The 72,089-nt window shown below is 39.0% G+C and overlaps 1 protein-coding gene across 1 annotated transcript; it reads left to right on the top strand.

Moving 5' to 3' along the window:
- Positions 1-34,115: 34,115 nt before the first annotated feature.
- Positions 34,116-35,331, top strand: LOC110882237 (caldesmon-like). Its single transcript, XM_022130313.1, has 2 exons — positions 34,116-34,365; positions 34,619-35,331. Exons 1-2 carry the CDS (start codon positions 34,116-34,118, stop codon positions 35,329-35,331), a joined length of 963 nt encoding a protein of 320 aa, XP_021986005.1.
- Positions 35,332-72,089: the final 36,758 nt, after the last annotated feature.

Here is a 72,089-nt window from a genome sequence, read left to right as displayed (position 1 = left end):
AAGTTGATTACTTGTGCATCTGCCGCAGGAGTTGGAGCTTTCTCAGGGATCCTTTCAGGATCCTGAGTCCTTTGCTTTTTTCTTCCCAACAACTCTTTTAGATGCCCCTTGCTTAGCAGATATCCAATTTCCTTTCAGGATCCTGATAAGCTACTGGTCCTATTCTTCTAATAATCTTAAAGGGTCTAACGTACCTGGGGCTTAGCTTTCCCCTCTTGATGAATCTGACTATCCCTTTCTATGGAGAAACTTTTAATAATACCTTATCTCCTACCTAAAATTCCAATGGTTTTTGCCTGTTATCAGCATAACTCTTTTGTCGATCGCGTGCTGCTTTTAGCCTTTCCTTGACTTGAATAATCTTGTCCGTTGTTTCTTGTACGATCTCGAGTCTAGACAATTGCTTTTCTCCAATTTCTGCCCAACAGACTGGAGTTCGTCACTTTCATCCGTAAAGTGCTTCGAATGGTGCAGCACTGATACTGGTATGATAGCTGTTATTGTAGGAAAATTCTATTAATGGTAAATGATCATCCCAATTTCCTCCGAAATCAATTACACAAGCTCTAAGCATATGTTCCATTGTCTGAATTGTCCTTTCGCTTTGTCCATCCGTTTGAGGATGATAAGCGGTGCTTAGATTTAACTTGGTTCCCATTTCTTTTTCGAAACTTGTCCAAAAATGAGAAGTAAAACGGCTATCTCTATCAGACACAATAGATAAAGGAATTCCATGCAATGAAACTGTTTTGGTCAAAAATCACACAAGGATAATGCAACCAAACTTTATGTAAACGGGGAATGATGCTTGGTATGATGAACAAAGTGAAGGATCACTTAAATGTAAAATACGCAAGTGACACAAGGATTTATACCAGGAAAAAGCCCTTGATCAATGAATGATCTCCGGCATAAAAAACCTCGGGTGATGGAAACTACCGATCACCAAACTTCAATATATCAAATAATGGTTACAACTTCGGATGGTAACGAGCTAAGTACAAGGATCACTATAGTATCGTGTGTCAAAGCGTGTGAGAAGTGTGTTGTGTCTTCCGAATGTGGAAGAGTGCTATTTATACAAGTGTGAGTGGTCGTATTTTAGGTAAATAACCTAACTATTAGCTCGTTACCCCTTTAGGAATAGAAGTAAATCTAGCCTAAATTATCGCCCTTAAATTATGCTGACTTTCCATATCGTCCACAACGTCCATCTTTGATTATGCATATGCCAAAGTTGTCGTGACGAGTTCCTTGTTTATGTTGCTAAGAGCGGATCCTACTCGAAATTCCTGCAAGATAACATTAAATCCAAGGAGAACAACTGTTAATATGAGGATCCCTAGGACGGTCCGTGATCCTGATCCTGGAACTCTTCTGAGGATCACTATCTGCCAAAGAATCAAGGATCACTGGTTAGGATCACATGTAAGGATCATAAGTCATAAAAATCCAGCCCTAACAGAAACTATTTCATTTACATATAACTTGGCTAATTGTTCCATACTGAAAGTTTCCTTCATTGGTAAGAAATGAGCAGACTTGGTTAATCTGTCTACAATCATCCAGATTGTATCATTACCTTTTCGTGTCTTGGGTAATTTGGTAACAAAATCCATTGTTATCAATTCCCATTTCCATATTGGCATTTCAAGTTGCTGCAATAAACCTAAGGGTTTCTGATGTTTAGCTTTAACCTGTGAACAGGTTAGACACTTGGCAACATAAGCTACTATATCCTTTTTCATTCCTATCCACTCGAAATTCCTTCTTAAGTCTTGATACATTTTATCACTTCCAGGATGTATCGTATACTTAGACTTATGGGCTTCTTCTAATATTCGGTGGCGTAGGTTTCCTTGTTTGGGTATCCAAATTCTTTTCTGATGAAATCTCCAAATTCCATCTGTTCCTTGTTCTAATTCTTTAATCATTCCTTTTAATTTTTCAGTATCGCCCTTGATTACTGATTCTTTTACGGCTCTAATTTGTTCATTTAAATCTATCTGTAGATTTAATTTTAGAGAACGTACCTTTCTGGGCTTTTCATGATACTTTTGACTTAAAGCATTGGCTACTATGTTAGCCCTTCCTGCATGGTACTGGATACTACAATCATAATCGCTAAGAATTTCCATCCAACGTCTCTGTCTCATATTTAACTCCTTTTGCCCGATAACATATCTTAAACTCTTATGATTGGTGAAAACGGTAAACTTACTACCGTAAAGGTAATGTCTCCAAATTTTAAGGGCAAAAATTATGGCTCCTAATTCTAAATCATGGGTTGTATAGTTCTCTTCATGATTCTGAAGTTGTTTAGAGGCATAGGCTATAACCTTTTACGTTGCATTAACACACATCCATAACCTAACTTAGAAGCGTCACAATAGACTACATAATCTTCAGTTCCTTCTAGTAACGCTAGTATGCGTGCGTTGGTTAACTTTGCTTAAGAATTCTAAAGGCTTCCTCCTATTTTGGTCCCCATTCAAACTTAACTGATTTACAGGTCAGTTTTGCTAAAGGAATGGCTATCCTAGAGAAATCTTAGATAAACCGTCTATAATAACCTGCCAGTCCGAGAAAACTTCTCACCTCCCTTGGTGATTCAGGGACTTTCCATTTAGTAATTTCCTCGATCTTTGTGGGATCCACATGAATTCCTTCATGATTAACTAGATGTCCAAGGAATTGTACTTCTTCTAACCAAAATTCGCATTTCGAAAATTTAGCATAAAGCTTTTCTTCTCTCAGCAAATTTAGGGTGCATGCAGATGCGTTGCATGTTCCTCTTTACTCTTAGAGTAAATGAGAATATCATCTACAAAGACAATTATGAATTTATCTAGATATGGTTTACATATTTTGTTCATCATGTCCATAAATGCGGCTGGGGCATTGGTTAAACCAAATGGCATGACGGTAAATTCATAATGGACATACCTTGTCCAAAAAGCAGTTTTTGGAATGTCCTCTTCCTGTACCTTCAGTTGATGATATCCTGAGCTGTGACAACTCAAATTTCCAAGATTTCTATTTCGTATTTATTGCACGATCATGTATTAATTGCCATGAAATTATATATGTTTTGATTGTTTGATTGTGTATAGTTGTTGATTATTTGTGAAACTTGTAAATGTGTAAACTTGGTGGTGGAATTATGAAATAGTTGTGAGATGGTGTACTACTGTAAATTATATTAGTTAGGGGTGTAGAGAGCCATTAGTGAACTTGATTATACTTAACCCTAACCCCTAAATTCACTAATCACTTTTCACCAAAACCAAAGCACGTATTCTCGTTTCTTTGGCTCTAGCAATCATCACCAAGATAATCATCACAAGTTTGATCACTCTACTTCTCTAGAATCATTCAAGGTAATTGTTTAATCATTGTTAATGATTTGTGCTTGATTGTTTATCGATTTCTTGATTCTTATGTTCTTTGAAAACCCTAGTTCTTCATGTGATAGGTTGTGATTTGGTTTGATTCTGAACTATTGATGATAATGATTAGTCGTATGATTGCTAGATGGTTCCTATAATGATATAGTTCGATTGTTGTTGAGCATGAATGGATTGATCATGATTCTGCCGTCATATGTTTTGATTTAGGGTTTGTTGAATGAAGAACGTAACTGATTTGATCGTTCCCTGTATTGGAATTCATGATTTGATATTGTCTGAGTATAATTGAGTTGTAAAGGTCCGAACATAATAAACATAGATTGGTCCGAACTTAATGTGACTTCATATGGCCCGAACTTATTTGATTGAATATGGTCCGAATATAAATCACAAATGGTCCGAATATAATTGAATTAATGAGGTCCGAGTTTAATTGGACCACTTGGTCCGAATATAATGAATTTCAGTGGACTGAGTTTATTTAAATCAACAATGGTCCGAGTTTAATCAAAATGACTTTGTCCGAGTTTAATCTTCAATATTGGTCCGAGTTTGTTTATTGGGCCGAGTTTAAATATTGGTCCGACTTTAATTACTTAATTGGTCCGAGAATATTGATCCTTAGTGGTCCGAGTTTAATTGTTCGTCCATTTGGTCCGATCTTAAAAGATTTCAAGTGGGCCGAGTTTAATTCTTTGATTCTTGTCCGAGTTTAACAGGGGCAGCCCCCCCCCCCACTCTCTTGTCCGACCTTTAATGGTCCGAACTTCATGCTCACCTTATCTAGACCGAGTTTACTTGTAATGTCTTGCCTGAGTTTGATTGTGATATGTTGAATGCTTACATACAATCACGAGTTTACTTGTTACTTGGTTTTACATGCTAAGATACTGCTTGTACGGTGTGATACAATAACAGCATGTTCTGTTCTACGTGATGTGATATCTATGTTGATGTAATGGTGGTATATTACTGTGTTGATGTGCAAACCATGTTAGTTGAGTGTGTAAGCGATTATCAAACTCAGTTGATTGAACGCCAAGACTTGCAAACCCTAATTGATAACGGATTTCAAACACTTACATTATATCCTGTGCAATATATCCTAGGTCGTGTATAACGGACTTAGGCCATTGTTAAACCCTAGAGCATAGCATACCGAGCAAACCAAGGTGAGTTCACACTCCTACTAAGGCATGGGATTCCCGGGTTGTGGGAATGGGTTAAAGGTTTCAATTGACTTAGAACGTACAAATGCTTTCCTAGACTATCACCTACCATGATCCTCGGATGTCAGGATGGTTCCGTAGGTTAGGATAACACCTACGTGGTCATATGCCAAACACTGCCTCGGATGTCAGGCACGCACGTAAAACCTACGTGTACGCATTACTTCTATCCTCGGTACAAAGGATACGTACGTGAAACCCACGTACACCCCCGCGTCTCCTATCCTCGGTTATGAAGGATACGTACGTAAAACCTACGTACACCCCATACGCGCTACTGTTCTCGGATGAAGAACAGGGATGATACGAGTAGTTGATACGAATAGTCTAGTGGTCACATAACATGGGAAGCCCCCACTTGTATAACTTACTATTGGCCCAGTAGAGCCACCCGTTACTTACTGTTACGCACTTACTTACTGTGAACTCGCTCAACTAGTTTGTTGATCATTCTGTTACATGCCTTGCAGATCGTTAGGTACTTGGAGCTTGCACTGGAGAAGCGGGTCGTTGTGGACAAGGATCGTGGTTTCTACATTGAACTATTTGACATTTAAAACTATTAACTTTTGTTGGATTATTTACTATGCTTCCGCAACTTAAATTACGTTTTGATTGAAACATCAATCGTATTGAATGGTTTGTTTACATTTACTATACTTGACATTAATTACATGTTCAATATGATTGGTGGCTTGATCCTGGTCAGTCACGCTCCCAAGCGGTGATACTCCGCAGGTGGATTTTGGGGGTGTGACAGATTGGTATCAGAGCCATTGGTTATAGAGAACTTGGTTTTAATATGGGAAAAACGTTTTTATTAAAACCAGACTATAACCAGAACAGTGCTCTCAACGATCCACAACGACGCTTCGCTCCACGTGCGAGACTCAACATCCTAAGTAATAAGGTTTATGTTTATTGCCTACATGCTAGAATTGCATAGAACTTTGCTCGTAGTATGCTTACATTACTTTGCTCACTACTTGTTACTGCTTAAGAACACCTATGTGCTTACAATTTTCTGTCATCGCACTACTCGCGAACCATTCTTACTTATGCTACCTTTACTACTCGATCATGTCTGGACGTGTTGACATGACTCAAGCCCAGTTGACGGCTCTTATTAACGAACAAGTTGCTGCGGTGCTTGCAGCCGCACAAGCAGGAGGTATAACCTGCTATTCCAGACCTATCCTAGGATGTTAGATCCTACTCTCGTGACCCAACTCCCGCGCTTAACCTTGACCTATCTTTCTCGCGCAACGGGTCGGAACGCACAGCAACCTGTCTGCACATTCAAGAACTTCATGGACTGTCGTCCAAGCACATTCAGTGGCACAGAAGGAGCAGTGGGACTACTCCATTGATTTGGGAAGCTCGAGTCAGTATTCGAGATGTGTGAATGCCCTGAGGCTCGCAGGGTCAAGTATGCCACTGGTACTTTGGAAGGAATCGCGCTAACCTGGTGGAACGCGCAGGTACAGATGTTAGGGTTGGCAGCTGCTAACGCCACTCCCTGGAATGAATTCAAAGAACGCATTAAAAGGGAATACTGCACGCGTGATGACATCCACAAGTTGGGAGTGGAGCTCTACCATTGGAAAATGACAGGGTCAGAAATCGAAGCTTATACGAAACGGTCGAACGAATTGCCCATCTTGTGTCCAACCATGGTGGACCCTCCAAGCAAGCGTATCGAATTGTACCTCAAGGGTCTAGCCTCAGAAATTCAGAGCCATGCTACATCGGCTAACCTCGACAATATCCAAGACATTCAGCGTCTTGCTCAGCGCCTCACGGATCAGGCAGTGGAACAGAACAGGCTGCCTAGTTGTATCAGCGCTATTACTACCGCTACCACTTCTGCTACTCCCGCTACTCCTAGTGAAAACAAGAGAAAATGGGATGGGGATTCTAGCAAGGGATCAGCTTCAGTACAGTCGCAAGTTCAGCAACGAAAGACAGACAGTTACCAGAGTCCCAGCCAGCACTCCTCAGGCAGCCACAGACAGGGAGGATATCGAGGAAACCTCCCGAAGTGTAACACCTGCAACAGGCACCACAGTGGTCAGTGTAATAAGGGTCGCTGTCAAAGATGCCTCAAGATGGGTCATGAGGCCAAAGATTGTAGAAGCCCTCGACCTGCGAACCAGAATCAGCAGCAGCCTCAGACACAGCAGAATCAGCAGCAGGGCAACAAAGGGTGTTTTCATTGCGGTGCAGAGGGTCACTTCAAAAGGCACTGCCCTCAGCTGAACAGGAACCAGAACAACAACAACAACAACAATCATAACAACAATCAGGGTAACGGCAACAATAACAACAACGGAGGGAACAACAATGGCAATGAAGCAAGGGGCCGTGTGTTTGTGTTGGGGCAGGGTGATGCCAGAAATGATCCCAACGTCGTTATGGGTAAGTTTCTTCTCGATGATATTTATGTTACTGTTTTGTTTGATTCGGGGGCGGACACGAGTTATATGTCTTTGAAAATGAGCAAATTGTTAAAACGTGCACCAACACCCCTAAGCACCAAACATGTCGTTGAACTAGCAAATGGTAAAAGTGTAGAGGCCACACAGATAGTTAAGGGTTGTAGCATTGTCTTAGCTGGTCAGACCTTCTCCATCGATCTTATTCCTATTGTTCTGGGTAGTTTCGACATCGTCATCGGCATGGATTGGTTATCTAAGCAGCAGGCAGAGATTCTATGTAAGGAGAAGATCATTCGTATTCCTCGTGCGGGAAAGGAACCTCTCGAAGTTCAAGGCGACAAGAGTGGTGCTGTGGTTGGCATCATTTCTTTCCTGAAGGCTCAGAAATGTTTACGTAAAGGGCACACAGCCATTTTGGCTCTTGTTTCGGATGCATCGACGAAAGAAAAGAGACTGGAGGATATACCGGTTGTACGTGACTATCCTCAAGTATTTCCTGAAGACTTACCTGGATTACCGCCTCATCGCCAGGTCGAATTCCAGATTGAGTTAGCTCCTGGAGCAGCCCCAATAGCCCGCGCACCGTATCGTCTAGCACCAACCGAACTGGAAGAACTGTCAAAGCAGTTGCAAGAACTCTTGGATACCAATTATCGGTGAAAAAGAAGGGTGGCACCTTCAGGATGTGAAATTGACTACCGTGAACTGAACAAGGTCACAGTGAAGAACCGTTATCCTCTTCCACGCATTGACGACTTATTCGACCAGTTGCAAAGGTCGAGTTACTACTCCAAGGTTGATCTAAGGTCTGGTTATCATCAGCTGAGAGTCCAGGATGAGGACGTCTCCAAGACAGTGTTCAGAACTCGCTGTGGCCATTACGAGTTCCTAGTCATGCCATTTGGGCTTACGAACGCGCCTGCAGTTTTCATGGATCTTATGAACAGGGTGTGCGCTTAAGATTCATGAACGGAACTACACGACGCACGATTTAGAGCTGGGAGCTGTTGTTTTCGCGCTTAAGATATGGCGACACTACCTGTACGGTACCAGGTGCACGATTTACACCGATCACAGGAGTCTCGAGCATATTCTTAAGCAAAAGGATTTGAACATGCGTCAACGGAGATGGGTTGAACTACTGAACGACTACGAATGCGCCATTAAGTAACATCCAGGCAAGGCCAATGTTGTGGCCGACGCCCTCAGTCGAAAGGACACCCTACCTAAGCGCGTGCGAGCGCTACAGCTCACTATTCAGTCTAGTCTTCCTGCACAAATACGAAATGCTCAGGTGGAAGCATTGAAACCAGAAAACGTCAGGGCTGAAGCCTTACGCGGATCGAGGCAACGAATGGAACAAAAGGAAGACGGTGCCTATTATGTAACGGGGCGTATTTGGGTCCCACTATACGGCGGTTTATGAGAACTTGTGATGGATGAAGCTCATAAGTCTCGCTACTCGGTACATCCAGGCACGGATAAAGTGTACCACGATCTTAGAACTACATACTGGTGGCCTAGCATGACAGCCCACATCGCAACGTACGTCGGCAAATGTTTGACTTGTGCGAGAGTCAAGACAGAGTACCAGAAACCCTCAGGCCTACTTCAACAACCAAGGATACCACAGTGGAAATGGGAAGAAACTTCCATGGATTTTGTTACTGGCCTGCCTAGATCCCAGCGTGGGAATGATACCATATGGGTGATCGTGGATCGACTCACCAAGTCTGCACACTTCCTGGCTATAAAGGAAACGGATAAGTTCTCCACTCTCGCAGACATCTATCTTAAAGAAGTTGTTTCGAGGCACGGAGTGCCAACATCTATCATTTCAGATCGCGATGCACGATTTACGTCAGAGCTATGGCAAGCGATGCACAAAGCGTTTGGCTCTCATTTAGACATGAGCACAGCATATCACCCTCAGACGGATGGGCAGTCTGAGCGCACGATTCAAACTCCAGAAGACATACTTCGAGCGTGTGTTATCGATTTCGGCAACGGCTGGGAAAAGCACCTCCCTTTAGTGGAGTTTTCATACAATAACAGTTACCACACCAGCATTCAAGCCGCTCCACTCGAGGCATTGTACGAACGTAAATGCCGGTCACCTCTCTGTTGGGCAGAGGTGGGGGATAGTCAGATTACAGGACCAGAAATGGTAGTTGACGCTACGGAAAAGATTGCACAGATACGACAACGCATGGCGGCGGCTCGTGACCGTCAGAAAGCTTACGCAAACAAACGCAGAAAACCGCTCGAATTCCAAGTTGGGGATCGAGTGCTACTCAAAGTCTCACCCTGGAAGGGTGTGGTTCGTTTTGGTAAACGAGGCAAACTCAATCCACGGTATGTTGGACCGTTCGAAATCACTGAAAGAATAGGCCCAGTATCCTACAGACTGAACTTACCAGCTGAACTCGGTGCAGTTCACAATGTATTTCACGTGTCGAATCTGAAGAAGTACCTGTCAGATGAGACCCTCACAGTTCCTTTTAAGGAACTCCCTATCGACGAGCGGTTGCAGTTCGTCGAGGAACCAGTTGAAATCACGGACCGGGATGTTAAGGTCCTCAAACACAAGAGAATCCCTCTTGTTCGAGTTCGTTGGAACTCCAAATGTGGCCCAGAGTACACCTGGGAACGCGAAGACCAGATGACAGAAAAGTACCCCCAATTATTCGAAACCAATGCAACCACTACTGAGGCTGAAGCTACTACTACTGAATTTCGGGACGAAATTCCAAACCAACGGGGGGATGATGTGACACCCCAGGAAAAACCAGTGAAGGATGTAACTTACCTAGCTTCCTCAGTGAGTGCGTACCAAATTTCGGGACGAAATTTCTTTTAAGTTGGGGATAATGTGACAACTCAAATTTCCAAGATTTCTATTTCGTATTTATTGCACGATCATGTATTAATTGCCATGAAATTATATATGTTTTGATTGTTTGATTGTGTATAGTTGTTGATTATTTGTGAAACTTGTAAATGTGTAAACTTGGTGGTGGAATTATGAAATAGTTGTGAGATGGTGTACTACTGTAAATTATATTAGTTAGGGGTGTAGAGAGCCATTAGTGAACTTGATTATACTTAACCCTAACCCCTAAATTCACTAATCACTTTTCACCAAAACCAAAGCACGTATTCTCGTTTCTTTGGCTCTAGCAATCATCACCAAGATAATCATCACAAGTTTGATCACTCTACTTCTCTAGAATCATTCAAGGTAATTGTTTAATCATTGTTAATGATTTGTGCTTGATTGTTTATCGATTTCTTGATTCTTATGTTCTTTGAAAACCCTAGTTCTTCATGTGATAGGTTGTGATTTGGTTTGATTCTGAACTATTGATGATAATGATTAGTCGTATGATTGCTAGATGGTTCCTATAATGATATAGTTCGATTGTTGTTGAGCATGAATGGATTGATCATGATTCTGCCGTCATATGTTTTGATTTAGGGTTTGTTGAATGAAGAACGTAACTGATTTGATCGTTCCCTGTATTGGAATTCATGATTTGATATTGTCTGAGTATAATTGAGTTGTAAAGGTCCGAACATAATAAACATAGATTGGTCCGAACTTAATGTGACTTCATATGGCCCGAACTTATTTGATTGAATATGGTCCGAATATAAATCACAAATGGTCCGAATATAATTGAATTAATGAGGTCCGAGTTTAATTGGACCACTTGGTCCGAATATAATGAATTTCAGTGGACCGAGTTTATTTAAATCAACAATGGTCCGAGTTTAATCAAAATGACTTTGTCCGAGTTTAATCTTCAATATTGGTCCGAGTTTGTTTATTGGGCCGAGTTTAAATATTGGTCCGACTTTAATTACTTAATTGGTCCGAGAATATTGATCCTTAGTGGTCCGAGTTTAATTGTTCGTCCATTTGGTCCGATCTTAAAAGATTTCAAGTGGGCCGAGTTTAATTCTTTGATTCTTGTCCGAGTTTAACAGGGGCAGCCCCCCCCCCCCCCACTCTCTTGTCCGACCTTTAATGGTCCGAACTTCATGCTCACCTTATCTAGACCGAGTTTACTTGTAATGTCTTGCCTGAGTTTGATTGTGATATGTTGAATGCTTACATACAATCACGAGTTTACTTGTTACTTGGTTTTACATGCTAAGATACTGCTTGTACGGTGTGATACAATAACAGCATGTTCTGTTCTACGTGATGTGATATCTATGTTGATGTAATGGTGGTATATTACTGTGTTGATGTGCAAACCATGTTAGTTGAGTGTGTAAGCGATTATCAAACTCAGTTGATTGAACGCCAAGACTTGCAAACCCTAATTGATAACGGATTTCAAACACTTACATTATATCCTGTGCAATATATCCTAGGTCGTGTATAACGGACTTAGGCCATTGTTAAACCCTAGAGCATAGCATACCGAGCAAACCAAGGTGAGTTCACACTCCTACTAAGGCATGGGATTCCCGGGTTGTGGGAATGGGTTAAAGGTTTCAATTGACTTAGAACGTACAAATGCTTTCCTAGACTATCACCTACCATGATCCTCGGATGTCAGGATGGTTCCGTAGGTTAGGATAACACCTACGTGGTCATATGCCAAACACTGCCTCGGATGTCAGGCACGCACGTAAAACCTACGTGTACGCATTACTTCTATCCTCGGTACAAAGGATACGTACGTGAAACCCACGTACACCCCCGCGTCTCCTATCCTCGGTTATGAAGGATACGTACGTAAAACCTACGTACACCCCATACGCGCTACTGTTCTCGGATGAAGAACAGGGATGATACGAGTAGTTGATACGAATAGTCTAGTGGTCACATAACATGGGAAGCCCCCACTTGTATAACTTACTATTGGCCCAGTAGAGCCACCCGTTACTTACTGTTACGCACTTACTTACTGTGAACTCGCTCAACTAGTTTGTTGATCATTCTGTTACATGCCTTGCAGATCGTTAGGTACTTGGAGCTTGCACTGGAGAAGCGGGTCGTTGTGGACAAGGATCGTGGTTTCTACATTGAACTATTTGACATTTAAAACTATTAACTTTTGTTGGATTATTTACTATGCTTCCGCAACTTAAATTACGTTTTGATTGAAACATCAATCGTATTGAATGGTTTGTTTACATTTACTATACTTGACATTAATTACATGTTCAATATGATTGGTGGCTTGATCCTGGTCAGTCACGCTCCCAAGCGGTGATACTCCGCAGGTGGATTTTGGGGGTGTGACATGAGCGTAAATCGATCTTTGAAAAGAATCGAGCTCCTTGCAGTTGATCAAACAGATCATCGATTCTCGGTAATGGGTACCGATTTTTAATCGTGACTTTGTTCAATTCTCAGTAATCAATGCAGATACGCATTAACCCGTCTTTCTTTTTAACGAATAAGATCGGTGCTCCACATGGCGATGAACTTGGCTGTATGAATCCTTTATCCAGAAGCCCGTCCAATTGTTTCTTCAGCTCTTGCATTTCTGCTGGTGCCAAACGGTAAGGTGTCTTGGCAATTGGTGTTGTCCCTGGTAGCAAATGAATTCTGAATTCGACTTCTCTATCCGGCGGTAGTCCTAGTAATTCTTCTAGGAAAACATCTGAGAATTGAGATACTACGAGAATATCTTTCAATTCCTTTCCTTTAGTGTCAATGAATATGGAAATCATATATACTAGTGACCCTTTTCTTGCATAACCTGTTGTTTTCATCACAGAGATGAATTTCGTGGATCTAGATGGCTTATTTCCTTTAATTGTGATCTTTTCACCCTTTGGTGAATTTACTTGGATTGACTTTTGATCACATAGAATACTGGCTTTATTGGCTACTAACCAATCCATTCCTAATACAATATCAAATCCAACCAGATTCATTGGGTAAAGGTTAGCAATAAAATTTTGGTTTGAAATTTCTATTCTTGCTCCCTGCAAGATTTTAGTGATCTTAATGGATTCTCCGTTTGCTGTCTCTACTAGACATTCTTGTTGGAGTTTAGTTAATGGTTGATTGAGAAGTTTGCAAAATGAAGTATTAATAAAACTTTGATTCGCACCAGAGTCAAATAATACTTTAGCAAAAACATCATTAACTAAAAACGTACCTGCAATCACATCTGGAATCATTTTGGCTTCTTCCGTAGTCAGAACAAATGCTCTAGCATTTTTAGTAGTCTTGTTGTTCATGGCTAGAGCTAGTTCCGGACAGTTCGGCTTAATATGCCCCTTTTCTCCACAATTGAAGCATACTCCATTACTAGGTTTCTTCCTATAGTCTTCTACCTTGTGTCCTGATATCTTGCAGAAGTTGCAGTATGTGGAGCATCTTCCTGAATGCTTCTTCTTGCAGGCCTTACAATAAGGTGCGGAGGTAGAACCTACGTTCTTCCCATGTTTGGAATTACCGTAGCGGAATTCTTGGGTAAGCTTTTGGACTAGGTTCTTCCTCTGGTTCTCTTCTTGTGTACGTACTAATTCATCAGTCAAGGTATTTGCTAGTTCTACAGCTTCTTCTATGGTTTGTGGTCTAGCTGCCTTGACTACGTGTCTAATCTCACTGATTAATCCCTAGATGTAACGGGAGATTAATACGGGTTCTGGTGAAGCTAGGGTTGGCACAATTCTAGCATATTCAAAGAATACGGTAGTGTAACACTTACAGTCAATTCCAATCATTCTAAGGTTTAGGAACTTATTAGCTATTTGTTCTTTTTCATTGGGAGGACAGAATTTCCTTTCAACCATATTCTTAAACTCAGTCCATTCCATATTATAGACTCTGTCACTCCCCCTAGACTGGAGAATAGTGTTCCACCATTCTAGAGCGGCATTCTTAAAAAGATTGGAAACAAACATGATTTTATCTTCCTCTGCACACTCGCTTATTTTTAAGACTGCCTCAATCTTTTCTATCCAACGTAGAGCTGCAATGGCTCCTTTTCTATCCAACGTAGAGCTGCAATGGCTCCTTCATTGCCCGAGAATTCTATAGGTTTACAAGACCAGAATTCTTTGTAAGAACAACCATAAGGCATGGTCCTTCTTCTTTTTGGAATAGGCAATTGAAGTATTGGTCCATTGTTTACGCTGTGACTGGGTTCAGTAGGTAGTCGTTTACTTCCACTATTACTTTTATTATTTTCCGCTTCCTTAACCGTTTTGATAATATATGGCATAGCGTCTATAATCCCTTGTGCCACTATGTGTTGGATGGCACTGTTATCTAATTGTTGCCGTTATTATCGTTATTCGGGTTTTATTGATTCACTTCGTTGTCCATCTGGATTATAAACATTTACCAAGTATTAATATCACAAAACAAGATTTAATGCGAACAATTACACAAACAACACATTGATCAAAACCATCGTGCATTGCGACATTTACTCTATTTTATAGATATCTATCTCTATTACAACTGCAATTGGAATTTAAAGCACAATACTAGTATGCATCAGTAGATATTGGATTATCTATTTTAGTTGATATATATATATATATATATATATATATATATATATATATATATATATATATATATATATATATATATATATATTTTCTACTACACACATATATATTATTATTATTATTATTATTATTATTATTATTATTATTATTATTATTATTGACAGGGGTTCATCCAGTCTTGCATGTTACGGTCGTCGTATTTCCAAACGAGCCTCTCCCCTATTTGTCTTATCCTTTCACCTTCATCTAATAATTCCTCACCAAAAGTGCGGAGTTCCTGAACATTTTCGGTACTCATGGGTGGTGGTGGTGGTGCTGGTATCGGGTCAGGATACCAGGGCATCGGTTCTTCATATGGGTATGGGTTTTCTAGGATTTCCCGAATATACTGGTCATCATCCCAATATGGATCTAAAGGGTCAAGGTTAGGGTAGGGTGCTACTGGGTTTTGTATGGGCTCCTCCTGTGGGTAGAGTTCTCGATAATCTCTATGGTCGTATTCCCATGGGTCATAATCTGGAGGATGGAGTGCGGGGACTCTAGGGATTTCGTTTGGGTCGAAGGCGTGTACGGGAACCTGGTCTCCTGGGTTAGGTTCTATTTCCATGGGTTGAGTTGGGAACAAGGGCAGTGGTTGTGGTGCAATGATTCGTTCTAAGTTTGGGTCTACGGCAGTGGTAGCTAGTATATGAAAAATTGGCCAATCGCCTATTGATTATGTCTTGGGTTTGGGCATTCATCTCCCTATTTGCAGCTGCTAAAGCCCTCTGTTGCTGTAACTTCCTCATTCTTTTCCTACGCTCGTGTGCTCCCCGATTGAACCATCCTCTCTTTTTAGTAGGGAATGGTTCTTCGGATTGCGCTTTGAATATGAAAATCCCCTCTTCTGTGTCAGCTGAATACCCCGAGGGGGTAGGCTGGGAAGAAGTTCCTTCATCTCTAGGAGAACTAGACAGTTGACGATAAGCGTCTGACGGACCTTGATCACTCATACTGTAAACTAACAAATTGTCAAAAAACACAAAACAATAATATACAGATATGCACGTAATCACGTAGATTATTTCCTAACATAATGGATAAAATTTTGGTGTCAGCAGAACACTTCTGTGGCTGAAGTCAGTGGCTGTAGCTCTGATACCACTCTCTGTCGCAACCCCCGGCCCCTAACTCTGGGAACGGGCGGCCGCGAACCAGTATCAGTGGTATCGGTGTTTATCAATTTGGCAGCGGAATTTACATCAGGACCATAGTTAGGAAATAGTTTATCACAGTAAAACACCACATTTTTATAATAATAAATACATTGGGATAAACCCAAGTTTCCATTACAAACATATTTACAGGGATAAACCCTAATTTATTGATATAAAACATCTTCTTTATTTAGGTAACTTTTATAACCACTTTTCCAAGCCTTCAGTGATGTCCAGCTGGCTTCTAATTGGCTTTCACATTTTGTTACCTGAAACGCGTTTGAAAACATTTTATCAGCATGAAATACTGGCGAGTGAATCCCAGTTTAATCAAAACAGGTTTTATCATTTTACAGTATTGAGGGCAATCCAGCAATTACATTTGTTTACATCTACTTTAATTACCACCCACGGTACTGTACTCCTGACTAGTGGTAATGTTACTACTCACAGTGTAGTAATAAATTTTGTATACAAAACCCCAACATACCGACGATAATTGTAGAATTACAAATACTCAATCACTGTAATTATAATGTAAAAACAATTGAGGTTTTGTAAAAATAGTTCACAAAAAGAAGGATTAACTCACATTGCTACTTTAGGTATTTCCTTATGACTTCCTGGTTATAATCTATTAATTAAAACAATGCACATGTGTTAGTATAATAATCCAATTTACATTAGTTATACCCTCCCCGAGACAGAACTCCAACGACTGAGTCAGACAAAGCCTTGACATGCGTTACGGAGCACTAGATCAATTAGGAATGTATCTAATACGTAACCGGGGTTATGATACTTACATCGAGGCATTGCTATTTTAGTGGGTATTATACCCGATAGTACTTCTAATATTCAGATTTTTAGAGAGAGAGATCGATTGTGAGCGAATTGAAACTAAATGCCGTGATCCCCTATTTATAGTGCCTGATCAGGAGTTTCTGGCGGCCCGCGAGAGAGAACAAGGGGGCTTTCGCTCCCCGCAAGCTAGGTTGGGTAGGGCGTAGCTGGGCTGAGTTGACCCACTAGCCTCGACACGATGCTGACAGGTGGCGGTACTGGGTTAAGCCTGGTGGCCAGGCTGTCGCGCCCCGCGACGGACCAAGGGGTGTCTGTCGCTCTCCGCGAGGAAGTTAAAATATTGTTTTTATTTGATTTTTGTTAATTTAAATGTATTTTAGGCCCATTTTTCGCATACGGGGTGTATTTTAGGGCGTATAGGGATGTTATAAGTATTTTATGAGAGTTGTATATAAAACTTCAGCATAGACAATGCCACTTTGACTCCAAAATCTTCTTCATTGGCGTTCCCTATAAAATAAAACACAAGTTTATTATGTAGGCATGCACACACATGAAGATGAACCCTTTGAAGCAAATATGTTAATAGGCGAGTAGGGGGTAGACGATATATGAAGCTGACGCTGCAATGACCGTAAGAAAAAAACAAACCCATCAGCAAGCAAGAAACAGGTAATAATATAGAGAAGATCGAGATACCACCGTGGCCAATTTGGGGAAAACTACGTGATTGTGATTAGGGTTTATGATTATTTTGGGGGAAGTTGAAGACCCACTTTCACCTCCCACTCATTTATAATATTTTAACAAGGATTCCTACGGTTTATTAGTGAAGGAAGGAAGAAAACATCACCAGCAGAAAACGATAACTTCTTGCCAACGCAACTGTTGATGATGGATATGGTGGTGTTAGTGATGGATATGGTGGTGGTGGCTGTCAAAGTGGTGGTAGGGTGAGTTGGTTGGATATAGAGAGAGAACTGAGATTGAGATAGATTGGGGTTGTTTATTTTGTTTAAATATATTCTAAAATGCTAGTATAATTACTAACTTACCCTCATGTGCAAAGCACATATCATATATTCATATTTAATTGAAAATTTTAACAAGGTTAGAGCCAAAAGACGTAAGGTGTAATGCTTTTAACGAATAAAGAACTGTGACTGTAATTATTGAAGTTAAAGGACATCCATTGCAGCCTGATACAAACATAAAGGATGAAAAGTGTAATTTACCCTAGGAGTTTTGGCAGGCTTATGTGTTGTTTTTGTAAAATACTTCAAAAATAACAAACATTTTCAAAAAATTATAAGAACTTCCAGTTCACTAAATCAAAGTGTGTTCTATTACTTTTATTTAGGTAGTTTTTCTGTTGGAAACCCGAAAAGTGGTCAAAAGTATTAATCTTTACTTGATGAAGGAGACGCAAAAGGAGAATGAAGTGCGAGACAAGTCGCATGAGGCTTTGGCAAATCAGGTGGGTCAACTAGTGGAGGAGATGGCTCAACTACAAGGAAGTGGAGGAAGACTCCCAAGTGACACTATGGTGAACCCGAAGCATCAAAGTTCAATCACGAGCAATGTGAGGAATGTGCACATTAGCGCGGTAAGTCTTCTTTCAAATGATAAGGTTTGTAGTAGTATTGAGAGAACTCCACCACCACAACTTGTTGATGGTGTAGTGGAGGATTGTAATGATGAAAGCGAACATGAGCAAGAAAAATTTTCACAACCAAAAATTGAAAAAGATAAGTCAAAAAAATGCTTTTTGTGAAAATTGTTTATATGAATTGCATGCTAGAGCCAATGATATGGGTGTGGAGTTTAATACCATTCCATATTCGTTGTCTCTCTTAAAACCAATTAAGGCATCAACATTGGAAAAACAAACCCCACCAAAAGATGAGAGGTGGGAAAACTTTAAACAAGCAAAAATTAATTTACCATTGCTTGATGCCATAATTAAGGTTCCTGCACATGTTGAATGTTTGAAAGAGTTAAGCATCGAAAAATGGCACAACAAATTACTTGAACCGGTTGATTTGATATCTCATGTTAGTGCCATTTTATCAAGTGCGCTCCCCCAAAAAGTTCAAGATCCGGGAGATCCTCTTATTCCAATTCAAATTGGTCGAAAACCGGTGTTCGTATATGTTTAAATTGATGTTTTTACATGACTTCTAGTTTCGAATAGCCTACTTTTGATTAGAGTTGTGTTTTGCAGGTCTAAGGGAGTTTAAGGAGCTATTCGGGAGATTGACGGACCACCGGGACGGAAAACGGGTCAACCGGGAGCAAGAAACGCGAAAAACAGAAATAAGGAAATGTAGGCACGGTCGCCGACACCCAAAGGGACCGTCGGCGACGCCCCACAGATATCCCCATCGCGCAAAAAACCTCTGTGGGAAGTGAAATAGGACGTCAGGAGAAATCAACACCAGCATGTACCGTCACCGACGCCCAATGGGACCGTCGACGACGCCCTTCGGTTCCCTGTGTCGCGAAATTTTGATTTCTTTTGATTTGGAACGAGTTATAACGAGTTTGGAAGCCATTATTCGAGAGTTACACTCTAGTTTGAAGTTTGAACATGTTCTTGGAGCCTAGAAACATCACCAATTCCATCTCCATTTCATCCATTCGATCAAACAACCATTCGATTTGATTAATCATCATCCATCCTACAACCCAAATCTTCATTCATCTCCATCAAACCTTTCACCACCGCAAACCCTAAACATCATCCTCATCGCCTTCAAGGATCCAAGATGTCAACATTCAAGCTCTCATTGATTGATAATTGTCTTACATTGGAACTGCATTTGTGAATTGTTGAATGATTATAAAATTTGAATTTGCGAAATAAGTTTGTGTATTTATGCCTTATCTTTCAAAAGGTTTTACTTGTCCGTAGTAACGAAGTGCATTGCGGTCCGTTATACGTGTTGATAACAATTGGCACCTAAGCTTCGCGATAGAAATCCGTTAATGACATATTCAGTTTAATCAAATCTAAAGCGTGTAGAAACCCAAGGATTGCAATTATCAAACCGGGTGTGAACCTTGTTTACTTATATTGTTTTAAACCGTTAATTACATTTCCATGTAATTGTTTAAGTTTTTATTAGTTAATAATCAAAATCAAATTGTCGGTTCATTCCGACCCACTTTCCAATAAACCAATCAATAACCTTTTTAGCAAGCTTCATAATAAGTTGTGATAAACTTTTAAAAAACAATCATATCCACACACAAACCACAGACTCTTCGTGGTTTGACCCCTTACTACCGCTAACTATTTGTTTGAGGTAATTTGGGAATTATAAATGTATCTTTGACAGGAGCGCAACACATCCGATCAACGTTGCCGTCAAAGCAAATTTATAAAGGAATGTTTTGAGAGAAATGGTGTTTCTTTTATCACGTCATAATGCAATGTTTCGCTCCTTGAAAGTCGGGTATGGACGGAATGGGTCACAACTTGTTATCGACAATGATTGGAATAACTTTCAATCAACCGTATAACTTTGCGCGAATGATCTTTCGAGCGTTGCAAACTCAAATTGATTATGAGGCTGGAGATGTGAGGTTGGTGATGCTCTATCCAAGATTCTTGATGTTGATTTTTAGACATCTTATACCAAATCTTCCAATTCATGAAGGCTTACCGCAACTTTTTCAGATACCAATGGGAAGGCATATTTTGGATATGGCTGTAATGTGAAACCATCAGTACACTCAAACGTTCTTCTAGAGCTTCGACCGATGCTCGGTGTAATTGTGCAAGCTGAAAATTATAATCCTGCAACTGATCTGACTTAGATTCATATCTCCACTAGAGTTAGGAGCTGTTTGGCAACATCTGAATGATTAAGTGCTGAACCATTAAGAGGTCTGAACCATTAAGTGCTGAACCAGTAAGAGGCTCAACCATTAAGAGCCTGTATAATGCTTAACCGTTCAGAGACAAATGTCTGACCAATTTAGATTAGAGGTCTTAACCATTCAGACTTTGTATAAATCTTAACCATTCAGAAGCAGATGTCTTAACCATTCAGACATCTGCTTGTGAAACAAACAGTCTGAACCATTAAACGTTGAACCAGTAAGAGGTCTGAACCTTTAAGAGCCTCATTAAGAGGTAAACAAACAACCCCTTAATCAATTATTTGGAGCAGGAGAGGATAACGATGTTGCTGCACCAGTTCATCCTTAACAACCGACATGTATTCAACCTCAAGTTGATCTTCAATAGCCACCGGTGGTTATTGAGGAACTGGCTGATGAAGGACTAGTGGTTAATGAACCGATTATTGAAGAGCCCGTTGAGGCTGAGCCAAATATTACAGAACCTGTTCAAGAACCCGTTCAAGAACTGATTCATGAAGGAAGTGGAATTGTTAGAGATGTTGAAGAAATGGAATTAATAAATTGAATAAGCCAACACAAACCACAATGAAAGTAGAGATTTGTTAATTGAAGAGATTGATGCAGCCTTAGAGACTAAAGCTCCAACTACGAGTTCTTTGAAAGGCAAAGGGATTATGGTTGAAGATGATGTTTTTTGTGTTTACTGAGAAAGAATATTTAAAGATGGTGAGGAAAGATTTAATTACAAAGTTATCAGAAGCCGATCAAGCCAAGTTAGTTGCCTTTCGACAGAAAGTTGAATCACTTGGTCCCTCTTCCAAGTGGGGTGTAAAGTTAACTTTATGGAATGATAAGTTCACAGATCTTATTGCCTTACCTGATATGTCTTTAGACAGTGATAGTGACAGTGATCATGATAGGAGACATGATGTTGTTCCGATCAGCCAAGCGTCATAGACTTGGTGAAGGGTCTAGTTCATCTCCTAAACCTTCTAAAGCAGTTTATGTCTCATATGTAGCTGCTATAGTCACAACAGTCATTGGTGGTCTTTCCATTTTGGGTGTTCTAGTTTCCTTATCCCCAGTTACAGCTGCCATTCTAGTTCCAAGCTCTGCAGACTCGATCTCTATGTCAAGTACTTCTATTTAGGTACTACCCTCAGTAAGCTCCGCTTTACCTGCTACTTTTTCTGGAATATCTACTGCTCAACTATTTAGTTCGTTTCCGGCTCTGCCTGGCTCCGTTAATTTGTTTGCCACATTAGTGGCAGTTAGTTCATCTTCCCTTCCTTCGGTATTCATCGGGATGTCTCTAGGATCCATTCAGAGCTTCATGTGTCCATGTGATCCTAGGCCGTCTAGGCCGCGTCTGAAGAAGTCGGCTGGTCAAAAGTCTTGGCGTTTCCGCACGAAGGTTGTTGTTGGTCCTCAAATGCCAACACTACGACCTGAGGGCCTAAGACCAACAATACCACAACCGAGACCTAGGCCTGCAGGTGAATCTAGCCAAGTGAACGTCCAAGGTTTATGGAATATGTGTAGAACAAGTTTTATGAAGTGCACAAGTTTTTGGCCGAGCAGACCAAGGCTATTAAAGCAAATCAAGAACTCATTAAGCAGCAACAGAAAACCATTAAAGAGCTTCAAATGAAAGGAGAATTATATGAAAAACATTTCTTATAGATGGATGCTAATATTCATAGTCAGGCTCAACATATTCTTATTCTCGTTAAATGTGACATCGCCACCACCACTAGACATCAGGAACTGTGTGTAGCAAATGAGCAGATACGCCGACTTGTAACTGAGCTTGTGGAGCTATTTGCTGCTCAGGGGGGGGGGAGTAGCAGCAACAAAGAATTACAAGTCCAAGCGCAATTGACGTGCTTCGATTGTGTATGGATTTTTATTATCTTTTTAGTACCTTTTTACTCTTTTATCAAGCTTTAAATTTATAAAACATGATATAAAACTATCACTTTCTACAACACGCTAGGGCAAGTGCACCAATCGTTGGCGTAGTATAGTGATGGTAAGATACCGATGTCTTCCAACAACACAAGAGCTTTTAATACCGGAATATCGTTGACGTCTAACCTAACCAAATTTTTTGAATAAAGTTTTTTAAATAAGTAAAATAAAGAAAATAAATAAATAATTAAAGAACAGATAGACAAGATAGAATCAATTGGATCTGACTCGTCGTTTAGGTATCCTTTGATGATTTCCGCGCTTTGGGTTTTTTATGAGATAATCTTAGTTATAGTGGCATGCCCATCTTTTGGAGGCAACGCTACCCTCAGCCATATTGGTCTGAGTCAACAGGGATACAGTCCCTCAAGGCCAGATTATTGAAAGATAATTAAGTAAGTTATTAATGCAAAATGTGGCATGTCCCACTTTTGGTGGCAACGCTACCCTCGGCTATATTGGTTTGAGTCAGCAGGGATACGGTCCCACAAGGCCGGTTTAAAGTTTTAATAGTAGTTTATTTATAAGGGATTCAAGTCGTTCTTACTTCCCCCGATTTGATGCTATCTGCCTTAAACGAAGTCCTAATAAGCTTGAATCAAGTCCTCGCAGGATCTATACACTGAACGAGGCAAGAAATTCATTCAAACCACCCTTCTAACCCCCTTCCAGGCAGTTAACGCGCTTTATATAGACCGTAAAGATACGAATGAGTGAATCAACAAAACATGAAGGATGATAGAGTGAAGTTCACTTTCAATATATCAAACTAGTTATTAAAGTCATTAATACATGCCCAATTAAAAAGTTACCAAAGCTTAGAAATCAAAAGTAATACATACATAACTTGTCTTCACCAAGTGATGTAAGAGATTAGCCAAGCATGGCCTTTGTTTGACAAAAAATCTTACTATCGATCTTGGATCCCGAGACTACTATACACACTCTAAAGATGGATGATGGATGAAAGTGGTGGATGATGGTAGTAGTGGTGGTGGTGGTGGAGTGGTGGCAGGTGTGAGAGAAGTGGTTTGCCAAGGGATGAGTTGCAAGTGAGCCAAGCACCTCCTTTTATAGCTGAAAACAGTGAGTTCACAAGGCCCCCTGCCTCGTATGCATGGCCATGTGTCCTTCTCCTTCTCTGTCTTCATTTAATGTTGTTGTCAGCTCATCTACACACATGGCCCCGTGTGTTAACGACACAACCCCGTGGCCCTCGTACTTGCTATACGAACCCAGATTTGCAAATCTGAGAGTTGACCACGGCCCGTTTCTAGGAGACACAGCCATGTGTCCCTTATCGTCTTCTGTTTGTCTTTATCTTCATGTTATCTTAAGTGGGGCACGGCTCCATGCCCGGCAGGCACGACCCCGTGCTTGGGTTCTGGTTTGTTGTTTTTATCTTTGGGGTGAAGCTTGGAGGGTCGGTATAGTGTATAAACTTCCTTACTTCGTATTTATGCTAGTTTTTGTTGTTAATTTGTTCCTTTTTTTTCGTTTAAGCTCTTTTAATCCTGAAAATCAAAAGTAAACAAAGAAACACACTTTTTCCAATATTAGTATTAAAAAATGATTGTTTTTATAACTTATTTGATATGATTTATATGTTGCATTTGGTGCATATCAAATACCCCCACACTTGAAACTTTGCTTGTCCACAAGCAAAACTCTTTAATATTGCTTACATCCCAAATAGAACGGGTAGAAGAGAAGTTTTGGGTCTTGTTTGTAGAGTCTCGGGTAAGTTTTTTATTTATTCTTGTTTTTATTTTATTTATAATCATATTCGACATGATTTATTTAGAACTTTTTGAGAAAAATAAATATTTTTAAGCATAACATATATTTTAAAATTTCATTAAGCTGTATATACATTCACATACGTCACAAGTGATCAATCAACAGTCAGCCGAAGATGAATTAAGTGAAACGCTCGGTCCCGGTACGGAACTTACTCCAATCATATGCTTAAAAAGAAATCAAACCTCCTCATTTTTAACTTAATCCTTATAAATATCAAGAGGACTTTGAAAGGGTAGGTTTTTGGTTAAGGGTAGGGTAGTTTTATTTAAAAGTGGCTAAAGGCGTAAATGTCGGTTTTCTTTTGAAAATTTATTTGTGACTTTATGAACTAAATACTTATAAGCGATACATTTGCTTATTTATTTCAAGAAACTAGAGAGTTGTTTTTTTTTTAATAAAGTCACATGCTTTTGTGTTTTTTTTTTTTCAAAAGAACCGATTTTTACTAAATTAAAAGGTGTAAAAATAAAAAGATGGTTTTTTGGGTGATGTTGTGTTATGGGTTTTGTAATGAAATGTTTAGGCTCAAAGGGGTTGACTAAGTGGAGTTTTTGTGGGGATATAAAAATAGAAAATAAGGTTGAAATGAAAAAGGGGGTTTAAAATCCTAATGCATCAATCATATACTTACTTGGATTAGTCGGTCAGGACCGGGAATGTATTGTCTTGTCAAGTTCTAGATTTGTAAGAACCGTACGGGTTATTCACACAAGAAGTGAAAGATAAGCATTTAGTATAGATATGATATTGGATGCTCGTTAAAGGCTCAAAACTCACAATTTTGTGGGAAAAGGGTAAAAATGTGAAAGTATATATACAATCAAATTTTTAATATTAGCCATGCCTTTTTATGAATTTTTCTTATGTGGTTCTTTTTATCACGGCGTTATCGGTTGTAAATTTGTAAGAACTTGAACTTTTTAGAACTTGATTTTCCAACTTAAACTATAAAGAAGATAAAACAAACTAATTTTTTTTAAAGATTTGGGGTGTTATAGCAGTTCCAAGTAAAGTTTTGTGTAATGCTCATTTTAGGACAAACAAATTCAAGTTGTTCAAGCCCCCCCCCCCCCACTTAAATTACACGTTGTACTCAATGTGGCCAAAATTGGTCAGATTTGATTACATGTGCAAAACGTGTTTTGAAAACAACAAATTTTTCAAAAACAGGCACTAGACACGGCCCCATGCGTGGGAGCCTCAGCCCCTTGTCAAAAGTGCCAGTAGCGAATTTTTCCAGAAGAGAAACATGGGGGTGTGTCTATGGGGAACGGCCCCGTGTCAAGGTTCCAGAATCAAAATTGTTTCAGCAGACTTGGGGCGTGCTTACCTCACACGGCCCCGTGCTGAACTTACTATTTTGAAGATTTTCAATCGGGAGTCGTCTATTTTCATGCATGGGGTGCTGGTTCAACGTCCTTTGGCCTTTCTCATCATTTTTGCACACTCTATTTTTATCATCACACCAAATTTATTTCATTTCATCCATAAAAAGAAAGAGAAAAATACAAGAAAAAATAAAGTCCTGAGATAGATAGATAGATAGATAGATAGGTAGGTAGGTAGGTAGGTAGGTAGGTAGGTAGGTAGGTAGGTAGGTAGGTAGGTAGGTAGATAGGTAGATAGGTAGATAGATAGATAGATTAGATAGATTAGATAGATTAGATTAGATAGATAGATAGATTAGATAGATAGATGCTTGATGGATGTCCTACGAGATTTTATTTAACCCCTAATAGCTTTTCCCTAGATAGATTTATGAATAACTAGTGGAAACCAAGACTAATCTTCGGAGGGCTTCAAGCTATTCTCTGGAAATGCTCTTTTAGAGGTCGTTGAGCATTTCCTCTATCTCCCTTGGTAGGAAGATAAAGGGTTCGTCGTCGACCTCCTCTTGAGGTAGGGGAACGGGATTTATCGGAACCTCAAAGTGAGCATTAATCGGAGGCTCTAGTGGTATCTCGTCCCATCTGGTGTGGGTGGGCTCGTCGACCTGGTCAATATAGTCGGAGACCACTAGGAAAAAGAAAAGGATTGCAAAACCGATTTATATCCGATTTCATTTTAGCGACTAACAATAGAGCCAAAGGTGGTGGCTAGTAAGGCCACTCGGGGCACTACATAGTCGGAGACCACTAGGAAAAAGAAAAGGATTGCAAAACCGATTAATATCCGATTTCATTTTAGCAACTAACAATAGAGCCAAAGGTGGTGGCTGGTAAGGCCACTCGGGGCACTACGTGGTGGTTTAATGACCACACGTTGTTTACCGTGGAACACCACCGCCGCCCTTGCCCATCACGCGTGATCAGTAAAACGTGTTGTAGCCATAACGCGTTGTGGGTTGTTTAATGCCGCACATGTTCGGTTGTTTTTCAGTTGTAGATGTTTGTGTGGTGAGCGATGAACATTTCCACTAAATGCACCACTAGTGATGGAATAAAGCTTGATGACGTGGCGGAACTTGATTGAATGCTGTGAGTGATGGAACTCCATCACTAGTGGAGCGCCCCTACCCTAATGCTGGAGGCTTTCTAAATTCAAATTAACAATTAAAACGCATTTGATAAACACAATTATTTGTAGATAAGCTGTTAAGTTGCTAACCAGACGTCAACACAAGTCTAGACGTTCATTAATTTCAAACAGAACTTGGTGGTGGTTCTCTTTTGAGAGACAGAGAGAGTGAGTGTTTGTAAAAGAGAGAGAAAATTTGTTATTTATTTATTTGTTTCTATTTTAAAATAAAGAGGTCTTTCAGTCTTTTTCATGTAAAACCAACAAAATATTCAGATGAAGTTAAATTTTGGACTCACAGGTTTATAAAATGAGGCTTTAGGTACTCAGTCACAACATTAAACTTTTTAGTTTTGAACTCAAGTGGTTATCACATATGGAATCAAAAAGTAATTTACTCGAGGTTTTTTTTTTTTTTTTTTTTTTTTTTTGCAAATTAATATACAGCCGTACAGGTAATTTCATATTCTGTGTAAATATTTAAAAAGGACATGATTTACTAAAACCAAAATTTTGTTATCTTTACCGTATCTTGTATCATATAGCTTTTTATAAGAGTCTTCAGGATTTTTTTTTTTTTTTGCAAATTATTATACAGGTAATTTCATATTTTGTGTAAATATTTAAAAAGGACATGATTTACTAAAACCAAAATTTTGTTATTTTTACCATATCTCGTATCATATAGCTTTTTATAATAGTCTTCAGGATTTTTTTTTTTTTTTTTTTTTTGCAAATTAATATACAAGTAATTTCATATTTTGTGTAAATATTTAAAAAGGACATGATTTACTAAAACCAAAATTTTGTTATCTTTATCATATATGGTATCAAAATTTAAAAAGGATCGTCGCCAAAGCCAACACCACACCGCCACCCCCCATCCTTGTCCTGAGCGTCGCCTACAAGCCGTTGGAGACGGAGCACAAGATGACAAAATTTCTCTCTTTCCCAATGCTAGTTGACCGTTTGAAAAAAAAAAAAAAAAAAAAAAAGCAACCGCTCTTTTACCTTTTTTTTTCCAAAATCCAACCCAAAATTATATAAATCCCCCTTTTATACACCATTTTTCACACTTTTTCTTTCACTACAACTCACCTCTCTCTCTCATTTTTTATAACATTCTTCCATTTTTATAAAATAATATTTTACATCGATCCCTTCAACAACCCGAACGTCCCCAACAACCCGAACCCACCGAACATCTCGAATGTATTTTCGGTGCCGGGATACTATCCGACGATAGAACCGAACCAACTCGGTCAATTTTCCTCAAACGCTTTTACCGCATTCCAAAACTCACCGAATGTTTTCGCACACACGCAACAAAGTCAAGCCATACAACAATTGATGATGCGGAATGCTTTTAATATGCAACCCGTGCAACCCGTTCAATCCGAACCGAACCCGACGCAACCCATTCGATTGGAACCCGACGAGGATGTTGTCGAAGTTGTTCCCGAGACCCAACCGCAAAAAGGCAAACGAAGAAAAGGCAAGCAAGTTGCGGGTGAGCAAAGCCAACCGTCCAAACCAAAGCCGAAACCATGGTCGCAACTCGAGGAAGAAGCCTTAGCGAAGATTTACATAGGCACGTCCACACACCCGATTAAAGGTACGTAAAAATAACTTTTATTTTTTTAAGTATATATTTTGTAGTATTATTTTTTTTTAATTTTTTATAACATATAATTTTGTCCAATATAGGTAATAATTAAACGCGTGAGGGGTTTTGGAAGGCGGTTTTGGCGAAGTTTCTTGAGCTAATGGACCAAGGGCCATATCAAGATATCGACTCGATGTCTTCTAAGTGGCGAAAAATGAGCGGGTTCGTCACAAGTTTTCCGAAGAATATAATAAAATATATTCAAGTGGGCGTCGTAGCGAGATGAGCGATGAGGATGTGTTCAAAAAGGCGTTGGATGTTTACAAGTCGAACCATGGTACCACGTTTGGGTGTGGGAATTATGCGAATGGCCCAAAAATGGGCGCCGGTTCCGAACGAGGTGGAGATGGCAAAGCGGCAAATGACATCGGAATCCGGTAGTTATAGCGCCGGCGGATCGGACGCGAGATGTCACATAAACTTAAACGATGACGCCGAGTTCGATGAAGAAGAATATGCCGTAAAGGAAGCGGAACGTCCCCCGGGCCGGGACAAATCAAAGAAGGAGGCGGCGTCAAAGAAAGAAAAACAAAAGGTCGATCCGAAGATGGAGGAGTTTATGACGCAATTTAAAACATACACTGAGGTCACGACCCAAAAGGCGAGGGCGAAGGAGCGGGCGATCGAAGAAAAGTCACGCGTGGCGGGAGAAAAGTTACGATTGTCTGATGATAAGGTTCGGCTCAAGGAGTGGGAAATATTAACGATGGATGTTGATAGTTATCCCGAACCGAAACGCTCGACTTTGATAAAATTGCAAAATGACATCATGAAGAAGCATCAAAGTGGATGATTTTTATAAGTTTATGTTTTTTTTAATTTATTAGGATTTTTTTAAGTTTATGTTTTTTTAAGTTTATGCATTATTTTTTTAATATTAATGAAAGTATTTTCCTATTTTATTTGTTAAATGTTAAAAAAAGTGGAAGATTAAAAAAAATAATAAAGTGGTGGGGTAGGATCATCCTCCCATTTCCATTGTTTTTGTGGAATGGACCATCATTCTGGCGCCTAGGTGGAAAATCATCCTCCAAAGGAGGACCATCACCATACCATGTAGCCTAATAGTCTTCAGGATATTTAATTATAAGACGTAAACATCATTTATACAGTTGGCAAAGAAAACAATATCGTTTTGGATGTGAAAATACTGTTAATAAGAGAGTTCATAATGTTGTCGGTAGGAACGGCAAAAAGATCGGAAATTGAAGTGACTACATAAAACATCAAGGCCAAGTAATGAGACAGATTTACACGGGGTTATGGAAATAACCGGTTTAGGGATGAACAATAAAACATTGATAATTTGAAAATCAAGACATGAAATTACCACGCAGCGTTGAAGGCGGAATCAAGCAAGGTCGCTAAACACGAGAAAGCTTGTTTAGAGAATCAACACTTATTTATCCCTTTTCTTTTGATACATTTAGTTCCTTAGCCCGAGAGGCCGTGGAATTCCTGAACAAGGTCCAACGGGTCTTGAATACTGGTCTATCGACTCGAGTCGCTTCATTTTTAGTAGGATCGGTTTTGCAATTCAAAAGCGGGTTGCTGCGCAACTTGTTACCCGTTTACCTACCATTTATTTGTAATTTGTTATATCTCCTCCTTGTGAAAAAAAAAAATCCACCCTCCATCTCTCCTTTCTTGATATGAAAACAAATAACCAAATATGAAATCCCTAAATTGCAACCCGGATCATTTTTTTTGTTTTGTACATATTGGAAATCACCAACATAAATCATGCATTAGAACCCTAGATCGGAAGCAAGCCGTAATACCTATGTATTAGTTATCGTCAACCTACAATCAGAATCAACAAAAAACAAAAAACAAGAATCATGATGTCTCATGTTCGTGCGACGAATAAAAACTAAACTAATTGAAAAATAATTTAACGATAACTTTTTTTTGAACGGCAAAGAATCTCACGTGTAAACTCACCCTGCTCGTGGCTATGTCCAAGATCGACTCCTCGACCGCTATGTGACCGTGCCCTCAAATGCGTGGGAACCGGATGGAATCCGTAAACCCTCGCCCCCATTAGGTTCGAACCCGGGATTAAAGCCCCGATGCGTCTCTTCACCCAAATGTCTCTCGAAAATGGCCCAAGTGGGTCTCCACTAGGAAGGGCAAGCCTTTTGACCACTGGACTAACATGTTAGGACTATTTAACGAACTAGATGGATTAAAAGAGATTGGAATTTAATGTACTTTATTATCGTTTTGATCCAATTTAATGTGCTTTGTTTTAGCAGCTTACTAGGATAGAACCTCGTGTATTACACGGGTTACATAAATATAATTTTATATAATAAATAAAAAAAATATATATCTTTAAAAAAACTCGTATATTACACGTGTTAAATAAATATAATGTCATATGTTAACACAATAGTCATCAAGTTTTATCTTTTAAAAATGAACATTGATGTACTATCTACTTATTATAACATTTTACTTTGTTTTTTTATTTTGCATAAATTTAATTTTATATAATAAATAATAAAAATATACATCTTTAAAAAAACTCGTATATTGCACGTGTTGAATAAAATATAATGAGGTTGAATCCTTATCTAAATATTCTTATCTAATTTTTTGTTTCAAATTATTATTATTATTATTATTATTATTATTATTATTATTATTATTATTATTATTATTTTATATGATTATAATAAAAATAAATGTTTATCATTATTTAAATATTTATTCTTATCTAATATTTTGTTTAAAATTATTATTATTTAATATGAGAGATAAGTAGGAAAATAAGGTGAAAAAGCAACAGAAAGTAATATGTGTCCAGAATAGATTTTCATTTATTAGTATAAAAAGAAAAGATTTAACAAATTCACATTCCATACATAAAATGTGTTACAATTCTTTTGACAAATCCACTTTCACATATAACACCAACTCATTAACAAAGATACTTCTATCTTTTAAATAAAACCCTAAAATTTACTTTCCTAGCATGCTTATAATCAAGAATGACATTAGATAATTGATCATACATATCCCGGATAATCAATTGGTATCTAGATATTTAATTTTGTTACATATAATATTCTACACCTTCATATTATTAATTATCTTTTTATTTTCTTATATATTCTAATATAAATTTTTATTATCAATAATTTTAATCAATTAAATGAGAGAATGACAAGTGTCCCAAAACAGGTTTCTTTTATTATATAGTATAGATCTAATTTATAATAAAAGACTCCAAATAATGACACATGGCATTCTCTCCTTCAACCTCATAAATTTTATTTATATTTATTTAATAAATTTCTTTTAATATTAATATTGATTAATAACCAATATATAGATATCGATTATTTTTATCCTTATCTTTATCTAAAATTAATAAATAACTTCAATTTTGCAGTTTAAACTCTTTGTTTTTTACTTTTAACTTAAAGTTTTTCATCTTTTGCAATTTAATCCCAACTCTTTTTATTTTCAATTTTGGTCCACCATACTTTCCATCTTTCCCAAGTTTTTCGTTCGTTCTAAATTTTGTGAGTTAACGCACCGCAACGTGTGGGGTTCAACATTTTTTCGTATATTTTTTCCCGTTTGACTGGACCGTCTATCACGCAGGTCCTGGATGGACTTAGTTATTTTTTTATGTTTTACGTTTCATTTTAAATGTCTCAGCAACGAGCGTCCGTGATTCAAAGATTTTATGTTTTGCTTTTCATTCTAAATGTCTAAGCAACGAGCGTGCGTGATTCAAAGATTTTATGTTTTGCTTTTCGCTTGGCGTTATTTTTTCCCATTTTTTTATTTTGTTTTAACGAGTTTTTCCGGTGTTGGTAGTCGCTAATAATGGTATAGTATTGCTATTACTTAACACAGTTTTATGACAAACGCTGCAAAGCAGTGGCTTAATTCTAGTTTGCAAATAAAGAACGAAACGGAGCCATCAATTTACTCGGGTCACGTGAACCAATATGGATTTTGGTAGATTAGTGGTTTATGTGGGCTCATTTATTTATTTTTTAATGTGGGCTCATATTGATGGGTGGAACTGTGAACTTCAAATAATTAATTGGACTAAATGGATGATCGGAACTAAGGCTGTATGGTATGGACCCGTCCTCCACCCTGTCTCGGTTCGGCGACGCCAGCAACACCAACCCCCCCCTCCCCCCCCCCCCCCCCCCCGTCCTCGTCCCCGTCCCCGGCCTCAGCGTCGCTTCCTGGACGTTGACGACGAACCAAAAGTGTGGGCCCCTTTTTTGAAACTTACCGTTAGATAAAAAAAATTAAATTTCCTTTTTGAAATAAAAAACCAACGGTCAAATATATTAAATATATATATTTCAAATCCCTTTTCACCTTCATTCACTATTTTAACCTCAAATTTTCATCCCTCTCACTTTATTTTTATAAATCTTCATCCACTTTTATAACCTTATACTCTATCATGGATCCCTTCAACAACCCGCAGGGCCGGTCCAATGGGCTTCTGACCCTAGGCACAGGCCTAGGGCCACCCAATTTGAAGGGCCTCCAATTTTATTGTGGATTTTTTATATATTAGGCCCATTTTTTGTTTTAAAGCAATAGCCCATCACATGAAAGGTCCGTCCAAAGTCCAAACTAACAAAACACAAAAGCCTCACTCCTCAAACACGTGCAGATGAATTGAATGAAGAACGAAAGGTCGTGGCAGAATTAGGGTATCGAACAGTCATTGCAGAATGAGGGTATCAATTATTGAACAGGCGTTGGCCGCTGATGAAAGGTCGGTAAGTAACTACTAAATAATGGCTTTTTAACATCTATATCTTCCATTTGATTACAAGTTGCTCTCTAATATCGATTACAAACAAACCAGACGTTGATTTGATTACAAACTGGCCGATGATACTTTGATTAAATCAGACGTTGTTTGATTCTGTTAAATCAGTTCTTCCATTTGATTACAATTTTACAAATAGTTCTTCGAATACGAAAATATATGTTGTTCGATTAAATCAGTTCCTCGATTTGTGGTAGTGGCAGGCGTTGTTTAATTTGTGGTAGACGACAGACGTTGATTGATTCGGGAATTAGGGCTTATTCAGTTCTTCGATTTGTTGCAGAGTTGGTGTGACACAGGTTAGTCATATCCTCATTCTTCTTTCATAAGTTGCTATTTTTCTAGGCTTATTTGTTGAATTGATCCTATTATTTAGGCACTAGGTTTGCTTGTTTGTCTATTTAATTTGTTGTTTAGGGAATTAGGATTCTTTCATCAAACAATTTGCCTCGGTTAAAGCTAGAAAAATCAATTTTATTTAAACGTATACTTAATTTATACAAAGCATACAACCTTCAACAAAAAAAAAAAAATTAACTTCGCCAACTATAAACTTTTTAGTTTATAGTTGCCGGTCCTAAGCCCGGGTAAAGGAGGAGGGTTTTGTTACTAAAAATGTTGAAAGGGTAATTTTGCAAAAAAGGCCTCCACTTCAAAGTTCGCTTAGGGTCTCCAAAAACCTAGGAACGGCCCTGACAACCCGAACAACCCGAGCAATCCGAACAACCCGAACAATCCCAACAACCCGACCCAACCTAATGTTTTCTCGGTTCCGGGATATTATCCGACGTTAGAACCGAACCAATTCTCGCAATATTCATCAAATGCGTTTGCATCATTCCAACACTCGCCGAACCAATTCGGTCAATTCTCTCAAAATCAAGCCCTTCAACAAATGATGATGCGGGGTGCTTTTAATTTCCCACCGAACCCGACACCATCCGTTCAACCCCAACCGATACCGACGCAACCCGTTCAACAATCCGAACCCGACGACGATATGGAGGTTGTTCCCGAAACCCAACCGTCTAAAGAAAAAGGCAAACGAAAAAAAGGCAAGCAAGTGGTGGGTGAGCAACCGGCCAAACCGAAGTCGACTAAGTGGACGCCAATCGAAGAAGAAACCTTAGCCAAAGCTTACATAGGCACGTCTACACACCCGACAAAATGTTCTCTTTTTTTAAAGTTATATATTTTTTTAAAGTTTATAATTTTTTTAAAGTTTGTTTTTTTCTTAACAGTTTCTAATTGTTTTAAAGTTTGTTTATTTTTTTAAAATTTAAATTTTTGTTAACAGTTTCTTTATTTTAAATTTTAAAGTTTCTATTTTGTTTAAAGGTTTTTTATTTTGTTAACAGTTTTTATTTAACTTTATATATTTTGTTTGTTTTTTTATAGGTAATAACCAAACGGGTGACGGGTTTTGGTCCAAGGTTTTGGCGAAGTTCCTCGAGCTTATGGACCAAGGCCCGTATCGAGATATCGACTCGGTGTCATCAAAGTGGCGGAAAATGAACGGGGTCGTCAATAAGTTTTGCGAGGAATACAATAAAATATATACAAGTGGGCGTCGTAGCGGCATGAGCGACGTCGATGTCTTCAAACAAGCGTTGGAGAAGTATAAGGCGAACAATGGTAATACCAACTTTGCTCACATTCGCGCGTGGGAAGTTTTAAAAACGCAACCAAAATGGGCGCCGATTCCCAACGAGGTGGAGATGGTGAAACGCGAAAAAACATCGGAAACGGGTAGTTTTAGCGCCAGTGGATCAGACGCGAGGTGTCACATAAACTTAAATGATGACGCCGAGTTTGACGAAGAAGAGTACGCCGTACATGAAGATGAGCGTCCACCGGGCCGAGACAAATCAAAGAAGGAACGGGCCAAGGGAAAAGAAAAGGAAAAGGTGGACCCGAAGATGAAAGAGTTTATGGAACACCTAAAAACGTACACGGACGTCTCGGCCCAAAAGGCGAAGGCGAAGGCGAAGGAGCGGGCCGTCGAAGAAAAAACTCGTGTAGCGGAAGAAAAGTTACGCGAGAAGGTCCGATTGTCGAATGAGAAAATCCGAATTTCCGATGAAAAATTCGGCTCAAGAAATGGGAAATAATAACGATGGATGTCGATGAGTATCCCGAGCCGAAACGTTCGATGTTGAAAAAACTACAAACCGACATCATGAAGAAGCATGATATTATTTAAGTCTATATTTTTTTTCTTTTATTAAGTCTATGTTTTTTTTTATTAAGTTTATGTTTTTTTTAAAGTTTATGTAATGTGCTTTTAATATTAATGAAAATATTTTGTTAGTTTATTTGTTAAATGTTAAAAAAGCAGAAGATTTAAAAAAATATAGAAGATTAAAAAAAACGTAAAAGTGGTGGGGAGGACTATTGTTACGGGCCATTTTCTGAGCATATATATCCTGACTAATATTCTGCTTTTGATTGTTTACCTGTGACCAGGATACCGGATCAGGATATTGGTAACATCCTGGTGCGATATCCTGGTGTTAACTAAATTGACCACGTGCAGGTAAGAAGCTGTAGGTCACTAACGGTCAGATGGACCTCTTCTCTTTAATACTCGGGCAAACCAGTTACAAGAGAGACGTTGAACCTGAAGGACGGGTCTACAAAGTTCAAGAAGGGAATATCCGCCAGATCCCGGTTTAGTAGGGTAGTTTGTTACATTTCTTTTACTATAAATAGATGGATCGGATCAGTTAAGGCACACATTTTTTCATTCGCATACTTTACTTTCAAGCTACTGGCTACCACTACACACAAACACTTGTACTCGAATCGCATTGTAGCACTTCGTAGATCCGCATCACATCCTGCACTGTATGCTGATATTTGAAGTAATAAAAGAACCCGAGGTTTTGTACCGGCGATCTAGATTGATCAAGGGCTTTCCTCGTACATCTCGTGTCACCCCTTTACATTTTTCGCTCATCGTTTGATCATAGATACAACTCTATATCCTGAGCCGCATCCTGAAACTGTTTTTACAATTAACTTGATTAACATATTTTCGACACTCATTTCTAGCACATTACCTCACTTAACTAATTTGATCACTTAATTGCTTCGGTAATTTTTTACCAAAACAATTTGGCGCCCACCATGGGGCAAGTGGTGCTACTTTTAAATAAAACTTTAGTAAAATCATTACTCGGTTTTCTATTGTCAAAACTTTTTGCTACACTGTTTTCAATGGCCTCAAGATCAAACATGAGCTCTTCCACCATGTCTGCTACAACCTCCGCAACAATTGGTTCGGTGCTTCCACCTCCTCCTCCAAGAATGCAAGCTTCTTCACACGGAACTAAGAGCCATGTGGCTCGGGATGTCATCCCCGCTCCGAGTACCTAGGGATCTGGTCCTATTTTGGCTTCTAATGATGAAATTCTGAATTTGTTTGGTAGTGTACAGGAACAGATGAGGCAGCAGCAGGAAACTAATCGGATGCTGATGAGAGAGATACAACTCTTGAAATCCGGCCCAAGTAGATCTGCTGAAGAAACTGTCACTCCTTTGCAGCCTAGGGCTTTGAACTTCAGTTCTGCAGTTTACACTGAGGATAATCGGGGGAATATCGTGCCAAGCCATACTCAGAATCATACTCCTGAGATACCCACCTCGGTTAGGATGTCAACTGTGAGGAGCTCAGGATATGCTTCAGGATATAGCCAGAATCCTCAGACCGGTAACATGTCAAATAATAATATTCTTGCTACTAACAATAATGGCTCTTTGCAGGATGCAGGTATGACGTCAACATTTACTAGGGAGCTTCAGAAATTGAAGGACATGATATCCAGTGTACCTGGAGTGGTCCAGCCAATTCCGGAAGGGTCCTAAGACAACCATAGGATATCCCTCTTTGCATATCCTATCTGTGATGCTGAGATCCCAAAGAGATTTCAAACCCCCAACATGAAACTGTATGATGGGACTACGGATCCTGAAGAGCATATTGCTCAGTATAGAGAAAGAATGGAGATTAATCCTATCCCTACGGAGCTCAAGGAAGCATGCTTGTGCAAGGGTTTTGGTTCTACCTTGACAGGATCAGCCTTAAAATGGCTGTTAAATGTTCCTCCTCACTCAATTACTTCGTTTGCTCATTTGGTTAACTTATTTGATAGTCAGTTTTCTTGTAGCTGGAGGTTTGAGAAACTAACCAGTGATCTTTACAGGATAACTCAAGGACCTCAGGAATCCTTGAGGGATTATGTGAACAAGTTTAGTCGGGAATCCTTGGATATCCCACATCTTGATGTTGCAACAGTTGTGCAGGCTTTTAAGATGGGATTACAAAAAGATTCTCAGTTTTATCAGGATCTTGTAATGAATCCCTGCAGGAATCTCGACGAAGCTCGTAACAGGGCCTTGAGATATATTCGCTTGGAAGATGACAAAACGATGCAAGAGAGGATGAATTCTACCTCAACCTACGAATCAACCAACAGGAAATCAGAATCCTCGTATAAACCGTATCGCTCCAAGCCATATGGGAGAAATGACAACAAGAAAGTGAATGTTGTTGAAGACGAGGATCCTGAAGAATATCCTGAATTATCTGAATATTGCTTTTCTGTTAATATACCTGAGTTAATGTATGCTATGCAGGGTTTAGGAGACAAAGCTAGGTGACCCCGAAAGAATTAACAAAAAGCTGATTGGAAGGATAAATCCAAAAGGTGTGCCTTCCATGAAGATTTCGGACATATGACTGATGATTGCATTGCTCTAAGGAAAGAAATAAGCTACCTATTGAGCAAGGGATATCTGAAGGATTTGCTGGGAAGAAAGAAAAATAAAGGGTAGGATCCTGAGAAGGATCCTGAACGAGCAGCATCACCCCCAGCAGATGCCAAAATAATTAACTTTATTTCAGGAGGATCCGACATTTGTGGCACTTCATATTCTGCGGCCAAGAGACATACAAAGGAGGCTAAGACTGAAAGGGGAGACAGACCAGCCAGAATGACTACCCTCACAACTGACAAAATGATCACTTTCGACAGTGATGACAGGGATACTGTCCAGGATCCTCACCATGATGCCCTCGTAATAACATTATATGTTGCTAACCATTTTGTACGCAGGATATTAGTGGATAATGGCAGCTCTGTCAACATAATTCAGCTGGAAACATTGAAAAGGATGAACGTATCTCTGATGGACATTACTTCGAAATCCACCATGCTCGTTGGCTTTAGTGGGGAAGCTAGGAATACCGTAGGGGAGATAAAGTTACCAGTATATGTTGAAGGGGTCAACTCGATACAACGTTTCTGTGTGATGGACTCCCTATCCTGCTATAACATCATACTAGGCAGCCATGGATCCATAATATGAAGGCTGTGCCATCGACTTATCATCAGTGCATCAAGATCCCTACCCCTTGGGGGGTTGTCAAGGTTGAAAGTGATCAGCAGGAGGCAAAGGAATGCTACTCATCCTCAATGAAATCCTCAACCAAGCCTAATGCAGAATAGCAATTAAAGATGCTGGCCCAGGATATCACGGAAGCTTCGGAGCAGGATGTAAAGAAAGTTATCCTGGATCAGGATAATCCGGATATCTCGGTGCTCGTAGGAACCAATATCCCTCAGGATATTGAAAATCAATTGACTAATTTTTTGAAATGCAGGATGTCAACATTCGCATGGAAGCACGAGGATATGACATGTATTTCCAAGGATATTATAACACATAAGCTCGATATTGACAGGCCATTCAAGCATGAGGATATGACAGGTATTTCGAAGGAAATTTGCTCCGGAGCGAAATGTGATCATCCAAGAGGAAGTTGAAAGACTACTAAGGAGCAAGATGATTAGAGAAGTGAAGTTTCCTAAATGGCTTGCAAATGTAGTCGTGGTACAAAAGAAAAATGGGAAATGGAGAATTTGTGTAGACTACACAGACTTAAACAAAGCCTGTCCGAAAGACCCGTTTCCTCTACCTCATATTGATTCAATGGTAGATGCTACCGCCGGCCACGAGATGTTAACCTTCATGGATGCCTCTTCAGGATTTCAGCAAATCCAAATGGAACCCTCTGATCAGGAGGATACTACTTTCATGACACCTACAGGTATTTATTGTTATACTGCTATGCCCTTTGGTTTGAAAAATGCAGGTGCAACATACCAGAGTTTGGTAAACATGATGTTTAAAGACAAGCTAGGGGACACCATGGAGGTATATATTGACGATATGGTAGTGAAATTTAAAAAGGCTGAGGATCACCTCCAGGAAATTAAGGGAGCGTTTGATATCCTGGATCAATATAACATGAAACTGAATCCTACTAAGTGCCATTTTGGAGTGGGGGCAGGAAAGTTTCTAGGATATATGGTGACCAAAAGAGGGATAGAGGCAAGCCCGGAGCAGATTAAAGCTATCCTGGATATAAAATCACCTTCGAATATGAAAGATGTTCAACGGTTAACAGGCCGAGTAGCAGCGTTGAACAGGTTTATTTCAAGATCCTCGGAAAAGTGTAAGGAATTTTACGATATCCTTAAGAAGAATAAGAAGTTCGAATGGGGAGCAAAGCATGAAGCAGCCTTGCAGGATTTGAAGCAGTATCTCTCAACCGCGCCACTACTAATGAAACCTGAGGATGGTGAACCATTATCCCTATATCTTGCAGTATCAGGGAATGCAGTAAGTGTTGTCCTTGTAAAGGATCATGAAGGTCAGCAGTATCCTGTCTATTATGTTAGCAAACGTTTATTAGATGCTGAAACTAGATACTCTCATTTAGAAAAATTAATATTAGCCTTAGTTATGGCATCAACAAAGCTTAGACATTACTTTGAAATACATAGGATTCATGTTAAAACAAATTATCCTGTTAAAAATGTGCTTAGGAAACCCGAGATGTCAGGTAGAATGGCTAAGTGGTCAGTGAAATTAAGTGCTTATGACTTAGTGTATGAACCTAGAAATGCCATAAAGTCTCAGGCTTTAGCTGACTTTGTGGCTGATTTCAGTAGTGATATTCAAAATGAAGTAGACTTAGAAGTTCAACAGCTAGGAGAATCCTCAGAATCCTGGACTCTATACACTGATGGTGCATCTAACGTAAGAGGTATAGGTTTAGGTATACTACTAAAATCGCCACAGGGGAACAAATTACCCCAGGCTATTAGGTGTGAATTTCCTGCTACTAATAATGAGGCTGAATATGAAGCTTTGATTGCAGGATTAGAGTTGGCTAAAAGTATGAGTATCAAGAATTTACAAGTATATGTTGACTCTTTGTTAATCATTAATCATTTTAATGGAACCTATGCAATTAAAGGAGAGAAGTTAATCGAGTATTTCGAAATTCTCAAAAAATTAGCAGGATATTTCGATATTTTTACACTTGAACAGGTACCAAGAGAGGATAATGTTGAAGCTGATGCCTTAGCAAATCTGGGATCGTCGGTCAGGATACCGGAAGGAACCCGAATACCAGTATTACATATCCTATATCCTGTGACGAATCCTCAGGATAAGGGAGTAATAAGTATTCAGGATCCTGATGACAAGTATCCTGAGGAGGATCCAAAGTCCTGGATGGCTCCAATCATGAGATATCTCAAGGAAGGACACATCCCAAAGAATGAGAATCCTAAGGCCTTTAGAATGAAGGTATCATGATTCACTATTATAAATAATGTTTTGCATAAGAAATCTCTTGCAGGACCATATCTGAGGTGCTTGGAGGATCCCGAAACCAAAGACGTGCTTCAGGATATACACGAAGGGGATTGTGGTAACCATATTGGGGGCAGGTCGTAATTCTCAAAAGTATTAAGGACAGGATATTATTGGCCGACGATGTGAAAAGATGCTGCAGAATATGCTCGAAGATGTGACGCATGTCAAAGACTTAGTAATATATTACATCAGCCTGCTGAACCACTGTATCCTATTGTTTCCCCTTGGCCGTTATGAAATGGGGGATGGATATAGTGGGAAAGCTTCCAAAGGCTCCATGAGGAAAGGTTTTCATGTTGGCAATGACGGATTATTTCTCCAAGTGGGTTGAAGCAGAAGCATTTGTTCAGGTCAGAGATCAAGAAGTGGTATCCTTCATAAAAAGGAACATCCTGACTAGGTTTGGAGTACCAGCTGAGATAATTTGCGACAATGGATCTCAATTTATAAGTAAAAGGACTAGTGACTTTTACAAGAGTTGGGGAATCAAAATGATCACGTTTACTCCGGTACATCCTCAAGTGAATGGACAAGCAGAATCCTCAAACAAGATAATTGTCAACAACCTGAAAAAGAGACTGGGAGCCAAAAAAGGAAGATGGGCAGAAGAATTACCCTTTGTTTTATGGGCTGATAGAACAACAGTGAAGAATGCAACTTGCCAAACCCCGTTTTCCTTGGTGTTTGGAGTAGAAGCGGTGATCCCGACAGAAATGGTGATACCTACAGCCAGATCCAATCTCAGGGATCCTGAGCAGAATCTTGAAGTCCTATGCCAGGAACTGGATACTATTGATGAGACAAGAGACGCTGCAAGGCTAAGGATGGCAGCATATCAACAGAGGATATCTAAAGCGTATAACAAGAATATAAGGACTAGAAGATTTCAAGTTGGAGATTGGTTATTGAGAAAGGTTTTTCAGAATACTACTAATCCTGCTGATGGAAAGTTGGCTCCAAAATGGGAAGGACCCTATGAGGTTGAATCAGAATCAGGAAAAGGAGCATATCGGCTCAAGAATATGGAGGGGGATATGCTACCGAGATCCTGGAATGCTATACATCTAAAACTCTATTTTAAGTAAGTATGGGATTTAAATTCTAACCCAGGATGGTATGGATTCTGTCTCTTTTATTAAAATTTGATATTATTTACTGTTTTGAGCCCATTACTGACTTAAGCATCGGAGGGGTGTTAGCCAGGCTAACACCCACCTTAGCTTACGATTGTTTTGCAGTATATGTTTCGGGATGTAGCACCAGGATACACATTCAGGATACTTCGGAAGATTAGAGGATTGGCCCCCTCTCTCACGTCTAAGGGATCCTGATCCCTTCACAGGTTTAAAGGTATTCACCTTTCTTCCGAATTAGGTTTAAACACCCCGCCTGTAGCGCAAGTTATTCGGGAATAGTTCAAAGTGGCGGGACCAGTTCATGTAAAAGTGGCTGACAATTTCGTTACTATTGGCTATATCCTGAATCCTAAAGGTCTATGAGGATTGATCACCCTCTCTCACGAAAGGGTATTTTCATACTCTCCAAGGTTTAAAGGTTATCACCTTTCTAAGTCTCGGAGTTTATACACTCCTGCCTGTAGCACATGAAAATTTGGGATTTTCCCCATGATACTAAGAATTTATCTCAAGTATAGCTTTGGGTTTTACCCCTATAACACAAGAATTGTCTAAACAGTTGGAACTAATGTTCAAAAATTTTCTAAGTGTTTAAAGACTTCATGTACAGGGGACATTCCTTCTAAAGCAATTGTGTGAAGCTCAAAAGATCAAAATTGGGCTAAGTTTCTCGGACTGGGGACATCTTAGTGGGAGAAGTTGCAAAAGGGGTTAGAGTTTGATACTAGGGTTACACTCAATTCCTGGTATGATCTTTCCTTTGTGAATCTTACATGAATTACTTAACTCTGATTAAGGCTCAAATATCCTGATAAGGATATATCCTTAAGATATGTCTTCAAAATGTGTTTTTGGGATACGTTTCGGGATATTTGATTGGAGTATTTGGGAAATGATACTTGAATTCAAAAATTAAAACTCTGATCAAACAAGTATTATCAAAACAGGTTTTAGAAAATGGACTATCTTTTATTCTTTAGAAGTTTTGTCTAAAGTTAATTGAATTTTTAGAAATTCTATTTAATAAAAAGTTTTCCTAATATATCACTGAGTATATTGATCAGGATATTTTCAAAAGATAGTTGCACAAATTTTTAGAAAGCTAAAATTCAAACTAAGAAATATATGACAGAAATTAGAGAACAATAACAAGCCAATTGAAAGATGAAATTGTAATACCAGTTGATGACCGAAGGCTTCATCCTAAAACCTAGGATCCATCCACCTTCGGCTATCAAGTTGTTTAAATGCAGAAATAAAAACTGTTCAAAGGACAAGAAGTAAAGTTGTTCAAACATAAGCATAACTCTTAAATTTAAGGGAAATAAGTTTTAGGAGGCAACGCCTTCTTTGTTCGTGGTATTTTCAGCAGCATCCTTCTCGGGATCAACCTCAGCATCCTTCTCAGCATCAGTTGGTTTCTCGACTGCCTTTGAAGATCCTTTAGCTGCAGATTTAGAAGAAGTGCCGCCGAGACTCCTTAGCTTTGTTTCCCATGCATCGATGTCCCAAGAAGGGCATTCGAAGCCCAGTGCTTTGGCTTCGTGGGCCATCTTTAGCCTGGCTTGGAGAAGGGAAGTGACGACGGAACTTTTAAGGCTTTCCCGGTAGCTGATCATATCCCTCTCGTGTTGAGCGTGGGCAGCATCAAGATCCGCTTGGGCATGAAGAGCAGCTTTGTTGAGGGCGGCCTGGTGTTCTTGGGTCATAGCCTTGAACTTCTCCTCGTAGTGCCGAGACTTGGCGGCTGCAATCATGCCCTGATCGGAGATGGTAACCTCGGCTTTCTTTAACTTGGATTCAAGCGTCTTGTTGAGCCCACAGGATTCTTGATATAGATGAACCAGACGTTCAAGACCCTGCAAAGTAAGAGGACATGTATTGGTTTTAATAAATACTTATAAGTGATATAAGGTACAGGATATGGATCAAGGATACTGACCTGGTTGAGAAAAGAAGTCATAAATCCACTTGCTTCAATGAACCCGTGATTCTCATTGGGGAATATGTCAGAGATAACGGGAGAATCAGGCTCTTTCCTTTTACAAGAACTTGAACTCCGGGGCTTGGTAGCTGGAGAAGGTTTGGGGATGATGATGGCCTTGGAGCTACTGGGCTTGGATGAGGCCGTGGCCTTGGGACTAGGTTCCTTCTTGATCTGGACCTGGTCAGAATAACTGTCCAGCTCATCAAGGTCGAAAACTTCAAGGATCTTGGCTGGTGCTGCATAAAGGGAAAAGTCCTACATCTTTATTACCCTTCATTATATTATATTGCACTAATTAATTATTTCAAAAGTAACCCTTACCAGACATTTCGGACGATGAGTATTGACTGGAACTCGGGATATGTATGGTAAAACTCCTGTCGCTTGCAGGTAATTGATAAACTGCTTTCATTCTTTTTTCTGATTCCGTAGTAGGGGGAGCTACTTCCTTAAAATTCACTGCAAAAGGATCAAATAAGAAGATATTAGCGAAAAATAAAAAGTCTAAGAGGTACGTGGGGACATTCATGATCCTACCGATGGTTAACCACTCCACCGGAAGGCTAGCACCCTCATCAATGGAGCCGTGTTTGACGAAGAATAACTTGCGTTGCCATCCGTCTTCATTTTTGGTGGCTTTAAGAATAAGGGGTTTATTGGAGTTTGAAAAAAGCAAAAACCAGCTAGAACCATGGGATCGGAGGCGGTAAGCAATTGGCATATCTTCGATGCAAAGGTCGGGACAGTGAAGGTTTTTAATTTGGTTGAGTACGATTAATACCCTCCAGACCATGGGTATGGTTTGGGCAAAGGAAATACCGGTAGTCCGAAAGAATTGCATCATAAATTCGGGAAAGGGGTACCGAAGACCTAGCGAAAAAGGGTATGCCGGGAAGCAGACCCAATCAGCAGAAGAAACGTCTGATCGAATTGATCGATCAGACGGTCTGAAGATCGTGCCATCGGGGAAAGCACTAGAAGCCCTCAATGCCGCAATGTCCGCGTTATCAAAAGCACATACCTCCTTCTCGGGATTTTTGAGAAGATTTTGCTGGATGAAGGTCTCAGATGATTCGCCGGTTTGAGAAAAAGTTCTAGTAGCCATTGCAAGTAAAGGAAAAAAGATTGACGAAAAATGAATAAGAAGTAAGGAATTACCTGGAGACTCCGTTGGAGATATTTGCTTTTCAAACAAGAAGAGAGGAGATATAGGAGCATTGTAGATATCCATCGAGTTAAAAGCGCGTTGCAAGTTGTATGGTGTAATTTTGACCGTGATCTCGATTTAATTGCCTTGATTTGCGAAACAGGATTTTAAAATATATTCGTTGGATTGGTATACCAACAAATATATTTGGGGACAATTATTATGGGCCATTTTCTGAGTATATATATCCTGACTAATATTCTGCTTTTGATTGTTTACCTGTGACCAGGATACCGGATCAGGATATTGGTAACATCCTGGTGCGATATCCTGGTGTTAACTAAATTGACCACGTGCAGGTAAGAAGCTGTAGGTCACTAACGATCAGATGGACCTCTTCTCTTTAAGACTCGGGCAAACCAGTTACAAGAGAGACGTTGAACCCGAAGGACCTGGTCTACAACGTTCAAGAAGGGAATATCCGCCGGATCCCGGTTTAGTATGGTTGTTTGTTACATTTCTTTTATTATAAATAGATGGATAGGATCGGTTAAGACACACATTTTTTCATTCGCACACTTTACTTTCAAGCTACTGGCTACCACTACACACAAACACTTGTACTCGAATCGCATTGTAGCACTTAGTACATCCGCATCACATCTTGCACTGTATCCTGATATTTGAAGTAATATAAGAACAAGGCAGCTGCGATTGTCAGCTCCCGAGGTTTTGTGCCGGCGATCTAGATTGATCAAGGGCTTTCCTCGTACATCTCGTGTCACCCCTTTACATTTTTCGCTCATCGTTTGATCATAGATACAACTCTATATCCTGAGCCGTATCCTGAAACTGTTTTTACAATTAACTTGATTAACATATTTTCGACACTCATTTCTAGCACACTACCTCACTTAACTAATTTGATCACTTAATTGCTTCGGTAATTTTTGACCAAAACAACTATGACTAGGACCATCCTCCATACCCTCTAGTTTTGGGGGATGGAGCATCCTTGGGAGGATTATGACGTGGCGGATCATCCTCCCTTGAAAGACCATAACCATACCCTTAGCTTAAATGGATATGGATGAACGGAAGGAGAAAACGAATGGAATAAAATGACAGGTCAAAAGGAATTTGGGCTCTCACTTCAACCCAATAAATTGCATCATTCAAATTCCATCATTTGAGGAATTGAGGGTCACGCTCCAGCCAACAATAATTTGCACCATTCAACGGCTTTTAGGTTATTGTGGCACACGAATCAAGAGGAACTTCGACTAATTTTTATTGGTGACAATTTTTCTCTAGGTTGCAAGCTTTTGTGATCATAATTTAAGGTAGGTTTTGGATATGCCAATGTGTTCATATTTAATTTTTGAATCTTGCTAAAAATTTGCCCGGGTGTTAATTATTTTGTTGGTCAGAAAATGACGAATGTTTATTAATGCATGCCTTGGCCACGTTTTCCTACTCATATTTTAGTAGTTCATTTGTTTGTTTAGTGCATGTTTTCTTCAATTCATTTTTATGCATCATATTAGTTTAGATTAGTGGGTCTTAGTGGGTTAATGTCCAGTTACTTTTATCCTTTTTGTAAGACAATAAAAGCCATGACCAGTTTAAGTAAATTTTATCAATGAAATGAATTAAGTCTTGAGTTTCTCTCTAAATATTTTTTAGTGGAGTATGATCAAATACAAACCACATTTCGCATACAAACTGTAAGAACCATTTAAAAAGTGTCACGTGGCATCGAACCAGTTATAGAGAAATGATAAAATAATATCCTAAATAATATCAATTATATTGAATTCCCTATAAATATGCTAACAAGCAATTAATTCTTTATTTGAAACTTCCTTTTATTTTCAATGTGCTGATTAAGAAAAGTGCTGATGTCATTCAAATATGTGCTAAAATCAATTATCTGTTCTTACGGTTTATAGGATAAATATGGTTTGTACTGGAACCAACCCCAAAATCTATTTTATTGAATCATTTGAGAAACGATTAGGTTCGTACCAATTGGTATCAGAGCCGTCGTAATCCACCTTGAACCATGTCCGCACAAAAACTATCTAAACTTGAGTTCCGTCAATGGAGGAAATCCTTTTCGAGACTCGAGTCTCGGTTTGAAACCATGTTCGCCGAACTCCAATCGACCTGAGACGCATTCGAAGCTCTCCATACCCCTGCATCTCTACCACAGTTACCGCTCTCTCGCCACCACCAGTTTTAGCCGCCACATTACCTGCCTCACCAACAAAAACAACCCAACACCACCACTAAAACCCACACCATCAGTCCTTACAACCACTCCAACCCCGACCCAAAATCGAACACCAAAACCAACCTCAAATAGCACCCATCGACAATCCCAACCATTCCCCACACCCACATGTGTTCCTACCACACATGACACCCACAACAACAACCATAACATTCGAGTCTTGCCAATGAATAACGAGGAACCAAAGGCATATGAGAAACGTGATTGGAGACCACCATGGCAACCCGTTAAAATTGGCCTGAGTGCAACCGAACAACGTGAATGGCGACCACATTGGCAAGGTCATTTCATTCTTGAGGACAAGAACATTTTGAAGCGTGGGGGATTGATACATGCCTTGGCCACGTTTTCCTCTTCATATTTTAGTAGTTCATTTGTTTGTTTACTAAATCGTGAGTTACATTCTGCATGTTTTCTTCAATTTATTTTTATGCATCTTATTAGTTCAGATTAGTGGGTCTTAGTGGGGTTAGTGTTCGGTTACTGTATCCTTTTGTAAGGCTATAAAAGCCATGATTAGTTTAAGTAAATTTTATGAATGAAATTATTAGATGAATATTCATGATTATATTTTATTTATTATAAAATCTTTTATTTTAGTCATCTCCTCAATTGAAGGAGTGATCTTTGTATTTATTCTTTATATATAATATATCCTCCTCATTTATGAGGTGCGTGATTTGATCATATCGAGTTACATGGTGTGATAACTGTAACTTTTCCGTACATTCCGTACACTAATTGAACAGTAAACTGTGTTTTAATAATTGTGCATGATCTAGTTTACAAGACAAATGAAATTCTGATTTCTGTTATATACATACAATGGCATTTCATGTTATAAGACTTTTATCGTTACTACATGCAACACGATATAGTTCTAATAATGCACAGAACAGAATTGGCACCATTATCAGACAAACTAAAATGCTGACGAAATTCAGTACAAAGACAGACAATGTTTTGAGGCCCAGTATGAGCCAGAGACCAAGAGATGCATTAGTATAGTGTGTAGGAAAGTAAGGATATCAAAACTGCTTTTCTAAGTGATAGATAAAGTGCCGGAAAATGCCTAAAACCCACTTAAAGTGCAGAATTCTGCATAAATCAGCAAAATTCAGCATTTTAATAGTGTCACAAAGGGATACATAAAGAACACTAAACGGAATAGTTTGACACTTTAACGAACCAGTATCTAACCGAACAACCAGACATTACCCGGAACACCAAAATATTGCTAGAAGCACTGTTTTATTATTTCTTGGCTAGTTATGGTTCCCGAACACCCTAACACACTATATAATGCATCATACACCCAAACACTAAACATTATACTTAGATATCCTAACTAATTACTTAACTAAACATCAAAACTTACATTCCCCCCCCCCCCCTCTCATTTACGGTTCAAGGTGGCCCCCACCACCTTGATCTTCTCAAATCTTAATAAGATCCCATGAGATCTCTAATGATCTCTATAGATTTGGTGTAAGATTTGTGAGGTACTTAGGAAACATAAAGACCAATGGACAAAGCTTAAATGTGATTATAAGTAACCATCTTCTTCCACACATCTCACCACTCCACCTCTCTCCCTCTCCTCCCCAAGCTCTCGGCCGAACACCCCTCTCCTCACCACCACTATTTCATTTCAAGTCCAACCATTCCAAGTGCATTGCAACGTGTAAGAAGGTCACTAACGAAGCTTGGAGCTTGTGGATCATCAAGGACCTCTCCCGTTTGCTTTTATCCACTCCATTTTCATCTTGTGTTCTTCCCTAGCTTAGAGCTAGTAGTAAGACTCTCATAATCCTTTGATACTTCTATTTTAGTTGGATAAAAGATGCATTATGTTGTAAATCACAAGAACACTAAAAGACATAATCATGAATCATGAACATAAAGATTACATATGATGAAATCTTGATGAAATAGTGTTGTTTAGTGTATGAATGATATTTAATTGTTGTTTCCTTGAGATTATGATGTTAATCATCATAAGGAGCTTGATAGATTGTGGTTAACCACATGATCTAGCAAGTGAGAGGATGATTATGTAAAGAAATAAGATGATCATCCTCATGCGTATATGTGAACTTGAAAATAAAATGATTTCTTGAAAAGTGATAATCAAGTGAGTTGTTAAACTTATAGATCCAAGAATAATGAATGGTTTTCCTAAATGAACCAAGTCTAAAATGTGATTTTTAGAAGATCTTGGTTTTTACTTAAACTTACACTATTTTTAGTGATAAAATAAGTGTAGAAACACTAGAGAAACAAGAAGGGTTAATAAAGAAACGTTTTTGTAAAATATGTTTACAAGTTGTAAACACCTAAAATTTTCAAGGACGAAGTTTATTAAGAAATAAACACACTTTAAAGGATAACTAGACCTACGAAAAACATTACCAAGTTACTACAAGTTTTTGTGAAAGATCAATTTCATGTTGTTATGTAAATTGAATAGTTTTTGCACTTGGTAAGTATAATACTGTTGATTGTTGATTATTGTGTGTTGATTTTTGAAAAGAAAATGATATACTTTAATAGCATGGACACCTCCATTTTCAAAGGAAACTATGGCAAAATTTTCTAAAAATACAAACACTTAGAAAATATTTTCTAAACAAGTATTTACAAGTATGTTTTAAACTATGTTTTTCAATATAAACTTTGCCATAATTTTCGTTACAAAAATACAAGTATTGGAGGTTGGTTTTTGTAAACAAAAACGGATAAATATATATTTAGAATATATATTTTATATTAAAGAACACATGTGTGAATATTTGTATACTTTGTGAAATAGTTATGTTATTTTAGGGTAAAATAATGTAACTTAACAAATACCAAGAATTTACAATCCAAAATAATACCAAAAATCACAAGGAATAGATATATAAGTTACACGCTTAATATTGCGAAATCGAACGCAAGAACGTAACTTACAAAATATTCTAGATAATACCATTGTAAATATGTTTTTGGCAAATATTGTTTTGGATACAAGAAATGAAAATATGATTTTTGAAAATATTACAAGAGTAATATTTTATTTTCGACAAAGAGAAAATATACTATTTTTGAAAGTAAAAATATATTTTCTAGAATATTTAGAAGATATATGATTTTGAGAAAAATATATATTTTCTTGGCAATACATTATTTTTGGACAAAATAAGTCTATATATATTTTCTAAGTGAAACTTGAAAATATATTATTTCGGGAACTACAAATACAAGAATACGAAAATACATGTATGAAATACTCCCATCCTTGGGAAGGAAATACAAAGATAAATACTTGAAAAGTATTATTACAAAATATTGTTTAGCAATTATTCCAAAATTAAATATAATTTAAAGTTAAAATAATTATTATTTTAACAAGGAATTATAACTTGGAATAATATTGGAGACATAAAAGCAACGTAACTCAAAACATGAATACTAAGGCAAGGCACGGCCCGCTCGTCTAATAGACCCTAGCACATTGTAGGTAGTCGTGTTTGCTGACGAGATTTGAGTTAGGAGTGCTGAAGACGCAAAACAGTGAGTTCATGCTCCCCCTTTTCTTTAACTGTTTTCGGTTTTATAACTCTCGGGGGTGAAATACATGTTACGAATGCTTGAACGGTATGAAATGCCTATGAAATACTAGATCATGTGAGCATAGACTTAACATTGAAATGCCATTAATACTAAATTAGGGACGAGGGTTAGATCTAACGGGTACGGCCGAGCCCCACTCATGATCCTCATGTGATCACTTGAGTGCTTCAGTGTCCCTGTCGAGGGTAATCGACATAGTCGAGGGAAATCGACATAGTCGAGGGAAATCGACATAGTCGAGGTAAATCGACATAGTCAAGGGAAATTGACATAGTCAAGGTAAATTGACATAGTCGAAGGGAAATTCGACATAGTCGAGGGAAATCGACATAGTCGAGGAAAATCGAAAAATGTATAAGCCTACTCATTATGAGTGCTCCCTATGTCCTCACATGCCTTATAGTCCTTGTAAAACAATTATGTTCATACACGCTTTTCATACCTGTTTACAAAGGAGCCTCTCAAAGATTTACAAGATTATAGTACTCACATAAAACGCATGAACTCGCTCAACTTTTGTTGATGTTTTCCAAAATTACATGTATTTCAGGTGACAGGATGGATCTTGGGCGCGGGTGTCGTAACTAGAAGTAGACTTCAAGTTTAGATGTCATCCACTTTTGTTGGTTTGTAACCTAGTTGAAGGTTGTGTTTTAAAACTTAAATAACTGGTGTTTGTAACACTCAAATTTTATGAATGGATGAACATTGTTTTGATCATGTAGTTGTTTATTATGATTGAAAGCAATGATATTAAACCAGTCACATATCATACGCTTCCGCAAAAGTCAGGGTGTGACTGTCACACCCTGGCTTTGCGGAAGCGTGGGTTTATTTGGTGTGACTTCTTAATACCATAGCTTAATCACAATAAAGCTATATGTAAGTAAAACCATGATGATCATCCATTACTTCAAGTTTTAAAAATAAAATACGACAACATTGTTTTAAGAGTTGACACATGCAGTGGGATTACAACACAACATAATAAAAACATTGTTCATAAGACACAACCATAAAACACGAAATAAACACAGTTTAAGACTTGTGACTCGTCCAGGCAAAAGTCACAATCCCTAAACTTGGATGACATCACTTCTCCTACGCAGCATGAAGACATAGCATACCTTGCCAGATCCCTAATTCCCTGAAATACATATAATTTGAAAAATCAACAAAAGTTGAGCGAGTTCATGTAAAAGTGAGTATGTAAAAACCTTTGTAACATGTTTGTATGTATGAAAACCCCTGGTATGTAGCAAATAAGGAAAAAGAGATCACCATTGGGTTGTAAAGCCAATGATATGTGTGAAGTGCTGTAGGAAGACTCAAACCTAGCAGATTTTTGCGTCGGGCTCAAAGTCACCCCAAGGTCCGTACAGTGGGCCTGGAGTTGGGCTCGCTACACCCAGATAGATCTACCGCTAATGACCCTCGGTCCTACTATGAGGATTAATGGCCTCTAGTTCCATCCTACCCACTCATATTGATCTAAGTAGTAACCCTCCTTAAGCTAACCATGCCATGTATAAAAGTATCTGTAATTACTGTAACATGTATTCCACCCCCGAAGAATAGAATCTGAAAACAGTTAAGAGAAAAGAGGGACATGAACTCACTGAAGTGCGTCTCGAAATAGTCAATATGAGGATTAATGGCCTCTAGTTCCAGCCTACCCACTCACATGATCTAAGTAGTAACCCTCCTTAAGCTAACCATATCATGTATAAAAGTATCTGTAATTACTGTAACATATATTCCACCCCCGAAGAATAGAAACTGAAAACAGTTAAGAGAAAAGGGGGACATGAACTCACTGAAGTGCGTATAGTCAATCCCAAATCAACCTGCTACGTGACGACCTACACGTACTAACTTCTATTAGACGGACGGCCATGCCTTGGCTTAAGGTTTAACGTTTTTGGGGAAATAGTTAGACAACTATTTCGTATTTACACTTCTTAATTATTTAACAAGTATATTCTTTCCCAAGGATGGGGGTATTAATACATGTGTGTTTTATAATTCCGAAAATATATTTTTAAGTCTCACTTGAAAATATATTTTAATTACTTTGTCTAAAATGTTTTAATTTCCAAAATATATATATTTTTCCCAAAAATATTATATTTTATTCCCTAGGTTTTCCCAAAATAATATTTCACCAAAAATATTCTAATAAGAGTATTTTTCCGAAAAATACATAAGTTACATTTTTAAAGTTCGCGTTTTATTACGATACTTATATAACTTACATATTCATTTTTGTGAGAGCGTTGATATTATTTTGGAGATCGTAACTTCATGATATTGCAAGTAATATTATTTTTACCCTAAAAATAATATATCTAGTTCACAAAATAATCACATAGTCACACCAGCGTTTTATTATAAAATATATATTCTAAATATTTATTTAACAAGTTTTGTTTACGAAAAATCCACCTCTGAATACTTGGTAATTTTGTAATAAAAATCATGGCGAAGTTTATTTTGAAAACCAAGTCAAAAACATATTTATGGTCATTTGTTACAAAAATATTTCTAAGCGTTATATTTCTAGAAAAATTTCGCCAGAGTTTCCTCTGTAACTGGAGGTAGCCACGCTTACAAGCGTATCATTTTCTTTTCAAAAATTCAATCAATCAATTTAACAATCATCAATATATAATATTTAAACATCGAACTTGACAAAACAAGCCTAAATCACAACTCATGAACTTGGAAGTTGTGTAAACATATGTAGTAAGTTTCTAGCGTATTTAGTAGGTTTCGTTATCTTTAAAAATAAAATTAGTTTCTTAAAAACTTTATTTTTAAAGAACTTGAAGTTTTACAACTTCTAGTCAAGGTTTACAAAAATATTTTTTTTTACGAAATTTCATTGTTACACAAGTGTTTACACACTTGTTTAGTTACTATAAATGCTTCTTGGTTATAATATATCTGGGTTTTAACAAAACTAGCATTTCCTGCTTGGTTCTTCCGAAAAACCACTTGTAGATCTTCAGATCTACTAGTTTAGAACCTTATTTTACAAGAAAAATTATAGTTACTCACGTTCATGTTTCATGGATGGAAGATTTCATCATCTTTTACATTCCTAGCACTAACATACTACTAGTTCATGTTCTTGAACATGATTTAGTAGGTCTAGATGATGATCCATCCCACTTTTAACAACAACCAACATGAAATAATCACAACTAAACAATATTTGCATGATTTACACAACTAGCTTCTCTTTATCCATCATTAATCACTTACGTTCAAGACTTTATGTTATGATCTTGTGTGTTTTTTATTTTTAACCATTAAATCTTATATTAACCACCATAAACAAGATCAAGATGATGTTTAGAGGCACTTACTACTAGCTCAAGGCTAGGGAAGAACCAAGACGTAAACGAGGTAGATAAAAGAAATCTAGAGAGGTTCTTGAGCTTCCGAGTGCACTGAGCCTTCTTGTATGATCCCTTGCACACTTGTATGTATGTAAAATGGCTAGACAAGACTTGAATGGTGGGTGTATGTTGGTTGCTGGTTTCGGCCGAACACAAGCAAAGAGGGAAAGAGAGAGTTTGTGTCCCTTGAGTTTATTTATAATCCTAATTCAATAATGTCCATCATATATTGTGTATTTTAGATAACCAACATTGTGAATAAAATAATCAAGAAAGCATGGGTGTGTCCCCACCCTTGGGGAACCGTTCGAATGAGGGGGGGGGGTAAGGGTTGGTTTGTGATGGTATAGTTAGGACTTAGTTAGGATTAGAATGTTTAGTTAGAGTATTATAGTGTGTGTTATAATATAAAGGGTGTTAGGGTATTCGGGGACCCTAACTAGTTCAGGAAAGTATAAACAATGTATTTGGCAATATTTTTGTGTCCCGGGTAAAGTCCGGTTGTTCGGTTGGATATTGATCCGTTAAAGTGTCAAATAAAGCTTTAAAGTGTCTAGAATTATTTTACCAAGTTTTTGCACTCTACTAGTTATGTTAAATGTTGAATTTTTGTATAAAGTGCAGAATTTTGTAATTAAAGTATGTTTTAGGCACTTCTGGTCACTATAACTATCACCTAGTGACGCAGTTTTATAATCCTCACCTCCCTACACTCCCTACTAGTGTAGTAATCTATTCCCGGCTCATACTGGCCTCAGAGACAATGTCTGTCTAGTGCTGGCGATGTCAGCATGTTTACTGGGTTATCCGCTCACTGTGCTAACTGTGCTTTTGTGCATCAAGTTTGTCACTATAGTTTTGTGTGTAACAAATGGAGTGACAGTAATACAGTATGATGCATGAACATGTATGTATCAGAAAACAGAAAGCAGTTTATTCTTAATTGTAATTAAGCACTAATTAAATATTAAATGTTTGTACGGATACCTGGTTTTGTGAGGGTTGTCACATTCTCCCCCCGTTAAGAAAATTTATGCCCGAAATTTTAAGTTCTGCTTCTGGTTGCAGGGGTCTTGGGAAATAAATGGGGGTACTTTTCTTTCATTCGATCCTCACGTTCCCAGGTGTATTCTGGACCATGTCTTGCATTCCAACGAACTTTGACGAGTTTAACACTGCTCCTGCAGGTTTTGTTTATCTTCCAATCTGTAACCGCAACTGGATCTTCGACAAAATGGAGCGTGTCGTCAACATGAATCTCGCCTGCAGGAATGACAATAGTTTCTTGCGTTGGACTCTTCTTCAGGTTTGATACATGAAATGTATCGTGAACACCATTCAGTTCAGCAGGTAAGTCCAACTTGTATGCTACTAAACCGATTCTCTTCAGAATCTTGAATGCGCCAATATAGCACGGATTCAACTTTCCACGCTTTCCGAAGCGTGCCACACTCTTCCAGGGTGATACCTTCAATAATACCATGTCTCCTACCTCAAACTCCAGAGGTTTCCTTCTTCTGTCCGCATAACACTTTTGTTAGGATCGGAGGCTCTCATGATTGTGTTTGTTTGTATAATTTGTACATTCAGAGAATATGAAATAATGTAGAGTGCATCGGAAATGAATACAAACTTTGTAAACACAATCAAAGAAGAGAATAGTTTGATAAACAAATGCTTCATATTAAGTCAAATGATTGAATTACAAAGCAAATGATTACAAGCATGCTTACAATACTAAACTCCCCCTCAGCCTGATGCTCCAAGGTTGGTTGCATAAGATGAAAGGATTAGACATGAGAAGATGAACTTGCTCAGTCAATCAAATGTAACAGTACAGAGTACTGTTACATTTATAGGCAGTCCAATCCACTGGGCATCTCAGCTGACGTCACCATGAAAGTGACATCTAACAAACTAACAAACCCTATCTACTGATATATATAACTACTGCTTTACTAACTACTAATGTTGCATTACATTACACAAGATGAATAAAACTGCTGCTGCATCCTTCCACTGCTGTGAACCCAGCAGTACTTGTCATGATCAGCAGTGCTTGACTCAAGGCAGTAAATTGGGCAGCAGGGCTTTAGTCTTCATCAGTTTTTGATCAGATCAGCAGTTTCCAGTGTCAGCAGTTGTTGATAAAGGCAGTACTTTGGAGTATATCAGATGTTGGAGTCACAGTCAAGGGGAAAGCTTATAGTAAACAGCTGCTTATTGTGAATCCATTTTTGTGATCCGGTTTTGGCTTTCATTATCTGATCCTCAGGTAGGGTTCAATCCCAACAATCTCCCCCTGGAACAGATAATGCCAAAACCCTTCATTATTCAGGATTTTTATTTCTCATCAAAAGTTCCCTAGCTTGTCTTTTAAATTCTTCTTCAAAGGCCTTGGAACTTGAGTCATCCTCATCCCTGCACAGTGAAAGCTCAAGAAGATCCTGCAAATCTTCAACACTAAGGCCTAGTGCTTCTTTCCTTGATATATACTTCACTTCGCCATTGGATCTGACCAAGGTCAATACGTGGGTCTTTTGATCAGATATCCACTTTGGTACTTTTAATCCTAATGGGTTTCTTGGGAGAGATTTATTTCCTGATGAGTTTGGAGATGTTGGCCTTGTGAAAAGTTGTAAGCTATCAGACATTTGTTTGAGGGCCTTCTCAATGACATCATTTGCTGCAGCTACATCTTCTGCAGTTTCCTTTTCAATTTGCTCTTGTCTCTTTTGTTGATCTGGCTCAATGTCTGATATTTCTGAAGTGCTTGGTGATGCAGGCTTGGTTAATACCTTTTTGAAAAGGTTTTGAAGTTTTACTGAGCTCTCTTCTTTTAAACCCATTTTCTTGATGGTTTCTGTGAAGTACTCAGCTTCCTTTTCCTTTACTTCTTCACTAGACAATTGTTTTCCTTCTTCTTGGTTTGACATAAGAATAGGATTATTTGCTGATGTGAGCAGTGTTTTGAGATTTTCAATCTGTTGTTCAAGCTTTTTGTAGTCAGGCTTCTTTGAAGTGTCTGAGACAGTTATCCTTCTTTTCTTAAGCCTTTCATAAGCTTCATCAGTATGCTGCTTTGACCATTTTGCTATGGCAGTGGCAGTGTCCACCTTTGCATCCACCAGCTCCTGTTTCTTTCCCTTGTACTCAGATGTTAGGTCAGCAATGAGCTTTTCGTATTTGTTCCAATTTGGAGCAGTCTTCTTCTTTCTAGGATCGTTTTTGATTCTATCAATCCTATCTGCCTCATGCTTTAAAGCAACTATTGGCCATTCTTCAAACTGTTTTTCTTCAGCATGATAGAATTTTTCTTTCATGATATAAGCAAGATATTATGTTCTTAATTTATTTCGTTGATCAGCCTTTTCTTTGCTTAGTTCTTGTGCAAAATCTTCCATCTGCTTATCTTTTGAGAGCAAGAATTTCAGTTTTTCAGAGATGGCTTCATCACTTTGACCTTCGCATCCAATCTTGGCTCTTATCTTAGCCTGCCTTGCTTTAAGCTCAAGATATTCATCTATATCTTCTGGGACTATGAAGCCTATGAGTGAAGGGAATCTTCTGTTTGAAGGATCATCTTCAGTGTAAAATTGTCTCATCTCATTTTTCACAGCTTCCAGTTCCATCGGATATTTTGCACCATTTGGATCATATTTGTTCTCATTTGCCTGAATAATTTTTCTCTTTCTGGTGTAAAGCTTTGTGGATGAAATGGATTTTGGTTGTGATGTAGGATTGGTGAAAGCAGTGGTGGATGGTTGACTAACAGTGGTTGAAACAACTGGTGTTCCAACCGCTGTTGTCATTACAACTACTGATATGTCAGCAGATGTCTTCTGCTTTTGAGCAGGGGTTGTAATGAAAGTGGTTTGAGTGGTGATGAGTGATTGACTAACAGCAGTTGAAACAACCGGTGTTTCAACCACTATTGTTATTACAACAGATGTTGTAACATCTGCTGTCTTTTGCTTTTTGGCAGGAGGTGATGGTGGGGTGGCTGTTTTTGATGGTGAATTTGGTTTTGGTGCTGTAATCACAGATGATGATGATGGTGTAGCAGTGGTTGTAGTGGTGTGTGGTGATGTAGTGTGTGTTGATACTGCAACTTTAGTTTGGCTATTCTTTTCTAGCTCAATGTAAATGCCATCATCAATTCCTTTCTTCTTCCACTTGATCTTCTCCCCCCTTTTGGCATTATCTGAGAAGGGTTCATTCATGAAGAGGACAGTGGGAGGAATTTTTCCAGAGGCACTTTGGATATGAGCTTTGATAGCTTTGATGTCTGCCTGAGTATCTTTGAACCTTGATTCCACCATGTTTGTCAGCTTTTGTACATGTATAGCATGCTGCTGATCAGCCATCTGTTTTTGTCTTTCCAGCAGTTGTTGGAACATGTTCCATAGCTCATTTGCAGCAGGTGCAGGTTGTGCAGGTGCTTGAGCTGGAGCAGCAGTGGATTGTGCTTTTTGAGCTTTTAATAGCTGCTGCACCATATCCTTTATCTCAGCAACTGAGTTTTCTAGATTTTCAACTCTCCCCATCAATTCCTGATATTTTGAATCATCACCCGAGTTACTAGGATCATCTGAATCCCCACCAGCAGTGGTTTTACCAATGTATGACTTAGGAACTGAATCCCAAAATTCATTCATTGATACCCCTTGTTCTTGGTACTGGGGACTTCTTCCTTCAGCACTTGTTAACCTTGTAAAGGTACCAGCGGGCATAACAAACTCACTGGTGGTTCTCAGAGGTGCTATTGAAGAAATTGCCTTTAAGGGAGTCTTATGAATGTAACCACTGTCCAAATGTAAACCAGTGGGTTCAACATTTGTAGTGGCTGCTCCACTTGAACTACTGACAGGAATTACTTGTAACTCCTGCAGTGTAACCTCCTTAGTTGTTGCTGGGATAGCAGAGATATCAGCATCAGACCCAGTCACTTGTGGGAGTATACTCTCAGTGGTAGGTGTTTGAGAGGAACTAGTTTGTGTCTGAGTAATACCAACTGCATGCAACAAAGGTATAATGGATGGTGGTAATGTGGGGGGTGAAGGTAAGGGAGTTGAAAGAGACATGTCCTTGGGATTAGGACTGTGGAAGATGGATCCGAGTGGGTCCAGAGCTTCATATTGTGGGGTCCCTGTGTTTACAACCTGATCCTTTTGTGAGGATGCAGGAGGAGTTTGAGGCAAGGGTGGAGATCTTTCTTCCATCTGCTGTGAGGAAGTAGCAGCAGTGGTTATTGGTGACATTTGTGTTGTCACTGGCAGTGACTCTGGGATCTCATCTTTCAGAGGTGCCTTTGTTTTGGGTTTGGGGGGCTTTCTGGATGTTTTCTTTTTGGTCTTTTTGGTGGTGGCAGGTGTGGGTTTCAAAACAGTGGGTGTGCTGCTTTGATCACCTGGAGCAGGGGGCTCAGCAGCCGATACCTGAGGAGCAGTTTCATCTGCTAAATTCTGCTCAGGTACCTCTGCTTTTGTTTTTATAGGTGCCAACATTCTAGAGAATGTTTCAGGCGTTAAACCATTTATTTTAAACTGAGTACCTTGTTTGGGCAATTCTGCATCTCCTTTTTCAAATTTTTGTTCAAAATAATAGCTTAGAAACCTTGGGAAGAGCAGAAATGCTTTGCTATCAACGTTGTCTACCAAATCATCAAAAATCTCCTGGGAATAATTAAAATTTTCATTATTTAAAATAGCATATCCCAGGCATTGAATCTTTGATGGTATTTCGTTAAAAGCAGTTGTTTTATTAGAAACACACATTAAAAGAGTGTGAAATAAAAACCTGGGTGCAGAGGGAAAATAACCTTTTTGTAAGGTATCTCTTTTCGATTAGTCTGCATGCCCTCTATTCACGAAATCATTTTTCAACTCGGTTTTAGAGAATGAAGTTTTACCTTTCAGATCATCGAGTTTAAAGACTTCTGAAATGGATTGTGGAGAAATTTGAATCTTTTTACCCTGCATTGAGGAGTTGATAGCTGTGACAGTGTCTCCTTGTTTTTCAAGGGTAGCATTGTTCTAGAACTCTCTCTGGGTTTGAAGATAAATGGGAGCGTCTGCTGTCAACAAAGTTTTGTACTTTGACACAGATAAAGTGTCGATGATGGAGTTGAAGGTATTGGTTGTTGTGGGTTTTGTGAGTATACCCAAATAGTTGTGAGGGGATTTGTAGCGAATTTCTATGGTTTTAGCGGCCATTTGACTGCCGTCTGTGGGAGCAGAGGAAGAAGATGATTTTGATTTTGATTTCGATTTTGATTTCCTCATTTTTGATGAAGAAGATCGAAGAATGTTTTGGAGTTATGAGTGGGAAACTGCTTTGTGAAAAGAATGTTTGGAATTCAATTCGACAGTGAAACCCTGTTTAGGGTTTTAATCAGGGTTTTATTTAGGGAAAAAGTAAATACTGACGTGGCAGCGGTTATAATGATCTGACGACTAAAAAGCTGACCACGTGTCAACCCCTGATGGAAGAGTAAATAATGGAGGACAGTTGTTTTGGGAGCCACTGATGAAACAAACATCAGTGGTTACAACGGTAATAAATGAAGAAGTGGGTGATTTTTACCATCAGTGGATGCCTTTACTACATCAATGGATAGCATATCAGTGGATAAAAAACTGATTTTGAACAACAGTGCATATCATGAAAGTGAGAAAACAGAGGTTGACTTTCACCAGTGGACAGACTTTAGAGAGCAGATGTTTGAGGCATAACAGTAGTTTAAGGAAAAACAGTGGTAGAAAACAAAGTGAAGACCATGAATATAACAACTGTTAGTGCAGTAGTGTTTGAACTTTTGACAAATAAAATTTGAGCATCTGCTTGTTCAGATGTGGGGATTGATTTTGTCTTGTGTAAGGTCAAGATCATGTCCAACATCTATTATTCTACAGGAGTGCTATACTTAACTACATTTTAGATGTAGATTATCAAGTTTAATTTGTCAGCAGTTTTTCTAGGAAATTATGTTCTAGGTTTACCACATGTTCACTATTTCCTGGCAGTGGTTTAACATCCCAGATGATGAAAACTTCTTTACTAACGCTACTCATTTTGTGTCTAATTATTTGAACTAGAACATGAGTGTCTCAGTAGTTTAAAATCAATTTCCAATCAATTTTTTTGATCTGTGATAAATAAACTTGAGCTTAATATGACCTTGACATGTGCACCATTTCCTTTAGATCAGTTTTAGGAATAGTAATTTCACACAAAAATAAGGAAATTACATCCTGACCAGAGATGAACTTTTTACTATCAAAAATGAGTAAAAGTACAAAATATATTATATAAAAAAAATAATATATCTGGTTTTATCTGAGAAAACACCTTTAAAAAAATATTTTGAAAATAACATCAAAAGGATCTGGTAACTTTCCAAATAAGCTCATGATCACATCATTCTCAAGTTATTATGACCACTGTTTAGAATCATTTTCTTGTCAATTGATAGTAAATTCTTCTTTTAAGGTCAATCATTGGAGATGCCATTGTTACCTGAACTTTTCCTGAATTAATGAATACACACAGTTGCATGATGACCATTGTTTTCCCAATTTTAGACTCATAAGTGTTTTATGTTTATACTCTTTTCTTTTGGCTTCAAAAGTTTTGATATAAACACACTTTTGAGTTTTGTTCATTTTCTTCTTCCCTTTTTACCCTTCCCATTTATAAGTTCAGAAATACTCACTGGGAGATTTTATTGAGGAAAAGCTTAATACAGAATCATTTTGTAGTAATGTTTTGAGAGATCTGGCCACATTTGTACATGTTTTATTACCAATTCTCACATTACGTATGATTTGGATTGTTTAGACCCCTGATTTTCTTAATGTGTTTTGACAGGGTTAATTTGGTCCTTTTGAGGATTCTCAACCTGCCTTTTAACACATAAGATTTCGTGACTAAAGTTTTATTTCCCTCTTTCTACGTTAGCAAAACACTAATGTTTATATGAACATAGGTTCCGTTAATCTGAGGTTTATACTTTAGTATAAAATATGATGAAATCATCACAAATTTCATATCAACAGTTGAGATCAATTTTGAATGAAGATAGTCATACCATAGTTACCAGACATGTTTTCAGATCTGAAAACTATGGGTGATTTGTTCATGACATCATTTGTTGTTTGAAATTTGTGAATCTTATGACATCTTGGTTGTTTTACAGAGCTTTAGAATAGTCACTTTGAACATGATTTCTCATTGCTCTGTTTTTCAACTAAATACGACCAACCTTAGTATCAATGCATTGTGAGCTGAACTGTTATGTCAAATTGATTGTTAGATCGAATTTGACTATCGAAGCTCTGATACCAATTGTTAGAATCGGAGGCTCTCATGATTGTGTTTGTTTGTATAAATTGTACATTCAGAGAATATGAAATAATGTAGAGTGCAGCGAAAATGAATACAAACTTTGTAAACACAATCAAAGAAGAGAATAGTTTGATAAACAAATGCTTCATATTAAGTCAAATGATTGAATTACAAAGCAAATGATTACAAGCATGCTTACAATACTAAACTCCCCCTCAGCCTGATGCTCCAAGGTTGGTTGCCCAAGATGAAAGGATTAGACATGAGAAGAAGAACTTGCTCAGTCAATCAAATGTAACAGTACAGAGTACTGTTACATTTATAGGCAGTCCAATCCACTGGGCATCTCAGCTGACGTCACCATGAAAGTGACATCTAACAAACTAACAAACCCTATCTACTGATCTATATAACTACTGCTTTACTAACTACTGATGTTGCATTACATTACCCAAGATGAATAAAACTGCTGCTGCATCCTTCCACTGCTGTGAACCCAGCAGTACTTGTCATAATTAGCAGTGCTTGACTCAAGGCAGTAGATTGGGCAGCAGGGCTTTAGTCTTCATCAATTTTTTATCAGATCAGCAGTTTCCAGTGTCAGCAGTTGTTGATAAAGGCAGTACTTTGGAGTATATCAGATGTTGGAGTCACAGTCAAGGGGAAAGCTTATAGTAAACAACTGCTTATTGTGAATCCATTTTTGTGATCCGGTTTTGGCTTTCATTATCTGTTCCTCTGGTAGGGTTCAATCCCAACAACTTTTGTCGATCGCGAGCCACCTTGATGCGTTCTCGGATCTGTGCAATCTTATCTGTGGTTTCCTAGACCACTTCTGGACCAACTAGCTGTCTATCACCTTCATCAGACCAGCATATTGGTGATCGACATTTGCGTCCATAAAGAGCTTCGAACGGTGCGGCTTGAATACTTGCGTGATAACTGTTATTGTATGAAAATTCAACCAATGGTAGGTGAGTATCCCAACTTCCACCTAAATCCATAACGCAAGCTCGCAGCATGTCTTCTAATGTCTGAATCGTCCGTTCGCTCTGTCCATCGGTTTGTGGGTGAAAAGCTGTACTCAGGTTCAACTGAGATCCGAATGCTTCTTGGAAAAACTGCCAAATCCTTGACACAAACCTTCCGTCTCTATCAGAGATGATCGAGAGAGGCACTCCATGACGTGCAACGATCTCTCTCATGTAAATCTCAGCTAATTTGCTCGTGTTGTCTTTCTCTCTGATGGGTAAGAAGTGCGCAGATTTCGTTAATCGGTCTACTATTACCCAAATAGTGTCGTGACCTTTTGGCGTTCTTGGCAACTTTGTTATGAAATCCATTGAAATCTGTTCCCATTTCCACTTGGGAATCTCAGGTTGTTGCAGGAGTCCTGAAGGCTTCTGGTATTCAGCTTTCACCTTGGCGCACGTTAAACACTTGCTAACATAAACAGCAACATCGCCTTTCATCCTAGGCCACCAATAATAATCCTTAAGATCTTGGTACATCTTATCCGCTCCTGGGTGGATAGAGTACCGTGATTTGTGAGCTTCATCAAAAATAACTTTTCTCAAACCACAAAACAGAGGAATCCAAATTCGTCTCATGAAACATAATGTTCCTTCCTCGTTTGGTACCAACTGTTTCTCCATTCCATGGAGATATCCTCTTCGATGTTTCTTTCTTTAAGAGCTTCTTTCTGCGCGGCACAAATGCGCAGGGAAAGATCTGTCTGGATAATCATCTCTAAAGCCCTAACCCTTATGGGCTTGATCCTTTCTTTTCGACTTAGGGCATCGGTGACCACATTCGCCTTCCCTGGATGATACTTTATCTCACAGTCGTAATCGTTCAATAATTCGACCCAGCATCTTTGTCTCATATTTAGCTCCTTCTGGTCGAATATGTGTTGTAGACTCTTATGATCCGTGAAGATTGTACACTTTGTACCATATAAATAATGTCTCCAAATTTTCAACGCGAATACCACTGCGCCTAGCTCCAAGTCATGCGTGGTATAATTCTTCTCATGAACTTTCAACTGACGTGATGCGTAAGCTATAACCTTCTGGCGCTGCATCAACATGCAACCCAATCCTTGACGCGAGGCGTCACAATATACCACGAAATCATCAGTTCCCTCTGGTAGCGATAAGATCGGCGCATTGCAAAGCTTGTCTTTCAATAACTGGAATGCTTCTTCCTGTTTGATTCCCCAATCAAACTTCTTATCCTTTTGCATGAGGAAGGTCAATGGTTGAGCGATTTTTGAGAAATCCTCAATAAACCTTCGATAATAACCAGCCAAACCTAAGAATTGTCAAATCTCGGTTGGCGTCTTTGGAGTCTCCCAATTCTTGATTGCTTCAATCTTTGTGGGATCCACGTGGATTCCATCTCCATTAACCACATGTCCAAGAAATTGGACTTCGCGTAGCCAAAACTCGCACTTCGAGAACTTGGCATACAACTTTTCCTTTTTCGTGCTCAGACTTCGTCTTTGAATAGATCAAAATATCGTCGATGAATACAATCATGAACTTGTCGAGATATGGCTTACAAACTCTGTTCATCAAATCCATAAAAACAGCTGGCGCGTTTGTCAACCCAAACGGCATAACCAAGAACTCGTAATGTCCATATCGAGTTCTAAAAGAGGTTTTGGGAATACTTTCCTCTTGTATTCTCAGCTGATGGTAACCTGATCGCAAATCGATCTTCGAGTAGTAGCTTGAACCTTGCAGCTGATCGAATAAGTCATCAATCCTTGGCAGAGGATACCAATTCTTGATAGTCAACTTGTTCAACTCCCGGTAGTCAATACACATATGAAAACTACCGTCTTTCTTCTTGACAAACAGAACTGGAGCTCCCCATGGTGAGAAGCTTGGTCTGATGAATCCTTTGTCTAATAGCTCCTGGAGTTGTGTTGACAACTCCTGCATCTCCGAAGGCGCAAGTCTGTAGGGTGCCTTGGCTATAGGCGCGGTGCCTGGAACCAAGTCGATGTGGAACTCGACTTGCCTTTGAGGCGGTAAGCCTGGCAAGTTTTCTGGAAAGACTTCCGGATATTCCTTGACGACTGGAATGTCTTCGATCTTCGGCTCAACAGCTTCTTTATCCACGATGTGTGCCAAGAAGGCAACACATCCCTTTTGTAAACACCTTCGAGCTTTCAGACAGCTGATGATTCTTAGAGGCGTATCGCGCTTCTCTCCATGAACCACGATCATATTTCCGTCTTCTGTTGGGATGCGAATGATCTTTTCATGATAAACAATGTCAGCCTTGTTGCTCGACAACCAATCCATTCCTACTACCACATCAAAGCATCCCAACCTGACCGGTAGTAGATCCAAAGTGAACTGACGCTCTCCCAGCTCGATACACAACCTCTGACAGTTTCATTAGCTTTAACTAGCTTTCCATTAGCCAGTTCAATTGAGTACAGAATATCTAACTTACTAGCAGCTAACCCAAGCATACTCTTAAATTCTAACGATACGAAACTATAGTCGGCACCAGTATCAAACAGAACAGATGCAAACCGTTGATTTATAGGGAACGTACCAGTGACAACGTTGGGATCCTGGCGCGCTTCCCTCGCTCCGATGTTAAAGACTCTTCCCCGGGCTTGATTCAATTTTGGGCATTCCCTCTTAAAGTGCCCAATATCTCCACAATTAAAGCATCCTGGCCCTTGGCCATTTCCCTTCCCAGCTTGAGTGTTGTTTTGGTTGCGATTTCCATTCCCAGCTTGGTTCGCAACGTTCCCACGATTTCCATTTCCGCCATTATTCCCTTGCGGACGATTGCCATTACCACCACGGTTGTTGTTCCTATTACCAAGACCTCCTTGACCACCCCGGCCAGCACTAACCCAGCAAGTATCCTTCGAGTGGCCAACTTTCCCACAAGCTTCACATGTTTTTGGTCCACATCGGCCCGAATGATGGCGCTGGCATGTGTTACACTTGGGCAGTGTGCCCATATAACCCTTTCCTTTGTTTTTAACACCGGTTGCAGCCTTTGCCGGCGTGCTTGATTCACCTCCCTTGCCAACATTGCTCATACCCTGCTTGAAGTTTGAGAATTTCCTTTTATTCTCACCAGACGACTCTACGTGAGTCTCCTTCTTCTTTTGCTCAACATTCGAAAACTTGTTCAAGCGAATGGCCTCCTCAGTAAGAGCCACACTGAGATCAATGGCTTCTGTGATTGTCGCAGGCTTGGAGGTAGTAACCATACTCATGATCTGAGGTGCTAATCCCCAGATAAAGCGCTTGATGCGTTTGAACTCCGGTGTAACCATGTATGGCACTACGTGGGACAAATCGTGGAATCTCTGAACATACTCCGCAATCTTGGGACCTTCCATTTTTAGATGCCAAAACTCAGTCTCCAGCTTTTGAATTTCAGCGCGTGAGCAGTACTTCCTTCGCATGAACTCCTTAGCTCATTCCATGTCATCGCATAAGCAGCGGCTTCACCAAGACTTTGCACTTGCAAATTCCACCAAGATAGGGCTCCGTCCAGAAATAGCCCTGAGATGTAGGTCACTTGTTGCTCTGGAGCACACTTGCTCATTCTAAGAACAAACTCAGTCTTCTCTGCCCATCTAACAAATGCTACAGCACCTCCGGTGTCGTCGAAGTTCACGGGCTTGCAATCGAGAAATTGCTTGTAAGTACACCTTGCACATACGTTAGAATATACAAATGGTATTAGCGGACGTGCTATAAATATCCAAATGTATCGTAGTATGTCTCAAACGACTTAACTACCATGGGGTGGATTGTTATTGCCGTTGTTGTTCGAATTGCTCCCGCTGGTTCCTCCTTGTGAGGCTGCATACTGCGCTATGGCGACAGCAATGATTCCTTGGAGTTCTGCCTCGTTGGTAGGCATGCATGTCCCGCGTCTTGGTGGCATCTTCTAAAAGATGTTTCACATTGGTCAGGTCATAATAAGTCAATGAATCATACGTATACCATTTATCAAACACATAACATTTCATGTTACAAATAAATCAAGCACATAACATCACATGTTATAGAATATAAACAATCAATCCAACATCATATATAATGAGAATACTACGATTGCGCTATCATAAATCAAGACCACAATATAAGGTTTACAAGCTCAATACTGTATCGTACATCATCAGTGACTAAGGGCCACATCGCCCTAGTCCAAACTATCTAATTAGTGATAACAACAACCAAAATACAAAACATCAAAAGTCCAACATCAAAATGCGGTCTCCAAAAAGCTGTATAGTCTGCACAATCGCGGTTGTGTCACCAAAAGTCTACCTGCGTCGAATCAAAAGGCCTATGCTGATGGCGGAGGAGGAGGGGGAAAACGAGAGAAGAGTAAACAACGCATATGTAACCAGTCCTCCTCCATAGCGCGACGGCCACGCAGCAAGTATGCTATCTGATGCTCAGGAGTCCAAAAGCGAGCGGCAGAATCGGGGGACAGTGGACGTGGAAGGTGTGATATTGCATTTGGGGTCTGACAATGACAAGGTGGGTGTGGAGCTGACTCCAAAACCTGAATACAACGCGTCAATGCGTCCTGCTGTGTCATCAATGATGTGAGTATGTCCTCCGTAGAATACCCAACGTGGTATGGGTGATACGGATCAGACAGTGGCATGACAGGGGGCGTAGTCCATAGGAATGGCTCGCTAGATGGTGTGAAGAATGGTGAAGTAGATGGTGCAGCAGTGGAAACAAAAGTAGGATGAGAAATCTGGGGTACAAACTGGCCTCCTGCTGACACAAAAGGTGTATGACAAAACAGCTGTCGAGATGAACCCTCTCCATGACATGGTGGAGGGATGTCCTGAAGAAATGTAACAGGAAGATCTGCGTGATGAGCATCTGTGATGTGTGTGGGAAGCAAAGGAACATCAATGGGAATTGAAGCAGGGGCTGAAACGGGGGCTACAGGGGGTGTAACAGGGAACACGAATGGTGGGTAATCATCGTCATCATCTATCCACACGAATGGTCGCAAAAGGTGCACGATCGAACATCACCGACACTGGATCAGGAAGTGGTGCAACAACAGGATCCTCTATCAAGAGTGGAGCATCAGCAGGAACGTCAGCAATATGATCATCCACCAATGGTGGAGCAACAACAGGATGATCGTCAACAGGTATATCATCAACAAAAGGAGCAACAGCAGGTGATCGGCATGATCAGGGTCATGCTCTAATGCAGGGTCAGGAGCAACGACTGGCTCAGGGGCCACAACAGGCTCCGGATCAACAAACTCCATATCAAAATTAGCTGGATCGTCAAACAAAGGATCGATAGGGGCTACAGGATCCTCCAGGGGCTGGTCTAGGTGAATGAACTCAATATCCTGGTCAGGATCAAAACCAGGGGGAAAAACAGGATCCAGATCATCATCAACGTCGTGATCAAACTCTAAGCTGTGTACGGGTGCAGGTGCAGCTGATGACGCCATGTCAGGGTCGGCGTCGTGTGAGTGGTGCTGCACTCCATGAGTGTGCGAAGGTGCGGACGCCACATACTCAAAGGAGTCTGGAACAGGTGAATGAACAGGAGCCTCCTCTGCAGGAGCATCAGCAATGAGTAGGATAACCTCAGCAGCAATAGGGGCCTCACCCTCATGGTCAGCCTCAGGTGGGTCCTCCTCAAACAGATCGACATCGTCATCAGAAACGACATCGAGGGGCATATCAACAACCGGATAAGCAGCAAGGGGTACAGGAGCAGGGATCACCATGAGTGGTAAATCCCCAGCGAGATGGCCATCAGCAGGCTCGGCTACGACATCAGGCAGCGCAAAGGGCTGGAAATCGTCATCATCTGTGCTGGTAGTATCGGAAGTGTAGACCTCTCGCTCCGACGAAACTATGTCATCTGATACTATCGCCATGGGATCCAGAGTGTCTGAAACTCCAGTGTCTGATGAAGAAGGCATGATGTCAGTAACACAAACACACATATGCATAAATAATCAATCATATAATCAAATAAACATGTTAGTCACCAATAAGCAAGCAAGTATTTCTTCCTAGTCTCACCAGACTACCCTCCCAGCCTCTCAGACTAAACCTCTTAGTCCCTCAGACTAACTCCCTGGCCTCTAAGACCAAAACCTCCCCAATCTTAAAGATTGGCCCCTCAGTCTACGTGACTGAACCTCCCCAATCTAAAAGATTGGCCCCTCAGTCTATATGACTGAACCTTCCCAGCCTTTAGGGCTGAACTCCCTCAGTCAAGGCGACTGAACCATAAATTTGGAAAAGTGCTCATACCTTTTGGTTTGTAAAAAAAAATATTTTGTATCCTGGATCTGGACGTAATGTATGCAATTTAAAAATGTTTTCGTGAGAGCCCTAGTCATCATAGTCTAGACTCGAGAAGGAATCCTAGTTCGCTATGATCAAAGCTCTAATACCAAGCAGTCACACCCTGGCTTTGCGGAAGCGTGGGTTTATTTGGTGTGACTTCTTAATATCATAGCTTAATCACAACAAAGCTATATGTAAGTAAAACCATGATGATCATCCATTACTTCAAGTTTTAAAAATAAAATACGACAACATTGTTTTAAGAGTTGACACATGCAGCGGGATTACAACACAACATAATAAAAACATTGTTCATAAGACACAACCATAAAACACGAAATAAACACAGTTTAAGACTTGTGGCTCGTCCAGGCAAAAGTCACAATCCCTAAACTTGGATAACATCACTTCTCCTACGCGGCATGAAGACATAGCATACCTTGCCAGATCCCTAATTCCCTGAAATACATGTAATTTGAAAAATCAACAAAACTTGAGCGAGTTCATGTAAAAGTGAGTATGTAAAAACCTTTGTAACATGTTTGTATGTATGAAAACCCCTGGTATGTAGCAAATAAGGAAAAAGAGATCACCATTGGGTTGCAAAGCCAATGATATGTGTGAAGTGCTGTAGGAAGACTCAAACCTAGCAGATTTTTGCGTCGGGCTCAAAGTCACCCCAAGGTCCGTACAGTGGGCCTGGAGTTGGGCTCGCTACACCCAGATAGATCTACCGCTAATGACCCTTGGTCCTACTATGAAGATTAATGGCCTCTAGTTCCAGCCTACCCACTCACATGATCTAAGTAGTAACCCTCCTTAAGCTAACCATACCATGTATAAAAGTATCCGTAATTACTGTAACATGTATTCCACCCCCGAAGAATAAAAACTGAAAACAGTTAAGAGAAAAGGGGGACATGAACTCACTGAAGTGCGTCTCGAAATAGTCAATCCCAAATCAACCTGCTGCGTGACGACCTACACGTACTAACTTCTATTAGACGGACGACCGTGCCTTGGCTTAAGGTTTAACGTTTTGGGGAAATAGTTAGACAACTATTTCGTATTTACACTTCTTAATTATTTAACAAGTATTTACACTTCCAAAATATATATATTTTTCCCAAAAATATTATATTTTATTCCCTAGGTTTTCCCAAAATAACATTTCACCAAAAATATTCTAATAAGAGTATTTTTCCGAAAAATCCAAAAGTTACATTTTTAAAGTTCGCGTTTTATTACGATACTTATATAACTTACATATTCATTTTTGTGAGAGCGTTGATATTATTTTGGAGATCGTAACTTCATGATATTGCAAGTAATATTATTTTTACCCTAAAAATAATATATATCTAGTTCACAAAATAATCACATAGTCACACCAGCGTTTTATTATAAAATATATATTCTAAATATTTATTTAACAAGTTTTATTTACGAAAATCCACCTCCGAATACTTGGTAATTTTGTAATAAAAATCATGGCGAAGTTTATTTTGAAAACCAAATCAAAAACATATTTATGGTCATTTGTTACAAAAATATTTCTGAGCGTTATATTTCTAGAAAAATTTCGCCAGAGTTTCCTCTGTAACTGGAGGTGGCCACGCCTACAAGTGTGTAAAAATATGTAGTAAGTTTAAACATTGAACTTGACAAAACAAGCCTAAATCACAACTCATGAACTTGGAAGTTGTGTAAAAATATGTAGTAAGTTTCTAGCGTATTTAGTAGGTTTCGTTATCTTTAAAAATAAAATTAGTTTCTTAAAAACTTTATTTATAAAGAACTTTGAAGTTTTACAATTTTAGTCAAGGTTTACAAAAATATTTTTTTTACGAAATTTCATTGTTACA

This window comes from Helianthus annuus, chromosome 10 (assembly GCF_002127325.2).
Source record: "Helianthus annuus cultivar XRQ/B chromosome 10, HanXRQr2.0-SUNRISE, whole genome shotgun sequence".
Classification (NCBI taxonomy): Eukaryota; Viridiplantae; Streptophyta; class Magnoliopsida; order Asterales; family Asteraceae; genus Helianthus; species Helianthus annuus.
Note: the sequence above shows the minus strand (reverse complement) of the source record. Positions and strands in the feature narration are given on the sequence as shown.

Coding starts and splice junctions, on each gene's coding strand:
- LOC110882237 (XM_022130313.1), top strand. CDS start 34,116: ATGATGATGCGGGGTGCTTTTAATTTCCCACCGAACCCGACACCATCC. Junction 34,366..34,618: donor CTTAGCCAAAGCTTACATAG/GCACGTCTACAC, acceptor GTTTTTTTATAG/GTAATAACCAAACGGGTGAC.